At 42.2% G+C, this 70,125-nt stretch overlaps 1 protein-coding gene across 2 annotated transcripts; it reads right to left on the minus strand.

Moving 5' to 3' along the window:
• Window positions 1-14,027: 14,027 nt before the first annotated feature.
• olfm1b (olfactomedin 1b) lies at window positions 14,028-38,565 on the minus strand. Of its 2 annotated transcripts, none has more exons than XM_028974639.1 (6): window positions 38,073-38,565; window positions 27,350-27,499; window positions 25,409-25,564; window positions 23,860-24,079; window positions 17,262-17,368; window positions 14,028-15,101 (listed from the first exon to the last, which is right to left on the minus strand). In XM_028974639.1, exons 1-6 carry the CDS (start codon window positions 38,136-38,138, stop codon window positions 14,427-14,429), a joined length of 1,374 nt encoding a protein of 457 aa, XP_028830472.1. In that variant the 5' UTR covers window positions 38,139-38,565; the 3' UTR covers window positions 14,028-14,426. The 2 variants fall into 2 exon arrangements, with proteins under 2 accessions (XP_028830472.1, XP_028830471.1); XM_028974638.1 differs by lacking the exon at window positions 38,073-38,565 and adding an exon at window positions 28,841-29,271.
• Window positions 38,566-70,125: the final 31,560 nt, after the last annotated feature.

The following is a 70,125-nucleotide window of genomic DNA, read 5'->3' on the forward strand; positions in this document are numbered from 1 at the left end:
TCATCCTACTTACTCCTTATTTTGTGCTAATAGCTTCCCACCCCCACATCTCTCTCAGGGCAGTAATGAGCATTCAGAAGCTGCCTCTAAATTATTTAATCACTCTGAGAAGAATTCCTTATTCTCTCTCGTCCATCTCCTCTTGATCTGAATATAGTTCTGTTCTTGTAGAGTTTCATGTAGAGTTTTTCTCTCTCTCTCACTATCATACACACACACACACACACACACACACACACACACACACACACACACAGACACACACAGACATTCACACAAACACAACAGGGAAACAAGACATGAGAGAATGAATATGAATGTCCCAGTTCAGCCGCACAAATTCTCATCAATCAACCTCCTTTGCACACACACACACACATGCATTTACTGTCTGAACTCTCATCTATCTACGTAAACGCCTTACACATCAACACCCACAATCTGTCCTTCTAATCTCTGCACTTCAGCGGTGCTGGAAATGGCCATGTTGCAGCTTGTGGAGCTTGGGTATGGGCTGAGATTTGAAGTGAACTAAATTTATTTGAATCTGAATTGCACAAACTGTATTTGAATTGTTCAAACTTAATCTAAATATATTTATTTGAATCTGAATTTCAATCAAATTTAAAATGCATTTTTTCATCCCTTAAAATAAAATAGAATTTCTTCTCCAAATTAAATTCTCTCAGTTCTCTCAATTAATTTTCAGTTGAAATGCACAGTCTGGGTCCGGGTAAAGCAATGGAGCACAGATTCCCAATAGATCTCTTTTGCCCATTGTCCTGAGAGTAAAATTGCAGTGTATAGCTTGTTTGATGATGGTTAGCATTTTAAAAATGATCATTAATAGGCCTCAGTTGGTTCCAATGTCTAACATATGTATAGTAGCGTGACCTTGTCAAAGATATCGATTAGATGTGAGGATTGGCTAATGTTTGTCTTTATTCTTCCACCCCAGGACATTGCAGCAGCCTCATGCATTTTAAATAGTTCACACAGTTTCAGTCAAGCACCGCAAAATGCATTAAGTGTATACATTTTTAATTGTGCCTATTAGTTGCGTGCTCCACCTCCAAGATTTGCACTCAACACTCCTGCAACAACGGATATAGCATACAAACCGATGAAATTGTGTATTAATGTGTGTGTAATAACTTATGCAATTCCCAAGTCAACTTTTGCAGTGTAGCTTTGTAACAATGTAAACGTTTTTTACATTTACATTGACATTTACAGCATTTATCAGACACCCTTATCCAGAGCGACTTACAATCAGTAGTTACAGGGACAGTCCCCCCCCTGGAGCAACTTAGGGTTAAGTGTCTTGCTCAGGGACACAATGGTAGTAAGTGGGATTTGAACCTGGGTCTTCTGGTTCATAGGCGAGTGTGTTACCCACTAGGCTACTACCACCCTTTTTTTTCACACACATACCTCGTTTTTTTTTCTCCCCATCAGACATACAGGTCAGAGGAGGTAATGACAGTTTGGATGGATTTATAGCAGCCGCACGTTATGTTATCCCACAATATGCACACACATTTTTATTCGTGTGCGAGTGTGTGTTTGTGTGTGTCCGTGCAGGCAGAATCTAGCACTGTCTAACTAGTTTGGACTATTTATAGTCTAAACCACACATAAGCTATGCATCGGTACAAATAAAGTCCCATCGCTTCAACACACTGTAGTTGCTCAGGGAAGCACAAAGCCCTGGAGATGTGTGTGACTGCAGAGCTGTGTGTGCATGTGTGTCAGCGCCTCCCCTCATTAACACCCACCACTCGCGCACAATCGCACAGCCATTGCGAGTGAGGGGCCATGAAGAATCCCTCGCTTCCTGTCTCTCTCTCTCTCTCTCTCTCTCTCTCTCCCTCTCTTTCCCTCTCTCTCTTTTTTTTTTTCTTGGCAAGCCCTGTGGTTTCAACCTGTGAGCTAATTAACAGACAGACATGTTCTCACTGTGCCCCTCTGGTGCTCCTCTGAGAGAGCGAGACGGGGAGAAGGAGAGAGGAAAAGCAGGACGGAAGAATGAGAGGAAACTGTTAAATGGCTTCATTACGAGAATGCGGCGCAGTTTTTGCTGACATGCAGTTTTTTTTTTTTTCACTGGAGCCCAGATTAGAGTCGCGACAGCAAACGGATGATCACTACAACTGAGTCCACCAAAGAAAAGACCAGAGTCAAGAGCCGATACTCACTGTACACACACACACACACACACCTGTAGAGTGCTGTAATGAGGTGTGGGAAGGCTTGAGGGAGTTGCAATGCTGAATCTCACAGGATTTCCACATTCTGAATATTTTTTCTCTGTCCGCATGTCAGGGGTTTGAGACAACACAGTAAGGCTTGTAAAAATGGAACTGCTACTGGTACTCTGGTCAATCCTATTTTGTTCTGTAGCATTTTAATGGAGTTTTTGTCACATTGTTCTGCGATAGAAAACCCTAATCAGCAAGTCCACAAATTGTAGTGGCAAGCAAAAAATCAGACGAGAAATAATTTTTCCTGTTCTGGCTGTATAATCTGTATTGTAGTAAAGTAATTGGAGTAATCAAAGATTAAACATCAAGATGCAATTCGGATTTTACGTTGATCACAGCTGACTGTTCAATCAGTCCAATAGCTTACTTGGGTGTAGTTATACGCTTATTACGGCAGTTTTACATGGTTGTAGTAGTGTGTCTGAGTGCTGATCCAGAGGACCCACCACAATGACACATTAAATGTGAAACAGTGGGTCCATTTAGATTTAAGGCATTTATCAGAAGCCCTTATCCAGAGCAACTTACAATCAGTAGTTACAGAGAAGGTCCCCCTGGAGCAACTTAGGGTTAAGTGTCTTGCTCAGGGACACAATGGTAGTAAGTGGGATTTGAAGGTTTTACAGAATGTGAAGATGTGATCCATCTTCAGTGTCCAATCAATCATCCAAATGCAGCAATGACACTGCGGTTTTGCAGGAAAGAAAGTGACTAGGAACAACAGCTGAAGGAGGAGTGGAAAGGGAAGGCATGTGTGAGGAAGTGAATCAGCGTGTAAAGGATAAGCCTGAATGGAGTCTGCACTTGGAAGAAACAGGTAGGATTACCAGCAGGACACCGACAGGTGTCTCTCTCTCTCTCTCTCTCTCTCTGTGATGTACCTTACCATGCATATCATTGTAAGAAAATATATACTCAGCAAGACATAAAAAGTACTTTAGTGCTTATTTACTTTTACTCATTTAAAAGTAAAAGTTATGATTTAATGCTTATTTGAAGAAATTCATATGGCAATCCAAAAACCCATTAAGGCTGAGGTAATGAACATTAGCATGATGTGTTTTAAGACCAGTATACTTCTTGGCATGATTTGCACACTGACATTTTAAACCATCTGTTCTGAAACTACATATGTTGCTACACTTCTTTGGCTAGTTATTTCTGAACAGTGCCATTAAAAAATGTATTTACATGTTAACTATTGTAATATTATGCCAGTACTTACTCTAAATTAAGTATGTGTGTGTTCATGCTACACTACACTGTAATTCTTTTAGCTAACAGAGTGTTTGTGTTGGTGTGTGTGTGTGTGTGTGTGTGGGTGCGACTATAGCCTGCTGGGACCTGGCAGTACCCTGCTGTATTCTGGGACAGGTCAGACCTTATCTAGCAGGATACTGTGATCACAGAGGAGCAGCACACAGGGGCCTGTTGTGAACCCGGAACTCTGAGGGGAAATGTCAGAGGTCACTTGTAATAAATAGATGGTACAGACGACTCTGGTCCACGGATACACAAGCTGTAATCGAGGAAAATACATGCAGAAATCTTTTGTGAGTGAAACAGTTTGGAGAGAGCCTTTCTATAGAGGGCAAGGAGGCCATTTTGTGTGTGTATGTGTCTGGTGCGTTGTGACAGCTGGCTGATTGTGTCCTGCATTGGCCTCAGGGCAAATTCAGTTTAAAGTCAATCCCGGGTGTTGTACCAATACTCTCTTTTTCTCTCCCAGGTGTTCTCTCTCTGCAGATCACATAATGCATGGCCAGAGACGCTGACACGGGTGTTGAGTTCGGAATGGAGGATTCACGTTATTGTCCTGATCAATACCCACTGATGCCACCTGAAGTACATGGTGGCCATGGTGGTAGAGCAAATAAATCACGATCTGTGTCATCCTCCACTCCTCACCCTGCCAATGCACACACACACACACACACACACACACACACACACACACACACACACACAGACAATAATTCTTTTTAAAATAATCCATCATTGTAATATTTTCACATTTTTCAGGCATTGGCAGAATAACTATTTATTTTAAAAATTTTTAAAAAGGGGTTGAACTACATTAAAATGTTTGGCTTTCGCAATATTTGTTACGTTGGCCAAGAAATACACATATTATACCAGCTGCCACATTAATGTTCTGATTTTTCATTGGCAGAGCGTTTCAACGCTCCCAGCGGGCCTTAGAAATGGCTAACTGAAACTGTAGCCTATAGTTAAGGATTAAGCCGAACAGCACAAAATCAGGCTAAGCCAGCGTACAGATCAACACACACACGCATCGAGCTCAACACATTAGAGACAAATGACATATATTCATTAGAGACCTGCTGAGTGTGTGTGAGAATATATGCATGTTCCCCTTAATCTGTCATTTGTATTTTATGTTCATATGTGTAAATGTGCATGGGAGAGTAAGTGTTCGTGTGTGTGTGATTACTAATGCTCAGCGCTGTATGGAGAACAGATGGTATTCATTGATTATTCATTGCATGCGATGGATGTGGCTGTCATAGAGTGCCGTGTGTGTGTGTGTTAAAGGGGAGGGCTTGTAAATGCATTGCTTCATCCCCTCCCGGGGAAGCTGGGCGCTTTTGTGGGGTAAGAGAGAAATGGGGGGACTGCATGCTATGCATAATAGATGGAGCACCTTTCCCTCTTCTCCCTCCTCCTGCTGACTCCTCCCATCCTGACGCAGAAGGGTTTCTGCGACAGTCACAGTCTTTCTGTCTCTGTGCTAGAGTATACAGGTTTTTATTTGTGTGAGTGTGTAATATGCTCTATTTGATGACTCTATCTTCTATTGACAACACTGTCTTTCATTATGTCTCCCAATTTCTTAATTTATGTGACATGCATTCAGAACCACTGAACACCATAGTAACTAGAAGCATTTGAGCCTGTGATGTGTTTGTCCAGTAGGCTAATAAGTAATTGTGTTGCAATTCACTAATTCCTTTAATTCACTGAGATTCACAGGAAGAATGGGAAAAGAAGATGAAAGCTCCAGATTAGCAGAGGTATTGAACTGCCTGATTTATGTAGAGCTCTGGACGCCATGTCATAGGTATGTGGTGTGTGTGTGTGTGTGTGTGTGTATGCATGTATTTGTTTAACTTAGATCAGAGTTTGACAGCTGGGATTGAATAATGCATGTCAGACACATGCACACCCGTAACCACTCACATGAAGATGCATATTATAAATAAGAGTTGTTAATTTGGCTTTGCACACACTGCTGCACAGACACACACGTAGACTAGCAATTGGAAATCATCTTGAGCTGTTCATGAGCATGTAGTAATTTTGCTATGATGTGTGTAGATGCAATGCATTTGTCTCTGCATTGATATGAAATGTTCTATTTGAAAAATGAAATGTTTATTGAGTGTTCTTTATGTTCCTTAGATCTGAGACTCAGTTCAAGTTTCTTTACTTCCTTGTTTCAACCTAAAGTTTATGATGGTAACAATACTGTGTGTTGATGCAAGTGTGCACATGTACCAGGTATATACAGTACAGGCCAAAAGTTTGGACACACCTTCTCATTATGTGTGTTTTCTTTATTTTCATGACCATTTACATTGGTAGATTCTCACTGAAGGCATCAAAACTATGAATGACCACATGTGGAATTATGTACTTAACAATAAAAAGGTGAAATAACTGAAAACATGTTTTATATTCTAGTTTCACCCTTTGCTCTGATTACTGCTTTGCACACTCTTGGCATTCTCTCGATGAGCTTCAAGAGGTCGTCACCTGAAATGGTTTTCCAACCATTGAAGGAGTTCCCAGAGGTGTTTAGAACATCCCAGCATGCCTATGTGTGCACATGTGTACACTCGCTTAGCTCACAGAAAAGCCTGCACATGCATTTTTATGGCTCCATAATTAAAAATAAGTACTTTTCCAGCTACAGCCCCTCAGTGTGTCTCTGTTGTGGGGGTATTGATTTATCGCTCAGGATAATTGTGAGAAGTTCCAGAAAAGCCAAGGGAAACAGCCAGAGACAGACCTCCTGCACTCAGACAATATCTTATAATGAGACAGACACGGGGAGCAGGAGGCATGGAGGATGGAGGTGAGGACAGGGCATAGGATCAAGCCTGATGCGAAGAGTTAGAGAAAGAAACTGTGCAAAGGTTTGAAGGAAAAAAGGACCGAACGGTTGATTTGCATACTTCTTTTGATTTATTTCACAACCCTGAGTCACACACAGTGGTTTCGGATTGCGGATTTTACAGTATGCGAAAGTCAGAGAGTCCTCCTCCTTTGGAGAGTTACTATCTACCAGCAGGTTGAAGTCTGCAACCCAGTGCTTGAGAATGAGAAGAGAGAATTCTTATTCATTGCATTCCTCCTGAATTACAAAACAGAAGGAACTTCCTTCCAGCAGAGAAACTGAAGTCAGTTCCGCTGTGGGGTGTGCAGCATTTTGCCACTCGCAGAGGGACAGTCTGTCACATTCACTCCAAGACATTCCAGCACATCACACTACTGCTCTTCCCATGAGTTCTAGTTGGACTATTTCTGTGTTTATCCCCAGCAGTCCCTAAAGTTCTTGTTGGCCTGGTTATTTGTGTTCATTGTTTCCCCCTCAGATGTAACTGTTCAAAAAAACTCAACCACTTTCCAAGCTATATAGAAATTAGATTCGAAGAACACTGGCATGTGGAAAATTTCAAAGAACAGAGTCTGAATAGTGTAATTAGAGATTATGCAGGTGCTGCAGCCCTGCAACCAACTATTCTAAGTAGCAATTGAAAAGACAGTTTAGATGGGAAAAATGGGGCCAACATGTAGTACTGCCGCAAACCAGTAGGGGCACTGTAGTTCTTTCACTGCATCCATAATTTTTAACAGATGATACCTGAGTATTTTTTCTTGATTTGGTCAAGTTCTAGCTATTCTCTTTTCTTGAACTGCAAATCACAATTTCAAACAGGACTGACATGTCTAACTATTTCCCTGTATCATTCACAATTTAAACAAAAAACGTAATGCCGGAGATTGTTTTATGTACAGATTTGTTATTTCTGGGCCAGTTTTGAAGTCCATGCCCTTTGGGGTATTGTAATTGCTCTTGCATTTTCAAATTTCATTATCATGTCTTTCTAGGAATCCTGTACAAAGCCTTGAGATTGGCCCAGGTCATGAACTCTGTTTCCTCTGTCGTGTAGTATTGATTTTCCATGTGGATTCCTCTGATGTACTCTGATACCCTTGGGGCTGTATCGTGATCTGCTGGATATTTGATTTGACGCTGTAACAAACTCCATGCTTGATTCCTTTAGTGTCATAGGTTTTGTGTGTTTGTTTCTGTGCCCAGTGTCCAGAATGGCTGAGTACCACAACCCTGAGTCGCACACAGTGGTTTTGGAAAGTGGGTGAGTGAGTTTCAGCGGAGCTGTCTGTGGTGCTGACTTTTCAGACACATTGGTCAAAGTTTAATATTGCTGAATTATTTCATCTGCGCATTGTGATGTATTGATGCGTGACCAATAGAATTAAATAGACCAAGATAGAGTGATTATAGTGTGATTTATATGGTAATTATATATATTTAATTCAACCATATCATCTTACTGTGAGAAAGGCGATATGCTGGAGAAATGTCAGATAGACCTTCTTTTCAGTTTTTTAATTGAAACAATGAGTTATAGTTATTATGTGGTGGGATCATGACTGTGGTGCACAGTGATAGTGTTTATCACATTTATTTTTATATAATTCATACAGAGATCATGCAGGTGCAGCCCTGCAACAAACTATTATTGTAAGAAGAAATTGAAAAGACAGTTTAAATGGGAAAAATGGGGCCAACATGTAATACTGCAGCGAACCAGTAGGGGCTATACTTCTGGTCGCATTTATAAAGTGAAAGTGAAGTGATTGTCATTGTGATACACAGCACAGCACACAGTGACACAACAAAATGTGTCCTCTGCTTTTAACCATCACGCATGGTGAGCAGTGGGCAGCCATGACAGGCGCCTGGGGAGCAGTGTGTGGGGATGATACTTTTGCTCAGTGGCACCTCAGTGGCACCTTGGCGGATCTGTATTCGAACCCACAACCTTCTGATTATGGGGCCAATTCTAGCTATTCAACTAGCTAAGTCAACAACTACAAATCACAATTTCAAACAGAACTGACAGGTCTAACTAGTGCTGCACGATTAATCTAATTGCAATCGTAATCGCGATGTCAGTCTGCGCGATTACATGAATGCAAAAACCTGCGATTTAAATGGATTGAATCGGCAACATATCACTCATTCTCTCAAAGTTTGCGAGCTGACTGAAGTCTCACTTCGAATATGACGTGTTTGGTCACATGACTTTCGGTTCGGTTGTGACATGACTCAGATTCGTTACTCGCATAGACATATGGGTAGACGCCGCATGACGAGCTGCATCGTACGCCAACGTCGCCGCCATATTGCGATAGGCTCTGCTATGAAGAGAAGTGCATAAAAATACCTCACTCTTGTGCTGCTCGGGGCTGTACAAACCGCTGTACGCTCCAAACCAGATCCCGGGGGATTACATTTCATAGGTAAGGCTGGACAATTGTTTTGAATATATTTGGCCATTATAAAATCCCGTTTTATAAGTCTTAACCTTAGCTAAGCTAGACTAAGCTAGCGAAGCTATGCATTCCTGTGTTCAAGTCAGCCTCCAAACAACGTTTTGGCTAAATGTAGGCATTAACTATTTAGACTGTTCTTAGCTGTTTAGTTAACTTTTCTCAAACTTTGAAGGTTTCCTAAAGAAAGTCACCTCAGTTTACAAATCTTAACCTTAGCTAAGCTAGCAAAGCTATGCATCCCTGTGTTCAAGTCAGCCTACAAACAACTTTTGGTTAAAAATAAGAAGTATAATACGGGATTTTATAATGGCCAAATATAATCAAAACAGTAGTTTAGCCTTACCAGGGTTTGTCGTTCGACAGTAATGTAGAGTTTAATGCAGAGTTTTTTGTGATTTATTTAATTTTGTAGAATATTGTATGAAAGCACTGGGCATTGTTATAAGTAGTTTGTACGTATGTTTCACTTTGAAATTAAACATTTCACTGTTAGTAATTTGTATGCGACTTTTCATTGATATACAAGCAAGTGTCCTTTATCATATCGCAATCGCATATCGCAATATTGATCTCAATAATCGCAATATGTCTTTTTCCCCAAATCGTGCAGCCCTATGTCTAACTATATTTCCTGTACCATTCACAATCTAAACAAAAACACAATGCCAGAAGCATACAGGGATTATTTTATATACAGGTTTGATATATTTAGGTCAGTTTTGTAGTCCATGCCTTCGTATTAACATGCCCTTTGTGGTATTGAAATTGCTCTTGCGTTTTCAAATTTCATTATCGTGTCTTTCTAGGAATCCTCTACAAAGCCTTGTGATTGGCTTGGTACATCCATTTATACTAAATACATCCATATACTGATATATTGTCATATTGCTGCTACTTGTCAGCCTGGTTTGTCTAGTTTGTCTTGACCTGCATTATATTATGGGCCGGTGCCATGAGTGTTATTCCATTTGCATTGTGTCTTTTTGCACACGGTGAATCCCGAATCTTAGCAATCTCGTCTCTGTGTACTTGTATATAGTGAGATGATAATAAAGTTGACTTTGCCTGAACCCTGCAACAAGGATTGCTGATTTTACTGTTTGGCTTGAAAACAGAAGGAAACATAATTTTTGGATGCTGGATATTGTCTTTATCATTTAAAAAAGCTCATGCTAATAAGGCAAACAAAGACTTGAGGTGAAATGTAATGTTCCCACGGTCAGTATCATTTCTGTTGAGAACTGAGTGTTGAAAGGCAGCGGTGTGATAATCTGAGTCTCCCCGCTCTCAAGACTGGGCAAGGGCAAAACTCCTTTTATGTCTGTAATGAAGCTGCTTATCACTGCGGCAACCAAGAGGCTATCTACAAAGCCTGCAGGGGAAAGGCGAGCACTCATGATGTGGTTTATATCAGGATTTATACCTGGAGGGCAAGCCAGTGTGTGATATCTTCTGACTTTTGACCAGATTCTTTTTCCCCGTTTCACTGGATTCCCATAGCATGTGAGCATTTTTGTTCTAGTCATACATTTTATTTATGACAGACAATTCCAGACACATTCACAATTCACTCTCACATACACAAACCCATAAACCCCACAAACACACCCTTTTCTCTTTATACTTTTTTTACCCCAAATGTCATCTCTCAACCTCTGGTGCCTTTCATGTTCTTTTTTACTCTCCTTTTAACTACACTATTTCTATTCTTCCTCCTTTCCCCCCATCTATCTCCCCGTGTCGTGCTTTGCCTTCACCCCTTTGCTCTTGTTTCTTCTCTATGTATCTTTGGCATCACTCCTGCTATTTCTTTTCTCTTGTCCTCATCTCTTGCTTATTCATTTTTCTCTCTTCCATCTTGGCATCCTCTGCCATCCTTTTTTCCCTTCCCTCTTTCTCTCCCCCTGCTCTGCTGTGTTCTTTCTCATTCTTGAGGACAGCCTGCTCCTTCACCCAGAATAGAAACAATCATTTATTCATTGATTGAAACATCAAATATATGAGATGAGAGACAGGCAGAGGGAGAGAGGGAGAGAGAGAGAGAGAGAGAGAGAAGGGGGTGGGTTGGGGGATTACCCTTCAAGCAGAGACTGACAGAGAGAATATGAAGAGGAACAGAGAGCAGATAAAAAGAAGGAGAACCTGACAAGTTCTGCGCAGGTGTTCTGTGTCAGTCAGGCTCTGAACCTATTAGGGTGATTTTTCAGAACAACACTCCGGTGTTTCTCTCTCCCTCTTGCTCGCTCTCTGTTCCTCGCTTCTTCTGTACTGGTAGAACAATACAATATAAAAATGGTTCAATATTACACACACACACACACACACACACACACACACATACAGTTACAACAATAAAATTAGTAAGAACAGTCCCAATAATAAAATAAAATTGAATAGATAGATAGATATTTGTATGTGTATAGATATTGGGGCCGGGGGTCCTAAAGCCTCCCATATAGCCTCTATATAGCGAATCTCGTGGCTGCAAGTCCTCAGCCCTCATCTCCAGCTGGGTTCCATCCCATCCCAGCCACACTAGACCCAACTCCCTACCCCCATCCCAGCCACACTGGACCCAACCCCCACCCCACCCCCACCCTCTCATCCAATCTATTTCTCTTATGGATGACCCTTAACAGACCTCTGCCACTTGACACAAATTCGAAGCACAGTGATGTTGGCTGAACATGCCAGGTGGTCACATGATTTTAGCAGGGTTGTCCACATGTGTTCATCATGGTGCATGAACTGATCGGTGCAACCGTCAACACAGGGTGTATGATGCAATGTTTTTGATTTTGTGGCAGACACAGCCAATCAAACCCATTTGCTGTATTCAGCTACCACAACCTGCATACTGTATTTACATTAATTTTGGTTGTCTAAAAATATATGATTGTATATGCAACATGTGTATTGAAACGCATGATTCTTGCTGAGTGCTTGCATTGAATTGAATCTGCTATAATAGCCGGACTCGGCAGATGAGCATGCAGCTTCATGTCAGAGTTCAGGAGGCTTTAATGTTGGTGAACTGCGTGCAGTGGATGTACGTGATGGATTGAATGTTCAGAGAAAACTGCTTGTCTAATCTGCTTCTGTCATCAGACCATATTTGGCCTGAATGGCGCAGACTATAAGTGATTATGATGCTCTTCTTGCCCACAAACTGCTTTTTAATGTGCAGTTGGGGTCGGACTTTTGCTGCTCATTTATGCCTCATTGCATCACACCACATTTTGACTGAAGGAGGATATGGGCTTGGGGTTTTCTCAGGGAATACAACAGTCCAACTGATTGTGCACTGGTGGGATGTTCTCCTCACAATTCCAAATGGCCTGGCAATGATGAATACAATCCCGGGCATTCCCAGCATGCACTACAGGGTTACGATCATGACAGAGGCACCTGAACACCAGGTGATAATCCGGGTAACTGCAACTGTGCACATCTTGACATTCTCCTGTTGTCTTGCACAATCTCATCCAAATGAAGGCTTAAAATGTGTCATGATCACAACAATTCCTGCATTTACAGTATTTATCAGACGCCCTTATCCAGAGCGACTCAGACGATGAGTTGTAAAATCTATTTTTTTTTTATATTTTCCAAATGTTCAAAATCTGAATTTTAATTTAGCACATGATCATGTCTATTTCATATTTATGTATCTGCACCATGGAGAGCAGCCATTAAGACTGAAAATCTGCACAGAAGTCGATGTACAAACATATCTTTTTAAATTTCTTGATTCTGTCAGCACAGACAGTGTTATTTAATACCCACTATAGGAAAAAAAATCACGTATCAGTATCAGAACAGTGTCTCATAATCCATACCAACCAAGTCAGATTTTGAACTATTTATGACACGAAAATATCTTCCAAGAAAACCCAAACATACACGCATGCACACACAGATACAGAAATGAAGAGGAAGAGCTAATTTCAGCACAGATATTCCCCTTTATTATTAATATGAATCATAAACTGCCTGACAGCAGGAACGACACACATTCAGCAAAGCGCAACCACAGTGAAGCCAGCCTCCCTCTGCTACAGGGCTACATACATACATCAGAATAAGCCTCTCACTGGGGCTACATGAGACTGCATAAGCCACTCTTAAGGGCTACGATACACAGCAGACAGGTGCCTCTTTATGAGACTGAACATTTCGGTGGGGACTAAGGGGGAGTAGCTGGAGATTTCTAGACAGGCCCTTATAACCACACGACATGGTACAGAAACTGTTGATACATTCCGTCTAAGTTTTAAGGAGACAATTTTGTCTGATAAGAGCCAGATGAATCCTCCTCCTGCTGCTGGTATCAGGTGGACAGAAGAGATGGCTCAGGCCAGAACAAATGGAGATAAGGTGGGAAGAAGATTAAAATGGAAGAGGCTACCCCTCAGACCTACAGATAAGATCACGATTAAATAAAAAAAGTCCCCAGGCCAAGCCCTGCCCACCCCTCCCTTTAACAACAATTCACAGTATCACATAGAGAAGCATTCCTACTGGCAGATCCCAAGTGGTACAAAAAACCCAAAACAACAAAAAGGAACTTCATGCAAATAAACCCCTCTTTTCACACATAAAAGCACAAACACAGAACAGAACCATTTTCAACATTGAGCATCACACACCTCCAACAGTCTGAGCCTGCTTCTTATTGTTAATTATTTTCTGCCTTCCCTCCCCCCAGTCCCCGCACTCCTTTTTTTTTTATCGCTGAAAATTTTTTTTTTGTGTGTCTGAGCGGTGTAAGTAAGTGGTGTGTAGCACCTCTCCCGTATGTGTGAGTGTGTGTATAAGAATGAGGTGTGATTAAAGTGGGAGTGGGCTAAATGCCCTTACATGTCATTCGAGGATGCAATGCCACACCCACTCAGTGGTGGCCTAGCGGTTAAGGAAGCGGCCCCGTAAGGTTGCCGGTTCGAATCTTGATCCGCCAAGGTGGCACTGTGGTTCCACTGAGCAAAGCACCGTCCCCACACACTGCTCCCCGGGCACCTGTCATGGCTGCCCACTGCTCACCAAGGGTGATGGTTAAAAGCAGAGGACACATTTCATTGTGTCACCATGTGCTGTGCTGCAGTGTTTCACAATGACAATCAATTCACTTTCACTTCACTCATTCTTCCAGGGTGGAGACGTTCTTTTCGAGTGCTAAAGGAACATGAGAGGAGGAATTCTGGAGTTAAAAAAAAAGGCGTGATGTTATTTGGCATTTGTTTGTTTTTAGTCTCATATAGTTATATTTTCTTTTTTTATATATCGCTCTACACACATTACATAACGGTTAATCTTTACTGCAGACTGATTTTCTTTTATCTTTTTTATCTCATGTCTTTAACATTGTCCATCAGCGTCCATTCCAATCCACACATCAATGTCCTAAGATTAGATGCGTCTTCTAAGCTCTAATGCCGTACGATATTCAACAGCGCAGATTTCTTCGTATGTCCTGTTTCTCCTGCACTCTGATGACAAGTCTGTCTGTTTCCACAAGAAACATAGTCCAGGAAGGGTGTTCCTCAGTTTCCGTGGCTACAGCTCCTCAGAGCGAATGACGTGGAACAGTGTGACATTGTAAAGCACCTGGTGTCCATTGTTCCACGCATAGAGGGCGCGGTCCCGTGGGTTGTAGTCCAACATTGAAATGTGAGAGTACTTGTTTTGGAAGGCGATGTCGATGTACTCGTACGTGGACGAGTTGGTGTGGAAGGCGTAGTAGACCTTGGTTCCACCCGAGTAGCCATTGGTTACGTAGAGCGTCCCACAAATCATGAATGCTTCGCCTGCGCTCCGCTTTGGGTGATTGGTTGTCCATGAACGGATCACTTGCAGCGTTGTAGGGTTCAGTTTACTGATCACAACGTTCCCCGCATTCTGGTTGGTGGCGTAGACGGCCCAGAGGCCCCCCTCATCCACCATGAGATCAATATCTGAGTGGCCTCCCCAGGCATAGTGGTAGGAGTTGCTGAACCCGGCATTGTCCAACCGCTGCGTCCGACTGATACTGGAAGTTTTGAAGTCGTACTTGATGATCACATTACTCTGGAATTTATTGAAGTAGATCGAGCCGTTGTAGACCACCTGGCCGGTGCCTGACCACGGGTGCGGGAGCCGATGTGAGGTGAAGTTGTCTGATGTCATGAAGTCCGCCATTGAGCGGTACTCACGGACGAAGCGGTTGTTGTGGTAACCGTCCATATACCACACCTACAGAGGACACAAAGAAAAAACTTTTTTTTCACTTTAAGTCCACTCCTACATAAAGTGTTGGTTCCAGTCAGAACCCTTGACTAATCTGAGTTTACATTTACAGCATTTATCAAACGCCATTATCCAGAGCGATTTACAATCAGTAGTGACAGGGACAGTCCCCCCCTGGAGCAACTTAGGGTTAAGTGTCTTGCTCAGGGACACAATGTGGGATTTGAACCTGGGTCTTCTGGTTCTTAGGCGAGTGTATTACCCACTAGGCTACTACCACCCTTTTGTTCACTTAAGGACCCTTGAAAGTAGGCTGGCTATATTGTGTAACAACATAGAACTACACAAAGTGATATCAGAGACAATCTGCTCAAGCAAAGCAAAAACCTTTTTAAGCCTTGTGTTTTTCCTACATCCAGCCATTACAGGCCATTAGAGAGCAACTCAGAATTTACAGACTAATACAAATTTCTGAAAGTTAATGAGTTTTATTCTACTGTCAAATGGACAGTAGAATAAAAATGCCCTGGTGTTATTCAAAATTCCTCTAAATATTACTGTTGACATAGGCTGGTAAAGGAATAGGCTGGTAATATGAAGGTCATATTACATATTATTCATATTGTTATCTTCCAGTGGTATTAAAATAGAACAAGTAACATGAAGTGTATTATTACTGTAAAACTTTCAGCTTTATTTGTCAGCAATCACCAGTACGGTCACTCAACCGAACAGGAGTCTAAGGTGAATTGTTAGTACACAAAACAACAATAACACAACTAAAATAATTTAGCAAGGACTAAGATGCATCAATGCACTAATCTCTCAAATTTAAATCCAAAAGGAGTAGAGGTCAGCCACGTTGGATGAATTTTTTTTGGTCCGAGTGTATATGTCAATGAATGAATTTTTGCATGTTCATGTGCTTTTGTTCCTGGGATTGTGTATGTCTGCATTGCATGCTTTAATGTACCTCTCTGTGCTTTTCTGTCTGTGTGTTCAAATGTATATTTATGTCTAAGTATATTTGTGCTTGTGTATATGTGTGCATGACCTCAATCAGCTTTGTGAACCAAATCACAGTCAAACCACCTGATTAAACTGCCCTCCCCTCCAGGCCTGTCAGGCAAAATAAAAGAAGGGAAGAGAGTCAAGGAGAGGAGTGAGAATCCAGCAGGGCAAAACCCAGTGCAGGGGATTTGGGTCCTACGGGGATAATTCCGGATTTTTCTGGATAAAAGCCTTCCCTCCCAGCATGCCTCACTCCCCTGCTGGCCTGATGGGCTGAGTGGAGGTTCCGGACATTTCTCGACCACTTTCTGTTTATGCCAAGGCACGGCAAGCCACAACAAACTAACCTCAACACTGATCTGAAGTTTCAATCTTTTTCTGTCCTTTCTACCCTTCATTTTCTGCTCTGTAACACTAATAAACACACTATAATTTTATAATTCTATGTTATATAAAAAATAAATGGATTTACACTAGGAAAAACACAGCAAAATCACTGATGTAGCTGAATTTGTATATTTCTCAATCCAAACATACAACCGCAATCTCAGAAAAAAAATGTTTGTTTCACTGATTTCAGCAGGTTGATATAAAATACTCATAAATCTGAGTGATTTCTTTATGTGATGGAAATAATTTTCCATACTAAACAGAAATAGGCTGGTCATCTTTTCATTAGAGGTAAAGAAAATAGGCAAACTGAGATAATATGGCATAATTGCACAGGCAAGAGTATTAAAAGCACAATTGCACAGGCTGGCTTAGAATGTGATTAGATGAATCTTTAGTAAGTTATTGAGAATTTTTTGCTTTGTAAGTTCCTGCTTTTACTTATAAAATTCAATGTTTTCCATTTTGTAAGAATGTATGGGCCCAACTGAGATAAAAATACATGACACACATACACACTGCCAGCTTTCATATTTACTTCTTGCTTTGAGTGGGACATCAATATTTGATCAGATCTACAGGCAGCATATGGGTTATTTTTATTGGAAACGTGTTTTTATCTAAAAATGCATTTGTGTGTTTCTCTCTGTTTGTGTGTGTGAATGTAGAGTAATTTGTGAATGTACTCATCATAGTGTGTGATAGATAGACAGACAGACAGACAGACAGATAGATAAGAATGTACGCAGATGTGTGTTAACTCACTCTAGTGTCTCCCTCTGGGGCCAGTGGGTCAGTCATCCAGGAGCCAAATCGAGAGCCTGAGGTCTTAATGGTGATGGGATCACTGATACCTGTTAGCTTACCACAGGCTAGAAAGGGAGAGAGAGAGAGAGAGAGAGAGAGAGAGAGAGAAATAAAGTGGTTATCCAGTGAAACTGAAAGTGAGTAATATAATAGCATCTTCTGATGAAACTTACACATATATTTACACCATTTCTAAAGCAAATTGAAGCCTCATATGGTGAGTATTCTTTTTGGACTATTTTTCCCTGCCTAATGTATAAAAGTGGTACAAATTTAGTTGCACAAGCATTGACTTTTTTTCACAGACTTGGCAATGCTATAGGTCGCATTTATCATACAGCTGTATTTCAAGCAGTGACACAATTATCTGATAAATGTGTCACAAAAGCCCATTTTGACCCAAAATCAACAGTGCTAAACAAACTTAGAATGAATATCTCTGATGACAGCATCCAAAAGGATAGTTATTTCAGCTTAGCATTTCTGAATTCCAATTAACATTTATTGAAACGTACATATTGGTGATAGGATATTATTGATTTATGGGTCAGCAATTATGTAAATTATTTAAACTGATTTAACTGATTGAGAACGAATCTGCTGCTGTGAAATTAGCAGCATGTAAGTTAGGCAGTGAATGGCTAACCTTCCTATATGATGTGCTCTATTTTAAGGCTGCCCTAAATTGTATATTCTGATGCTCATGAAATAATCTTATATAAGTAAACAAATAAAGATATAAAACTGCAAGTGATTTATTTACCTTATCACCCACAAAAATGAAAAACGTTGCCTCCTATATCTGTTATTAACTTGATAGTTTCTTATTACATTCTTGTTTGTTAGAAATGTAGACAAGGTAGGAAATCCTGTAAATCTTATGAATTAGTCACTGGGTCTTGTGTCAAGCTGCACATGTTCATTGTTCATTCTGTTCTAATATGTACTTAATTTATCCTATCCTTTTATCATTCTCTCATTCTTCAATAGTGGTTATTGAATCGAAAGGACAAAATAATGAAAAGAATGAAAAAAAAAAACAGCCCCAGGGCAAGATGTGACTGATAAGCAGGACAGCACAGCTATCAAAATTTAAGCTTGTTTAGTGAAGCTTTAAGAACAAACAGTCCTTGTGTCCCAACTGAGGCAGGGCCCAGTGGGAGTTTTCCCAAACCTCTTCATTATACAATTCAGCTGTGGTGACTATTGCAAAATGATGTCCTAGATAGTCCTGGCAGGTCTTCAAAACATATCAGCTGCCACTTATGTTTTATCTAAAACATGTAAGGCTTTTTGTGATACCACTCTCCAGCAAGACTGAAGGGGAAGTTACAAAATGCAGGAGTAAATAAAATATCAAGCTTTGTCAATGATGTTCAACAAATGTTCAGGCAGATCGTATAAACAGCATTCACACAATTCGCCATATTCGCCCTTATTGAACTACAAAAAAATGCCTTGATTCAATGAGTCTTGGACTCCACTAGGTCATGAGCAGCAGATCCTTTAAGTCCTGTAAGTTGCAAGGTGGTGTCTCTATGGATCTGACTCAATCGGATTGAGATCTGGAGAATTTGTAGGCTAAATCAACACTTTGAACTTGTGTTGCACTGAAGCATGCCTCCCTGGCTTGACTTATTCCTATGGTGCATTTTGTTGCCATGTCTTCCCTAGGTAAATAATGCACATCCATCTCAACATCCACCAGGCCTGTTGTAGGAGTTTTTGTTAGTGGATGAGTCCTAAAAATGGAGCCTTATTATTAGGCAAAGTAACAAATAAATTCTCCCTACATGCATTAATAACCCTTTACGTTCACAACACTATCGCAGGTTCACTGGTTTTGGTAGGACCTAACCACTGCAGACCAGGAAAATCCAACAAGAGCTTTAAACTTGCAGATGCTATAATCCAGTCATCTTACCATTGACTTTTTGCAAGGACTGAAATTCTTATAATTTTTTCTTCATCAACTTGCTGCCGACTATGTTAAAAAGATAATCAATGAAATTCACTTGATATTCAGTGGTGGTAATGTTATGTATAATTGATGGATCAATGCAGTTTAATAATGAGCTGTCTATCTATACTTGTGTATGTGTGTGTGTGAGAAAGAGAGATAGAGAGAGAGAGAAAGCGAGAAAGAAAGAGCTGTTAATGTACACAAAGCTCATTTTTACTCAGTTCCTTTCCTCTGGTTGGTGATATATTGGCTTGTGATTGGGCAAATAATTGTCTCTAGGCTACTGGAGCCCTTGCTAATTGGGTTTCATGAAGGAGCCTCTTTTGACTGCAATTTTCTTGTCCTTAATGAGGATGGAGTTGCATTATGGGTACTTTCAGTGCATTACACCCTTACGTTTGGGTGAAAAAAGAGACTATTCCTTTAAATCAGCTTGAATCAGCTCTTGGTTTGGTTCAGAGAGCATCCTACGCTGCTCAACATTTTTTCCATTCGATTTCATTCCAAATTTGTTTCCAGTACACAGTGGTTTTCAGCCATTTTATTCTGATGTAACACTCTGTAAAGCCCTGATGAAAGATGCAGTTAATATAAAAAAAACACTGTAATCTTAGCCTCTTTTCCTGCTCAACCCTCACTTGCCTCCTACACTGGAAGCTGTTGGAGGACATTTTTAAGACTAGATTTTTTTGTGTAAATTTTTATACACACAGAGAATTTTTCACAGTTTGGGAATTTAATGCCAGAATATTACAGAATAATTCTATGCCATAATTTGTTTTTCCTTTTCTATTAAACATCAGTTATGTTGCAGTTTTTAGAATGATAAATCATTTTTGAACTTTGAATATAGCCAAAGTGTGCATCTTTAACATTCTATTTTAGTGAAGCAAAATGTAGGCAACCCTGTACAACAAATCAGAAACAGGACAGGACAGTTTTAATACTGTGGTGTAATCCCAATGATTTGTGGGTTTGCAATTTCTCCAAAGCTGTGAATCATGGGAACATCATCCATTCAGTTGTGTGTTAGGGACACTCTACGACAATCCCATCCTGGGGGATTTTTAAATGTTTTTTGTAATGCATTTGTTGTATCACTCATCCATGTATTTGTGACAGTTAGTTATGAGGTCACTGGGTGTTAGGGCAAAGATTTCTATCATTACTAAGTTGATCTGTGCCATCAACCTTTTATTCGTAAAACATGCTTATAGACCTGGCAGTAATTGGATTCTTAAACCGTCATTGGCATATTACAGACATGTAATAAACAAACAGACTGAGTGGATTGCTGTGTGAATGTGTGTGACATTGGCAGAAATGGCTAATGAGATGCGGGTGTGGGCGCACATGTTCAGGATTACACAAACACACACACTCACACACTTTTGGAATTGAGCATAATCCACCCAGGATTACCCGCCGATGTAATCTGGCACTTTGGCCTTTTTTAATCATGCTCTATCTTTAGATTATTGTTCAGACCAAAAAGCCGAAGATTTGCAAGCTGTTTCGATGGCGTTTTTTTTTTTTTTTCTCCCTCTGACCTACAGAAAACAGGAGGCCTTCCCCCCTCACACACATACACCGTAACAAAGCAACATCCAAGAAGAGACTGAAAAAGATGAAGGGGTCAGGAGGAGCCTGTGTGACAGTATGTGCCCCATCCTAACACACAGCACAGCACAGTACTACTGTACTGGCACACACCCACACACCCCCTCAAACCAGATTTCGCACCGGTGAACAGCGGTGAGACACACCGAGACAGGGAAAGAGAGAAAGATGGAGAGATGAAAGGGAGATGGGAGAACCTGAGATAAAAGAGATTGGGAAAGTAGGTTACTGAGTGGAGAAGAACGTGTGGGTGTTTTCGTGAGTGAGGGAGGTACCAAAATAAGACACCCACTAAAATGCAATGAATCCAACCTGTCTTTTATCTTGCAGGAACTCATTACGTCTGTGTCAACCAGTTTGGAGAAGACGCTGGATTACCCTGTGTGTGAGTAATGTATGTGTGTATGCATTTTCAACCTCCACACTCACTTTGCTCTCTTCAAAGTGCTGTCTGTCAGGTAGACTAATCCTTGCTTAAGATCTTTAAATTGCTTAAAAAAAAAAACTAAAAAAAACCCTGCAATGTTACAGTGCAGTCTTTGTTTTTCGTGAGGGCGGTGCAAAGCTTAAACCAAAGCTTCCGCCCGGGGTTTCATAACTGAAGAATCAGTGATGCATCAGGAAAAGATCAGAGTAAGGTGGTTGATGACCATCCACTATTTAAAAGAATTTAGTTAGCAATTCCAAAACTGAGGTGGTTCACATTCATTTGCTCCTTTTGTTCCTTGAAACTGTTCCAAACTGACATCCGCACATGCATTTGTACTGTAAGGCATGATGGGTGCCAGTGCACAGTCTGTGCTGGCTGCCCTATCCACTCTGCGGAAATTGGAGCATGTGCAGAATCCTTTCCCATATGCAAGCGTACACAAGATGGATCGGTATGGAGGTGCTGTGTAGTTTAGTTCAGCAATTACCACTCGTGCACAATTTTACTATCAAAACTGTATCAGTAAAAATGCAGCAGGGAGGTAGCAGACTTCTAACTGCAAGCCCTTCCGTCACTCCTCTTATTCCCAACAAGTATTAAAACCTAGGCTGTCCATTAAGTGGTGCATTCAACTTCTAGCTGTTAGTGAAATAACACTGAAGATACGACACATTGATAGAATGTAAAATAGTCAGGGGAACATCTGTTGGGCATCTTCAAACGTAAGGTGGAGAAGCTCAAGGTCTCTAACATCCACCAGCTCTGTGATGTCATCATGAAGGAGAGGAAGAAGATTCCAGTGACAGCCTGTGAAGTTCTAGTGAGGTTCATGCACAAGATAGTTAATGCAGTGCTGGAAAAAAAATGGTGGACACAAAAAATTTTATACTTATTAATGGCTGTGCCTTTAGTCATTGAGCAAATACACGCTATTTTACAAGCTGGACACTGACTACTATACATTCAATCCATGTGTGCCATATCTTCAGTGTTGTCCCAAGGAACTATTTAATAAAATATGAATAAAAAATATCAGGGGTGCAGTCACTTTTGCGAGATTTACATTTTTTTACATTTACAGCATTTATCAGACCCTTATCCAGAGTGATTTACAATCAGTAGTTACAGGGACAGTCCCCCTGGAGCAATTTAGGGTTAAGTGTCTTGCTCAGGGACACAATGGTAGTAAGTGGGATTCGAACCCGGGTCTTCTGGTTCATAGGCAAGTGTGTTACCCACTAGGCTACTACATATACATCCATACATACACACATACACACAAAAACATACATTTGGGAAATTAATTCATTCAAATGGATGTGATATTTCTTTAGCTGTGCTGTAGCTTTGATAGGTGATGTAAGTTTGAAGAAAAAAGGTGTGGAGAACTCTGGCGATGATGTAAAAATCCTGTCATATTTTTAAGAGGAGCCACTGAAGCGTACAGTTCTGGCTGGATGGAGCAATGCAGAAACCCCTTTGTTTGGGGCAGGGGGAGTTCAAGAACACAATTCGTCATCATTCAAGGTCAGGAGGCGTGTTTGGAGCAGTTTGTCTCGCTGATCGTGGGATTCGTGGCAATCAATCTCTACCATAACCTGCGTGTGAAAATTTATTATGCTGTCTACCCCTGGCATACATGCAACCGCCACACTGTCACCCACTCTGCTTTCACACACATGTGACGGTAGTGATATGGAGGGTTTTATGTATACGACATCTCCCTTTTTTTCCGCCGTTGTGTATGTCAGAGTACGTTGTCTTATCTCTGTATACATGTACATGGACAATAAAATCCCCATTGACTATAACTGTGAGATGTGATACAATTGTTGTCTGATGTTGAGCCAGCATTTGCAAATTGTTGTTTTTGTGTTAAATGGTTGAACATTACATGCACAGTTTGGTTTTTACATGTATTTAGATGCTCTCATGTGCAGAATACAGTTTTTGAAGATGTTGATGTGTGTTCAGTCATCTGTTTGGTTGGATGAAGGGGTTTCATGCTCTAGAGATTAGGAATTCATGTCTGGTTCTCCGTTCCTAGTATCAGTGATGCAGAGGTTCTAACACGAGGTGAAACAACATTTAGTTTTTGCAGTGTCTTGACCTCTTCATATATATTTTTTGATATAAATGAGAACTGGTTATTGATTATAAGGTGTGTGTGATGATGCAGGGGACCTTTGGGATGTGGAACCATAAAAAAGCATAAAAAAAAACACCAAAATGCATCATTTACAGAAAGAGACTAGATACAAAGAGGCAGTGTGTGAGCATGGTTGTGTCTATACTTGTATTTCTATGCACTGACAGCCTGATATTAAGTTACTTCCAGTCTCCTTTGATTTCAGCCACGAACTAGTTTTTTGTTGCATGAGAAAAATCAATTGTGTGATCATATATTCATATAATCATATGTGTGCAATTTATTTCAGACGCAATCTATATGGTGTGGATTGTTTGGTCACCTATTTGTGTTTGTGTCCTAATGTCTGCATGCATGTCTGTGTATTGGTGTGCATGTCTCTGTCTGATCCTACCTAATTTTTGCATGCAGGCTCGCAGTCTCTCCTCTAGATTAGTCACACGGGAGTGAAGGTCGTCGTAGTCATAGGCTCCCAGCTCCTGCTGCAACTCGCTCAGAACTGATGTCAGGTTCTGCACTTCCTCCTTAAATTGCAAAACCAATTTGGCATCGGCTTTGTACTCCTCCAACACGGGAATCAGTGGCCTAATCTCCGCCATTTTCGCCTTTATGGCCTGTCGGGGAGTTTAAAAAACAGCGGCATTCAGAAGCCAGGAACACTCCAGTTCCCTCACACCATCCCCCCCCTCACAAAAATTAAACCAGTTGAGAAAAAAAATAGAAAAATGAAAACAGCAACAGAATATGCCCTGTCTGAACCTAGCACCCTGACTAGCCTAACTCTAGCCTGAGTGGCAATGTGACTGTCGTCCGGTAGATGTGGGTTTGTGTGAGTGTGTGATGCGGATGGGAACGTGTCTGCGGATGTATGTGTGCGTGCAGAAGTGCAAGAGTTGAGCCAAACCTGCGCTGGTCCTCACCTCGGTGCAAACACAAGTCTTCAGCACACTCAAGAGTGTTTTGGGAAAGCGCTTTATTGTTCAAAGTCGTTTAAAATGCAACATCTTAGGAGTTACATGCTTTTACATGTCACACACAACAGTGGTTCCGCTTATGAGGATGGATTTTAATATAGAATCATATGAATCTTTAATTACCAAATATGCATAGACAAACAAAACCTAAACCAACAGCATTAGGACTTATAATAATAATAATAATAATAAATAATAAATAAAACTTAAGAAATCTGGATATTTGCATGCAGGAAGGGTTGTGATCGGTTGTTCAGTAGGAAAGGGGAGGGTGTCTCTCTAATGGTGTCTTATAGAATATCAGAATAGTGAATAAGTCAGCACGACTGATAGCCACATCAGCCAATCAGGGATTAGATCTGCCTCTTCTCTCCTTTGGCTCTCCTATCATGTCTTATAGTTAGCCCTGCAAGCAAGAAAATGACAGACTTGTCACTCTACCTCACTAGCCTGTCTAACACACACGCACAAATATAAACACCGTCACACACAAACGCAACAATATATTGACCAAAAAAAACATTACATTGAAATGGGGTGAAAGTGGATGAGTGGTCAGTTAAGATGGTGACATGCAATTCTGCTGACATGCCAGGGGAATTTAAAACATGCTCTTAATTTGAGCTATTCTGATCAATGCGTCACAAGACTCTGCGTTAAAGTGTGGATGCGAATAACACAAGAACAAAAAATAAGAAGATTAACATGCAGGCATGAATTTGTACAAGAGTGTGTGCTTGTGGAGGTGTAAACATGCATGTTAGTTTGAAAATGAGCATGCACATGGTGTATGAACAGTGTGTGTGTGTGTGCATGTACCTTGGGGTGCATGTTCAGCACCGATGTGTTGAATGAGTGTGTGTGTGTGTGGTATCTTAGTGTGTTATATTTCTTTGTATTGTTACCTTAATGTTCTGATCCAGAATGTTTGGTGAACGTTTGTAACAACTTTCAAGTGTGTGACATTACCTTGTATTGCTTGGCGATGTTCTGTTTGTGGTTCTCCTCCACCTGTCTAAATTTGGTCTCTAGGCCTCTCAGTTGGTCCTCCATTTTGACCACATATTGCAGGTCCCGCTGGGTGCGCTGGTCCAACACCTGGATCGACTGGGTCATGTTCTGCACCTAAAACATGTGTGTGTGTGTGTGTGTGTGAGAGAGAGAAAGAGAGAGTGAGAATGAATTATCATATTAACTATAAAAAAAAAAAGTGTTCTTTTCATGTCTGATAATGCAGTGTGTGGTTCTAATGTGTTATAATCCATGTTGTGCTCTTCACCTGGCCTTGTCTACATCCTCACATACCGATTCGGGATTAGTGAGTAAACAGTTTTCCCTTCCCAGAGCACAGACTCGGTATAGATCTGCATTATTCATGAGCTATTACAAATTTAAATTCGCACCATAATACGCTAATCCAACTCGCACAACACGGACCAGATGGAGCAGTCTTTCATGTGTCCCCCATAAACCCCGATTCTCAGATCTGTGCTCTATTGGCACAAGGATCTTCCGGCTAAGCGCACAGCCACACACTCACAAACACAGGAAACACATGGACATAAGTGTGTACTTCTCGCTGATCTGGCAACATCTAACACTACAATGAATGAATGAATGAATGAATAAATAAAACAATACCTCATTAAATTATATGATTAACAAAAATTCGATTGGAACCTCAAAGTGCACTCTTCCTCGCAGCTGTAGCTGTCTTATTTAGATAAGTGACAGCCACGCCAAATATAGAGCTCATGAAGTTTGAGCTTGTTGTCCTGATATCTGTGAAATAATTTGGGCTGACAATGGAGGCACCGGGTCCCAACTCTCCGATGGGCCTAGTTCCGTTGACACACTAATTTTCAATGGATTGTTCCTTTTCTGTTCTGATGAATTTATTTTACAACATGTCCCCTACATGGCTGCCAAACTGGCACTACCACCCTCCCTCCATCCCTCTCTTCTTCTATCTCGCACTCTTACGTCATTGTAATTGCTGTACTGGCAGTGTTGATGGTTTTCCCATGATGCTACAGTGCCTCCCATGGAGCTCATTAGAGTGTGTGTGTGCGCGGGCGTGTATGCGCATGTGTGTTTGTGTCTGTGCGCAAATTCGTAGGTTTGAACCAAATGTTTCTTACATGGAGGAGTAAGCCACAATACTAAAACCATACACCTAATATTGTCTAGGTCCAACTCCTGTCAGCTAACAAGAGATCCCAGAAAGGTTTGATGCAAGCCTCTGTAGATTGGATTGAGATCTGGAGAATTTGAAGGTCAAGTCCTTGTTCCACAAACCATTCTTGAATGATTTTGATGTGTTTCATGGTACATTATCCTGCTGCTAGAGGAGCACTGCCATCAGGGAATGTCGTTTCCGTGAAGGGGTACAACTGGCCATGTTTAGGTAAGTGATACACGTCAAGCATCACACCATCTTGTGTTCTTCCCATAGATCAGAGTGCCTATTGTCCTGTAGTAACGTTACCATTTGTCCTTCTCTGAACTACTTTGGATAGGTAGCAACTCAGATCCACACCTTGTCATGTCATCCGTTTGAAGGACTGAATGTTCACTTGCTGACTAATGCATCCCACTCCCGATCAGGTGTCACTGTAACCCGATAATAAAGTTATCACTTCGCCTGTCAGCATGTTTAATGCTGTGTGTGAGAGTGAGGTGGCCTGATGAGACGTGGTGCCCAGTGATAGGCTGCTTGTTACTACTAATGGGAACTGGTAGCTGTAGAGATGTTGTCATAGTGATACGTCCTCACAGATGTCTTGCGGGACTAGAGGTGACGCAAACCATGTGTACTGTGAGCAAATGTGAGAATGGGTGTGAGAAAAAGGTGCAAGAGTGAGAAGTTTGTCTGTGTGTGTTTGCGAGGTCAGATGTTGTCATGGTTACCTTCTCCAGAAGCTGCCGTAGCTGTTTGGTACGTGCATCGCGGGAACACATGGTCTGCTGAGGGGCCACCACCGTACACACACACCTGCCCTCACTGTCCTGCGCCGAGCTGTAGACCTGCCATGACTCCTCCGGGTTCGCCGGGAACACCTACGAGAGAGAGAGAGAGAATATCACTATCCCGCAGAACTATGGCACTGCGGTATTAATGACATCTAGTTCGAAATGAGATAAGAAAAGATAATTAGCATTGTCAAGGCAGAAATAAACTTATTTATTATTAAAAAACATACCAGCAGTACAGTAAAAAAAAGTACACTATACAACAATCTTTAAAAATAAATACTGTATAAGAAAATATTAATGTATACATGTGTACAATAAATACATATGTACGTGCATATGTACAGAGTGGATATAATTGAAACAGCATGGTGGGCTGCAACAAAGACAGAGAAAGTGACGAACAAGAAAATAATCACTCATGAATTATAATTCATCATCTACTAGTGCCTCCTTTTCCACACGCCTAGCCATTACTTATTAATGTACATTCATATATGACATACATTATGTCCCTAGGCATTTATGACGGATTGCTCAAAGCTCCTTCCAAACCGGCCAATCAGGAGAGAGAAATTCCATACTAGCCAACCAAATCTCTCTCTTGTTTCAATTTTCGCGTTTTGGCCAATCAGAGGCAGCGAAAGGACTCCTTACTCAATGAATTCACGTTCGGACACGCCCTTCGAACCCACCGTGACGCACACGAGTAACGCGTGATATTCCTTCTCCGTGACTTCCTTTCGTTATGGGACATTATAAAAATGACCGAAAATATATGTATTGGTCAGCACGTTCATGCACTAATGGCGTTTAATTAATTCAAACGGAAACCGACGTGTGTATATATTTCATATAGACATCCGAAATCTTGGACGTCCCGTGACGGCTGCGACGGACATAGACGTCTTGGACATATTTTGGACGTCCCGTGACGGCTGCGACGGATCCCTTGTCCTTAGTCCCCCCTGCTGATCGAGTTTACGCGCGCGTGTGTGTGTGTGTGTGTGTGTGTCACGTAAAAACTCCTCAGCCCCATCACTCGTCCGTCAGTTCAGGCCGGAGTCGCTTCGGTGCTTTACAGTTCAGCAGATTGGCAGAAGAAGCGAGTCAAACCGGCATTTTTACCACGGAGAGGCTCGGCGAATCATTTACATGAATCCGATACTCGAACCCAGAATTACGCAGACCGCATTAATTAAAAGCGAGTTTTTTATATTATTCCTCTATTATAATTAACCAATGACGATGGATTAAAAGCCTTACAATTGTGCAAATTCAGATCAGTTTAAATACTCTTGTTTGTAAAAAGACTTTTAAAGTCTTTGTTCCCTGTTTGCCCCCGTCTTACTGCTCCCATCGTGTCTGCGTGTTAGTACTTCACCAAGAAACCAAAAAAGCACCAGGGTCCGAACAACTTCAACTCACGCCGGTGCTCCTGTCCGGGTATCCTCCCTGCGCCGCGGTCAGCTTGGTGGTGTTGAGCCCGACCAGCGACGGCAGGGTCTGGGACATCCAGTTGGTGATCATGGCCATGGTGCTGAGCACCACGCCGATCTTCAGCAGAGGCACCGACATGGTCTCAGGCCGCCGAGCGCTGCGCGAACGCGCCCCGAGCTCTCATTCCACGCTGTCCGCGCGCGAGGAGGCGCCGGGGCGATCCCCGGAGTCTGGAGCGGCGTGGCGCATACGGGTCTCCGGCGCGGTCCCGGGCTCCGGCGCGCTCTCCGCTCGCATCTCTCACCGGTGCGCCGGACGGGGGTGGGTGGGTGGGTGTGTGTCGTGGTCTCGGAGGCTGGAAGCGGCGTCCGACGCTGAGGTCCGTTCCGCGATGCGGGCTGGTTACGCGCCGTCGGCTCCGGCTCACGACTGATCAGAAGGGGCGGCGCCACTATATATCCAGCAGGTGCGCACGCGACGCGTGACGTCAGGCTGTCGATACGCGACACCCCTCCCCTCCCCGTCCCGCTCTCCCGCTATCTGCTATCGCAAGTAACGATAAAAAATACGCACAAAAAGGAATCGATTAATCGATTAGTCTGGCTTGGGTATATTAGACGGTGATTAGACTTCTAAAAAGAATACGTTTTGACACATAAAGTGAAATCACGACGTCGCCGGTCCATGTGACGTAATAGAATTCATTTTATAACAGACGCTGCCTGACAGATGGCGAGGGAGGCAAAATGCAGATGAGCTGATGATAAAAAAAAACCGAATTCATGTAATTAATATTTATTTCTTTTTTTTTTTTGGCGCGAACCGACTCAGGGACAGGAGAGAGAAAGGGTACCGTGGTCTTCACGTCGAGCGCCGCGGTTTTTAGAAGAGCAACAGCGCCGCCCCGTGGTCAATTCACGCACGGACGGAAGGTGCCGCGGTTGATTTAGCTTTTTTTATTCACCTGTTTGTTGTGTGAAATCTAATTTCCCATTAGGCACGATTCTGACAAGTTGGACTGGTAGAAAATATAAAATGGCGGAAGCGTCGCATGCATTCTGATTCACTGCGGCGGAGAAGAGAGGACGAGCGACAAAAAAAATGTCGCTTTCACGATGCGGCGCGAAACAGACCATGTGTGACACTTTGAATGCGACGATGAATACAAATCCGATTAAAACATACAGTGAGGATGAGGAGGAGCTTCTTCTCGCAGGCTATACGAGCTCTCAACAACCACAACACTACATACAGAACATTTTTGACAGCATTTATCAGATGCCCTTATCCAGATCGACTAACAATCAGTAAGTCAGTCCCCCTGGGACAGTCCCCCTGAAGCAACTTAGGGTTAAGTGTCTTGCTCAGGGACACAATGAACCTGGGTCTTCTGGTTCATAAGCGAGTGTGTTACCCACTAGGCTACTACCACCCAGAACACTAATACACTCCAGCACTTTCAATCACTTCTGGACTCAATTCCCCCAGAACCTTGGACAAATTTTCACTTTATGTTCACTTTACACATTCTCACACGTTCACCCTACCTGTTTTTTATGTTTAAAAAATACATTTGTAATATTTGGTTATGTTTGCAATATTGAGGTCTATAGAGGTCGCAAAAGCATTTAACTGCATATCATACCGTGTATGACTGTGTATGTGACAAATAAAATTAGAAAATTTTAATTTATCGCGCATTTTCCTCTTCACAGGCCATAGATTATAAACCTTTACAAAAAAGTGTTTTAATTGTCATCTATATGCAAAACTATGTTTTGGGACTTTTATTCCCTTTCAAGAATTAAAATGCAACACAAGATTCTGTGACAAATTAATATGTGAATATAACCAGCCTGTCTTTTAAAAACGAGGTCACGCATCTCATGCTCAGATGGCTGCAGAATGGGGCTGGTTCATGCGGAGGGCGCCCTCTTCAGGCTGAAAACGAATACTCTCTTCCACCGGGCTCGTTCACTTTAAAATATCCGGGTATCTTTCTCAGTGGAGGGCCACAATTATATGAAAAAGGGTTCATTTCTTCATAACTTTTTTGTTGTTGCTACATGCAAAACAACATTTGACCAATAAATTCTCAAATTCAAATGTGAAGCACGATGAATAATAACCCCAACACACAATGTGAATCCATTACACCGCCTCATTTGTTATCTTCTCCTGATGGAGTTTATTGGATTGTAGCGGTATTGTCAGCCTTGTTCCTGATTCTCAATTGTCAGCTCCTCAATGCGCGTAATTTATACACATAAAAGCTAGAAGGCTTTTGTAGCACTTTATGTGAGCAGCACTCTTAACAAAAGCCTTTCACCCTGTGTTGTGTTCTACTCTGAAACTCACATTAAAATGTGATTTGTGTCTGATTTCCTTGCTGGAAAGAGGAAATGCACCGTGTTAAATCCATAAACCATGCACCGAATTGAAATACAGAATTTGGGCAGATATATGTGAATGGTGGTAGTAGCCAAGTGGGTAACACACTCGCCTATGAACCTAGAACCTAGTAGTCTAGTGGGTAACACACTCATCTATGAACCTAGAACCTAGTAGCCTAGTGAGTAACACACTCGCCTATGAACCTTGTAGCCTAGTGGGTAACACACTCGCCTATGAACCTAGAACCTAGTAGCCTAGTGGGTAACACACTCATCTATGAACCTAGATCCTAGTAGCCTAGTGGTAACACACTCGCCTATGAACCTTGTAGCCTAGTGGGTAACACACTCGCCTATGAACCTAGAACCTAGTAGCCTAGTGGGTAACACACTCATCTATGAACCTAGATCCTAGTAGCCTAGTGGTAACACACTCGCCTATGACCCTAGAACCTAGTAGCCTAGTGGGTAACACTCTCACCTATAAAACTAGATCCTAGTAGCCTAGTGGGTAACACACTCGCCTATACACCTAGAACCTAGTAGCCTAGTGGGTAACACACTTGCCTATAAACCTATAACCTAGCGGGTAACACACTCATCTGTGAACCAGAAGATCCAGGTTCAAATCCCTCTTACTACCATTGTGTCCCTGAGCAAGACACTTAACCCTGAGTGTCTCCAGGGGGGGACTGTCCCTGTAACTACTGATTGTATGTCGCTCTGGATAAGGCCGTCGGGATAAATGCTGTAAATGTAATTGGGTGAGTAATAGGGGTCAATGCATATGGAAAGTGAGAAGCAGATGTAGACACAAGAACCAGGTTCTTTTTTGACTATTGAGTAAGAAATCTCACAAGTGTAAAAACACCTGTAGTTTGATATATATACATACAGAAAATATCAGTATAAACAGTGGAACGTGTCTGAATGTTCTACATTGAGCGTTGGTGTGAGTGTAAACAGTGCGCGGCTTTTCCAGGTTTTTTACCAGGCTGACTGAGCTGCGAGAAAATGTTATCTAACTACACTCCCACTCACAATTACCGTGAATCACAAACCGCAGGTCCAATGGAAAAAAGCAACGAGGTACTTCAGAAAGCCACTTACCATGACAGAAATTAACTGATTATCTACTTATTTCTTTGATAGTGAACAAGTCCAGTGATTAGCACATGATGCTGCACTAAGCACCAGTTTGAAAACAGTGCCCGGATATTTTCCCTTTTCAACGGCACTCCATAGCCTTTTGTATGATCAGATAAATTTGAACTGAGAACTCTTCGTAATGAGCACGAAGTAATGGAAACGTGTACATTTTCTGACACACACTCACTCTCCATAACCACTTTGCCCAGGTTAGGACTGGACCCACCCATGGCATGACGCCACCCTGCCACTGATTGGAAGCAGGGATCTGTCTCAACTCATTTAATTGGTCCAGGTTTTGTGAACGCAGCGGTGGTTGGATTGTGGGTTGTGGGTTCAGCTCTCAAACCGCCAAGGTTCCACTGAGGTCCCCTTTGAGCGAGGTACCATCCCCAAAAGCAGAGCACTATGTGTTGTGCTGCAGTGCATCACAATGACACTTTAAAACCAATCTATTCAGTTAAATGATGGGATCTTCGTACTACATCTGTACTTCGCAAGTGCAATTTGCTAAGCGATAGCTAACATAGAGCTAACATGTATTGGAGGGACATAACAACAAAATGTTATCGGCATGGAGGTATTTCATGATATATATCTGCTGTGCCAAGGTTTTGAGGGTAAAACACAACCAACTTTATAAAGCACCGTAGTTCAGCGTTGCAAGAACAGTGCTTTGAAGATATGTTATATTGCCTTACAAGTAAAGAAAACAGTACTTAAAGCGAGTATTTAAGTTTGAAGCATAACAGAATAAGATCAGCCGCCTTCCCACACAAGATAGTTTTAATTTAAAACTTTTATTGGCTCGTTATTTGCATTGGTAAAATGCCGGTTCTTTATATATCTTTAAAGAAATGTATTTGCTTTTATGCGCACATGATTTTGTCTTTCAGGCAGTTTGAAAAAGGCTTGAAATGGAAACTCAGGTCACATGATGTTCTAAAAGGCACAGCATGGTACGTCTGGGTGGAGGCAGAATGAGGTGAGGGGGAAATGTAGAACATGTTGCTCTGAGCGGTCCTGTAATAGAAATGCAGCTTTATTATCTCCATGTCTGTGAAGCCCACAGGTCCTCATTTGAAGCTCACACTGTGAGTTATGTCTCTTTCAGTCCGGGGGCTCATCTCTCCAAATTGCAGTGTGTCCATCTGTCTCATCTCCATCGTCATGTCTATCCCCCTTCTGAAGGTCTTCCTGTTTCTCTCTGTCTGGGTGTAGTATTGGTCTCTATGTTTTTTTTTAGAATTCAGAAAAATGAATGATGGAAAGGGAAGGCACTGAAGGGCGTCTGATAGTGTAACATGAACCACATCCAGGGCGTCCCGGAGCCCTTGTCTCGTTTCCGTCAGTATTAGTCTGGAATAACGCCTGCGTCTTGCTATGTTGCTATAGTTGTATTAAGCTGAACTCCCATTAGTCAACCCTCTGCACAGAATCAGTAACGAAAAAAAAACTCCCACAACTTCCACCGGCCTGTTATTTCTCATCCATTACTGAGATGGGAAATTTGGGGGCGACAAGCTTGTGAGCGAATCGGTTTTACCACACAACCCCAGAAGAATACTTTCACAGAGGCACTATCGCTGTCCAACCTAATGTAATGCCGGCAGCGTGAGGAGACTGCAGCGGGCCGGCTGAGCAGCCTGTTAGCGAACGGCAATAATTAGCTAAACAGCCTTTCAACGCGAGCGCCGTACCTTTAAACTACTAAACAGCCCCCCGCTGGATAAACCGCGGCGCTGTGCGGCAGTAACGCCAGCCCTCCGGTTTCTCACCAACTCCCACTGAACATTAGGCCCGATCGATCCCACACTCCAACCCATGTCACAAGCAGTCCATTATTCCATAGTCAATATGGGAATAGCACATTGTTCATGGGGTAATGGCTCATAGCACTGGACCTAAGGTATGATGTATAAACATAAATGTGTAACGTTTCTGAGCATTTGTCATGACAAAAATCATTGAGGCGATGATTGGTCCTGGTTACACGTCTTCGTAAATAATGTCCTCTTTTTGACCACCCCCACCCAGACGCAATGCTCTGTATCATTCTTGCTAGGGGAGCTAAATATTTGAAATGTTCTTCTGTGCTATGCGGCCAGCAGAATGGTCTTGATTGCAGCTGTGATTTGCATAGCAAACACACCACTTGACAGAGATGCAGCAGGCCGATCCCAGGTAGGCCTAATGCAAGGACCCAAGCACATATGCAGACACATTTCTATGCACCATCACACAAAGGACATGTACACACAATATGTTAATTGCATGTATTGCTTGTGTTACAAACAATCAAAAGCTTCATAATTATGTGAAATGACCAGATTTGCCAAAATAAATTGACAAACCATGACTATTTTAAAAAGAATGTAAGTGAAACATTTTTGAGAAATGTGTCATTTTATCATAAAGTGGCATCTGTGTGTGTGTGTGTGTGTATGTGTGTGTGTGCATGTGCCTAACAGTGTAGTATTGTTTCAGCAGCATTATAGTTCAGGACAGCTGTGCCTCTGTGTGCAAACTGAACAATCAACCTGCATTCACTGACTTAACATGACAGCTCTTCTGCCAAAGACCTCTGGGTAATGTAGAGCGGTAATTTAGTCATGGACTACAGATGGGGCAGCAATTGTGGAGATGGTCCAGGCATCAGGTTTTTAAACTCTAATTAATGATAGATAGCATGTGCATTTATATGTACAATTTTTTGGGGGAAGATATTAAATATATTGTAAGAGAGGGAGAGAAAGAGATCCATACATCAGTAAACTCAACGCTCTGCCAGACTTTGGTTCAGTGGGAGGACATGGTGTGTGGGACCATGGCATCCTACCTCGCATATGAGAGCAGAACCAAGCTTGAACTTCTGCTGCACCTCAGCATATTGCCATGACCTGACTTTTACACCAGCAACAAATGAAGGGCTGTACGCTGCATGACACCAAGACACTGTTACATTTCTGAGAACTACAAAAAGGGGCTTTTTTCTATTTCTTAAATTGAAAATATATAGTCAAAAGTAAAATTATTGTATTACACAGTCAAAAGTGCTAAGTTAAGTACTATATTTAAGAACCCCAAATGCTTTCCCGAAGTGAATATGGTCTCAGAAGCTGGTGCTTCCATCAATCAGGGTTGACTCTCATCAATAAAGGACGACACCCGTCGACTCCTGATGGACTGATGATGACCTAAGTAGCACCTCTTATAGAAGGGGATCCAGGAGAGAACCACGACAGGTAGAGTGACACAGAGCAACACGGATCCTTCTCATTTACAGGGGTGTTGAAATTAATCGAATAATCAATGTGGACGATTCTGCATCGATCCAGTGCAGGAAATAATCGATTGCATCATAATAACATTGCCTGGTCATTTTAAAATTCTTCTTAAAAAGAAGTGCTGGTAGTGACTATGGCGGCCTGATCTGAACGTCTGTGGCGCATTTTCATGCGACCCATAGTACCAAAGTGGGCAAGTTTTCTTTCTGCCTCTTCAAAATACACACACAAAGCGGGAATGGAGGAAAAGCTGATCTTAACAGTCTCAGCAATGAGCAGAAACGCGGTCTACTCATTTATAGAAAAAGCATTTCCAATACTGGCAGGACAATAAAAATGCACACCAATAAGGCACAACCAAATAACAGTTTACATCTCAACGGACTGGCTGGATCAGCGGGTAATGCACGGGTTCCAGGCACCACTGTGCAGCCTCCAAGATCTGATGGAGTTACATCATTAGTGGACAAATAGTATTAATCTTGTGGCAGATTCATGTGCGCTGACGTCTCCATGGCTACAGGATTCAGTTATGGACGTGAATATGAAGCGCTCGCTGTTCTTTTACATTATAGTGTATGAACCTTGTGGAATTTTTCAACCTTTTTCGCCACTTGTAGAAAGCGTTCTTATTGTTCCTAACAGTAATAAATAATGAATAACAAGGCGCTGCTTCTCTTTCTGTGCCTGTCATATATTTCACAGTCTGCCCGCACAGTCAGAGAGTAGAAATCTTTCTTCGGATGGCACTTGATTTTACATGCATCTGAATCTATTCTGAAAACCGGGATGAGCTTTTATTTGGTAGGGACTTGTGTCTATGGATCTGTCATCTGTCAGGAGGGGAGAGGAAAACACATGTAAAATGTATGAAGACCCATGATTTCTTGTGTGCAATATATGAATATATTTATATTTATTTGCAGCAACATTTGTAAAAAGATTACAATGAAACTTGTGTATCCAGCGAGAACAAAACAGCACTGGCTTTAGCAGTAATTTTTGTTGGTAAATGCCAGATATCATCTGAGGTTCCCTTACTGGCCCTATACCTGCCCAACCACAGTGTTGTTCAGTTTATCGCATTGCGTAACTTATATTCCGACGTCCCAATCTATGCCCAATCATAAATGCAACCCATAACAATGCATTTTTAATAAATTATAATTAAAATGTATAATCTATACAACACACTACGATCAGAACGTGGTGATTATGCATGCAGCATGCATGAGAGCTGTCCGTTGTTTGGCTCCTCCCATTTTAAACTTGTTAAACATTGTGTTCTGGGTGACCAAAATGATTACACAACACTAAAAACGATGAAAAGGACAACAATCAAGTATGATAAAGCATACATACATCATGACATGATATGATATTACATGCTGCGCTGATATCGGTCAGGTTATTGCTTCCAGTTGGCATGCGTGTGACTATCCAGTAGCGGAGGTCACGATCCTGGAAGAGCGGCAGAGGTGACGGCAAACACTGACCGCTGTGGCTGGCGAAACTCCGAAGGAATGACACTTACTGTTCAAATACGTGGAAAGGTTGAGGACACTGGACACAATTTGCAAGTCAGAGCAGAAATCACAGCGTTTGGCTGTATTTGTGCTCACATGGAACCCTGGAGGGACTATTGTGGGAGTACAACGACACGCAGTCAGAACAAGTCCAGAATAAGTAGGGTTTTCTGGTCTCTCCAACTAGTAAAGGCTGCATAATCGGCCTTGTTTATTCCCATCCTAAATCGCCACATGCCACTGGCTGAGCTACCCTGACTCTGCTGGCCATCGAAATTTGACTACAGAAACGTCACCTTTGGGAACGCATGCAGAGAGAAAGTTGGCATGGACTTCCTGAAATGTTCATGATGCTGGCTGCTTCTGAGCGACAGAATCTGTAATATACGTGAATATACGAGCTTTGTCTGCTCCGGGACGGACATCTACCCCTCTGGCTGCTGACCAGCCATTTGTGCAGTGAAATGGATCTAAACCACTTCTCCTGAAGTTCGGGGTCACGATCCCTCACACCAGACCTCCACCTCACTCCTCCACCTGCTGCACTGCCTGCCTACCCCGGTAAAAGGAGGGAATGTGGTTAAAAACACACTCACTCACTCACACACACACACACACACACACACACACACACACAATTTCCTCTGATCCCGTCACACTCGTTTCAACTCCAGAGGCCGAAGTTGAAACGCCGGGTGGTCTGGCGGCGCGTAATCCCCCCCGGGCGATCGGGCTAATTCGCCGGATTCGCCCGTTTAATCCGCGCGATCCGGATCGCGGCGCGCGCCCCGGGATCGCCGTGCGCGCGCCCGCCCGCCCGCCCGTCCGCGCGCGAGATGTAAGATGGCGATCAGGCGGGACCTACTTGGGTGAGTTCGCTGCCCATCAGCACCAGGAGCATCAGGCTCGGCAGCTTGGTGGCGGGCTGCATCGCTCTCCTCTCCGGCGGCGCGGATCCGGTGGCCTGGTGGGTCCCCGCCTCGCTCGCTCGCTCGCTCGCTGCTCCTCTCCGGTGTCGGTCCCTCGGCGGATCGCGGGATTTCTCTCTCTCTCTCTCACACACTCAGCAAAGAAATAAGGGGAAGCCGGAGACGGTTTCCACGCAGCCGTGTCTTGGCATATTTATTTAATCTCTCTCTCTCTCTCTCTCTCTCTCTCTCTCTCTCTCTCGGTCCCCGTCGGTCTGTGTCGCGCGCTCTCCTCCCGGTAATCGGCGGCGGATTCTTGATGTTGACAAAAGTTTTGCTTTGGCGGACCGGGCTGACGAGGCGCCGAACGGACGGTCACGAAAACCCACGAGGCGAGAGGGAGAACGAGAGAGAGAGAGAGAGAGAGAGCTGTCCACGGTGCTGAAACCGGACGTGACATCAGACACGCGTGGGAAATTCAACGCGAGAGGAGATGGGAGGAGGGGAGAGAGAGAGAGAGAGAGAGAGAGAGAGAGCGGGGGGTGATATGGTAATTGGATAACGAAAATAATAATAAATAATATCCATATTCAGGTCTATTCGTCCCCATGGAAACGTCTTTTTAAACGAACCCATTACATTGAACAGAGCAAGATGCATGTCACCCCAAGTACTGTACGATCCTACAGGATTCCCTTTAATGTCGCTTTAACTGTATTAAAAAAAATAATAACACATTTACAAAGAAGAAGAATCCGGTGGTGACATGTTTCCCTGAAATCTGACAATTTGGCTGAAAACATCTTCAGAGGATGGACACCAATGTTGGCAGTTTTGTGTGTGTTGTCGTTAGTTTGTCTGTAGTGGCAAATGATACACATTTAGCCAAAAGCCTGCATAGCCGCTATACAGTATATTTCTGTAAAAGTGGTTATTAAAAATATGTACTTAATCATCAGGCTTTGACTAAGTACATATGCAGGTTTATACATTTCACGTGAGGTGTTATGCATTTATTATACTTTTGTTACCTAACTTTTACCATCGATTCTCACAAGGACAGGGATGACGTGTGAGTGTGAGTGTGTGTGTGTGTGTGTGCGTGAGGAAATGTTTCTCTTCTGAAAGCATCTGATTGGTTCTGTCGCTGTAGGGTGTTTTATGTGCACTAACCACCATAAAATTTCACTCCGCAACCTCTGCTCTGCACAATGTGTGTGGCAGTGCTTATATATGTTGGTGTTGATGACGAGATGAACCCCGATAAACCTTGGCAGCCTAAGCTCAAAAATCAGTTCAAATCCATTAAACTAAATTAAAATCATAAATTGTAAGGGCAAAAATGGCTGTGACTGGTGCTGATGCCCTCAAGGGAACATCTTTAGTTACATTCCTGTAAATAGGACCAGTCAAAGGCACCAAACTGAGATTCCTTTCTTTAAAATCCCATTGAAGGTGTACAAAACTTTAGACTTTGCCATACTCTCCAACAAGGCACAGCAAAGGGTGTAAGATCATCTACGAATACTCATTGGAAACAGAGTTGAAGTTGAACTATTAAGAAAACTTCATCTTTATTCTTCATTTAAAATTATTAATAAAAAAAGCAACAAATAAGTAAATAAGGGAATATGTGGATGTTCTTTGATTTGAAGTGTTAGGAGCAAAATATTTGGGAGGTTTGTTAAAAATGGTACAAACGCGGCTGATCAGGCAACGCACTTCTATCAGCGTGTGTGTTGATAAGATGTTGCATCATGCTGGAACCTGGCAGCCATGAATAGGAGGCTCGTCAAATCGGGGACGGAACATAAAACCCTGTCTCCACTGCGATGCGCAATTTGCAGAAAGCTGCTTTTTTTGTTTCGCTTTCATGGTTTTGTTTCTGCAGGTCCTTCCCAGGACCAATCCCCAGAACCAATCAGTCACTTTCTCATTTCTCAAAATGATGCCATTTGAATTGGGTTCTTGTGGCAATTTCAACTAATTTAAAGCCATGTTGGATAAAAGTCTGCAAAAGGTAGTGTGTGTGTGTGTGTGTATTTGTATATAATAAGCTCTCTCTCTATACACACACACACACACACACACACACACACACACACACACACACACATATATATATATATATATATTCACAGGGTTGCTGTGGATTCATTCACATTAATCATAATAAGATTTTGTTAATTTTTTATCTATATTTATGGCATTTCATTTTGCAAATAAATAAATAAATAAATAAATACTTTTTTTAAAAACATCTCTCTCTTTATAGGTTTGCAGTTTGCTGCAGTCCACTTGGCAGTTTGTCCGAGGTAGACCCCGACACTACGTGACAGTGGTTTGTCGTAAGCTGGGCGACGTGTTCTGCTGCAGATGGATGAATCGCATTAAAATTCCGATCATGGATTAATCTGTGTGAATATGTTAATTTTGACAGCCCTAATATTTACATTTACATACGCACTCATCTCTGTGTGTTCTGTGTTTAAAATAAAAAATAAAATGATTTGTAAGGCCCATAAATACTGTAAGTTGATGAACATGTCCCAATCAGCCAGAAAAGAAAAAGTGAATAACACTGAATATCTTCTGGCATCTGTCAGTGGGTGGATGTACTAGCCGAACATTTTGGTCTTCAAGTTGATGCCTTACACATGCAGGTATAATGGGCAGAAGTAAGGATTTGACAAGTAAGCAGCACAATGTAACTATGACAAGAGTCAATTTGTGATGCCTGGACGTCTGTGACATCTCCAAAACTGCTGCTCGTTTGAGATGTTCCTGGTCTGATGTTCTTTGGCCTGGACCTGCCAAAAGTGGTCCGAGGAAGGAGAACAGGTGAACTGGAGTCTTCACAGTGGAGTCCATACCTTCACGAGTCAGATTTATTTTGATGGAGATCTCCTCGATATTAGTAGGGTGGTGTTCATTTTAATGCCTATCAGTGTAAGTCTGGTAGGTCTTACTCTTATTATCCACTCACCTGCCAAAACCATTCAACACAGCAAACCCCAGAGCACACAAGTCCCCCAAACTCATAAAGCAAAAATACCACAGACTCACAATTTAATAAATACCATTACTCATCCCCACCATAACACACACCTTTCTTCAGTACCGTACAACCCCCAACACAAGCAGTTACATTCTTTAGTCGGGCCAAGATCATGAGAGAACTCATCTAGATATGTATAGATATGTAGTGTTAGTGTGAGGGTTTCATGTTGTGCTCATAGTGTGTGCGCGCTATAAGCGAATTGTAGCTCATGTGTGGAGAACAGCACCATATTCAACCTGCTCTGTAGAATAGCTAAGGAGAAACATCCAGGGAGAAGATTCTCTTCTGAATGTGAAATGCCCTCCCAGCCACACACACACACCCACACACACACACACACGTGTGCGCACACAAACTCTCTGTAGAATGACATCAAAAGGGATTAAAGTAAAGCACATGATGGACATATCCTGTAGATACCAGCGTCTTTGGATGGATGTGGGCCTTTATTGAAAAGTCTACAATGTGTGGCTACACATCCTCATCATCAGAATAATTATCATAATAATGGAGTCTAAACATTTACTTGCTGAGGTTTATGTAATTTGTTATGACATAAAACATACATGCATTAAACATCTCGAATACATTTGCTATCGTCAAAATGTTGCTTTGTTTCCAATATCCCACAGACCAGACTTGTTGTTATTCTGATATATGACTTTTTTCTTGTATTCTAATGTGATAATCATAATGTGAAATTATTGATAAGTTCAAGTAAACTTTATTGTCATCTCTTCTATATATTGTACAGATATACAGAGAGACGAGAAGACGTGGCCCCAGTTTACACAGTGATAAACAGTGATAAAATGTACACATGTATTTTTTTTATATGCATAGCCATACTAGAGCTCCCTTCTTTGGATATAATAAAATGCAGCTTCCTTCACTCGTCACCAATTGAATGTCCCATGTGTATTGTATGATCCTTCATATCCTTGGGATCAGTGTGTGGTGACAGTACCTTCGGTTACGAGTTTTTTACTCTTTAGGCCACCACTGCCCCACACCATGCAAGGTGTGAAAATGTATGCACATGCATATGTGCACTTATGTTTGTCTGTGTTTGTATGCATTTGATTTGAGGTGCAGTGCATGTTTACAGACTCAAAGCTGCTGAGACAACACTGATACGTGACATTGCTACCGTCACTTCTCCCTTGTGTTTACCTGTTTATTCCCTGTGCCTGCATTCTATGCGGCATACAGATGAAAAGTCACATATCAAAACACCAAACCAGCATGATTGACATTCACTGCCATCCCCTCTTTTATTCTGCTCGCCGTGCACACAGGTCCCATCCTGAAAGTACCACCTGAATGGATGGATGAAGGTCATCATGATGCCACCTGTTTCCCTGATTATTGGGTCCTGATCACTCACAGCTTATTGGGCTTGACTGCACAGGACCCTGCATAAGTGTGTATGCAGTAGACAAGAGTGATTCTTGCATTAACGTGGTCATGTTTATGTGAAAGTGTCCTGATGGTTGTCACGACCACGGGCTAACGTGGGAAGGAAACGCAGAGACGGGACATACTTGCAAATGGGACTTATTACAAACAACAAAGGAACAACAAACACACACACACACACACACACACACACACACACAAGTAACGTAAACGTCCACATTAATGCAGCAGCTCTGGTCTGCTGGTCAACAGGTCCTTATAACAGAGTGCAAATTATGGTTTTATAAACTTTTTCAATTGAAACATAATTAAATACATCAATGCACAATTAAATCCTATCATGTTTTTCAATCCAATGCATTTGCAGGAAGTAAAGAATTGAATTAAGAGATTACAAAATTGTAGTTAGTAAGCAAGTAAAACAAGTTATAAAGTCTTAATGTAATCTTAAAGTAGGATTACTGCACTGGTCTCGCACAAACACAATGCAGCAACCCTCTGATAGACACCACTCCAGAGAGACCTCCGTGCAATACATCTCATACACCAGGTACGGGGATCAGCTAATGAAGACAAGCTGACATTTCTCTTTCATAGTTTGACCTCATATTCAAAAAACGCTGAGTGAATGTCTAGTTAAGCAACTGAGCACCACAGAATGTTCCCCCCAAATTCCTATTTAATTAGAATAAATACAGACTTGAAGATTTGAAAGATTTGTTTCATGTCACAGTATATTGAGTTGTTCCTTGTTCTCACCAGCCTCCACCGTCCATATTTTTAGACTAAAAAAAAAAACACATACACACACACACACACACACACACACACACACACACACACACACACACACACACACACACACAAGCATGTTATTTTAACATGCAACTATATCTAATTTTAAAACTCGCTGTCATGGCCTTCTCCTCCTCCTCCTCCACCTCCTACTCTTCCTCCTTATTACCCCTCTCAGCCTTAGAATTACCAGAAACTCCTACATACACCTGCACTTCCATGCCCCTTCACTCCATAAAAACCAGGATCTCACACATTGGCTCTGGGTTCAGGGTGACCCTCCACTGAAGGTCCTCTGTCTGCACTCTATTCCTGTCTTGTTATTTTTGAGTTTCAGTGTCATCCGACTTTTGTAGAACAGACCGCAGCAACTTACACTAAAGTTTCATTTGACAAGAGACTCTACCTTAAGGAATCCACAACTCTGACCAAATAAATAGAAAAAAAATCTGAACTAGATTTTATTAAAATCCATCAAGTTAGATTGGTGCCATTTTGTTTTTCATACATTTGGTCAAAGCAGGACCACCATTTTTGCAGCGCTCTACAGCCATATTTCACCTGGACTCGGCCCAGGCAGAATCTTTTTCTTTCCCAACCTGCCTTAATTAGGCCCAGGCGCTCATTAAATTTATGTGCCAGACTGGCATAGAGTGGGATTTCCGGAGGGTATTTCTCAAGATGGATATGGGGATGCTGCACTGAAAGTCTGGCACTCTCCCTAACTTGGAAAAGGGAAGTAACTCACTTTCCATGACTTCTTTATCCAGATCTTGGTTGCGGATTTTGGAGCACAGGGGGACGTTTAGATCCACCAATTCACCTAGGGTACATAACTTTTCCTGGTTGGAGGAAAGTGTAGAACTCACAGGAGGTTATGCAAACTTCAAACACGTAATGTTGGAGGCCATATTCAAACATGGAGGTGCCTCAATGCTATCTACCACAGCACTGTGTGGATCAATCAAATATCTCCTGTTGTACATCAACCCAGATTTACATGCCATGTTCCTACATGAACATGGGATTTGTTGTTCTGTAGTGTCTGGTGTTGATTTTTAGTTTGGCCTGCGTGCCCTTCATATGCCCTTCATTTGTGTAGGAATAATAGGGATATGCAGAGATATTGCATCTTGAACACTGTTTTTCCTGATAACTGAGGATAGTGAATGCAATGGATGCTCTAACTGGACTCATTAAAGGTCTGACAGGTAAACAAAGACAAATCAACACATACACAAGAAGACACAAATTGACACAAATACTATAAGCACAACAAATCGCTTAAGTTGTGCAGGAGCTTACTCTAGTGCTATACTCTTATAAAATACATAAAATTATAATACAAACCGGATTCCAAAAAAGTTGGGACACTAAACAAATTGTGAATAAAACCTGAATGCAATGATGTGGAGATGGCAAATGTCAATATTTTATATGTAATAGAACGTAGATGACAGATCAAACATTTGATCCAAGTAAATGTATCATTTTAAAGGAAAATTATGTTGATTCAAAATTTCACGTTGTCAACAAAGCCCAAAAAAGTTGGGATAGCAATAAGAGGCTGGAAAAAGTAAATTTGAGCATAACAAAGAGCTGGAAGACCAATTAACACTAATTAGGTCAATTGGCAACATGATTGGGTATAAAAAGAGCTTCTCAGAGCGGCAGCGTCTCTCAGAAGCCAAAATGGGTAGAGGATCACCAATTCCCACAATGTTGCACAGAAAGATAGTGGAGCAATTTCAGAAAGGTGTTACCCAGCAAAAAAGTGCAAAGACTTGCCTCTATCCTCATCAACTGTGCATAACATCATCCGGAGATTCAGAGTATCTGGAACAATCTCAGTGCGTAAGGGTCAAGGCCGTAAAACCATACTGGCTGCCCGTGATCTCCGGGCCCTTAAACGACACTGCACCACAAACCAGGAATGCTACTGTAAAGGAAATCACAGAATAGGCTCAGGAAACTTCCAGAAACCATTATCAGTGAATACAATCCACCGTGCCATCCGCCGTTGCCAGCTGAAACTCTACAGTGCGAAGAAGAAGCCATTTCTAAGCAAGATCCACAAGCTCAGGCGTTTTCACCGGGCCAGGGATCATTTAAAATGGAGTGTGGCAAAATGGAAGACTGTTCTGTGGTCAGATGAGTCATGATTCAAAGTTCTTTTTGGAAATCTGGGACGCCATGTCATCCGGACCAAAGAGGACAAGGACAACCCATGTTGTTATCAACGCTCAGTTCAGAAGCCTGCATCTCTGATGGTACGGGGTTGCATGAGTGCGTGTGACATGGGCAGCTTGCAGGTCTGGAAAGGCACCATCAATGCAGAAAAATATATTCAGGTTCTAGAACAACATGTCCAGACCTCATCTCTTTCAGGGAAGACCCTGCATTTTTCAACAAGATATTGCCAGACCACATTCTGCATCAATCACATCATCATGGCTGCGTAGGAGAAGGATCCAGGTACTGAAATGGCCAGTCTGCAGTCCAGATCTTTCACCTATAGAGAAAATTTGGGGAAGAAGAGGAAGGTGTGACAAAGAAGGCCCAAGACGATTTAACAGTTAGAGGCCTGTATTAGATGAGAATGGGAGAGCATTTTTATTTCTAAACTTGAAAAACTGGTCTCCTCCGTCCCCAGACGTCTGTTGAGTGTTGTAAGAAGAAGGGGAGATGCCACACAGTGAAAATGACCTTGTCACAACTTTTTGGGGATTTGTTGACACCATGAAATTCTGAATCAACATATTTTTCCCTTAAATCGATAAATTTTCTCAGTTTACACTTTTTTTCCGTGATTTATGTTCTATTCTGAATAAAATGTTAGAAGTTGGCACCTCCACATCATTGTATTCAGTTTTTATTCACGATTTGTATAGTGTGCCAACTTTTTTGGAATCCGGTTTGTAATATTAGTTGAAAATACTCCTAAAAAGTCAAATACAAATTCGGCTCAAATCTCGTAGTGCATAACCTGCATGGTACTAGATTCACCCTCATCCTGCCTTATGGGGTCATGCTGGGGTCTCTTCCCCTTCTTTTTTTCCCCTACATATCATTGGATTAAATACATTACGAAAACATAAATGAAAAGTATGAACATGCTTTGAATGTATTTGGGTGAGTAAGTGTGTGTGTCTGTGTGCCAGTGTGTCTTGGTTGATTCTAAATGAGTGGTTGCTGACTGCAGCTTCTTTAAGGCGTTTGATGTCTGCGGTAAGAGCCTCTGAGTGGCTACAACTGTTCCTTCTTATAATCCAGAGTGATAGAGAACACCCACACACTCACATGCACACACACTCAGCAGTAAAATCAAAAGTGCTATCAGTAGCAGCCTGGTTAATACATACAAAAACTGACAGCAGTTAAGCCCAGCTCCAACCTGCTCTATTCATATATTCAAAGAGTTCAAAGACTTCAGACATTGGACTGACTTGTCTCACCCCTGTTTCTCCTTCCCTGTCTCTCGCCAGAAGAGGTTGGGAGAGTGTGAGATGTTCAAAAACTGAAAGTGAGTAGTTGCCACGTGACACACTGCAGCACAGCACACGGTGACCCAACGAAAGGTGTCCTCTGCTTTTAACCATCACCCTTGGGGAGCAGTGGGCAGCCGCGACAGGTGCCGGGGAGCAGCGTGTGGGGACAGTGCTTTGCTCAGTGGCACCTTGACAGTTTGAGATTCAAACCGACAACCTTCCGATTACAGCTCTGTTTCCGTAGCCACCACTTAAATATTTGTGTTAATATCATTCCACCTTCGCATTTGTCTCTAAATCAACTCATCTCCAAAGTGTAATGATAGTCTTTCATCTTTGACCTTCATGTGTGTCTATTTATAGAGGGTGTAATATAAGCACTGTAATGTGTTTGTATGTGTGTGGCTGAGTGAGTGTGTGTTAAGTTTTGCATTTTTGCATGTTATTTTACTATAAATGTATGCCTGTTTTCAGAGGGCTGGGTGAGTGTGTGTGTGTGTGTGTGTGTGTGTGTGTGTGTGTGTGTGTGTGTGTGTGTCTTCATTAAAAGCTGATTCAATAGCCACACTTATGGCTGCATGCCAGCATAACATCTCATGAATCAGTTCAGGGGATGGCATATGAGAAGGAAAGAGAGTGATGAAAACACCAAAGCATGTAGCAGATCATCATGTCAGAAAAAGTGCTGGCTGAGAAAGAGAAAAAAGCGTCGATTGTGAGGAAAAGAGAAAATGTGAGAGAACATGGAAAAGAAGCGGGATTGTTGGCGAGGGGTTCTGTGTTTCCTGCTCGGCTCTCCTCTTCATGAGAATTTCACGGTGTTGGTTTGCCAGGTCATCATCAGTTCACTAATTACACCCTGACAGTCCCCACTGTCTTTGAGCCAACCTTCCCACCCCCTGCCAGTCCGCCCTCCCCCTCCCACACGTTGCCAAATTTAGAAAATTATTCATTCATTCTTTTATCAACATTATCAACCTTTTAGCATTATTCTTTTTTACTTTTTTTGTCTATTTTATATTTGCCAACTACATATGTGTCTGTAATATGTCTGTTATTCAGACCCATAATTAAAAAATTTGACGTTCAAATCCTGAACCCAAGGTGCCACTGAGGTGCCACTGAGCAAAGCACCGTCCCCACACACTGCTCCCCGGGCGCCTGTCATGGCTGCCCACTGCTCACCAAGGGTGATGGTTAAAAGCAGAGCTGCCACCGTGTGCTGTGCTGTGCTGTGTATCACAATGACTTCACTTCAATTTTATTTTTATCTGAAGCCTTTTTATTGAGTGGAAAAAGTAGAGATGTACAAAACTAACACAATAATCCTTTAATTTAATGTATTGATAACTAAAGTCAAATCAATAGGGTATTTTAAATTAAGTTTAATAAACCAAAAGCTCAATACAGGTGACCAGACAAGGTCAGTCCACTTTGTGTGTGGAGCTTGGCTTTCTCTATGTTGGTGTAGTTGGTGCAGGTTTGATTATCCGAATACAAAATATTCTGTCTGGTGTGAAATTCGGTTCTCTGTTGTTTTTTACTGTTTATGGTTGGTTAATCAAGAAGACTGTCAAACCAAACCAGAATAATCAAAACTAGTATTAAAAATAATGAATTATTTACAATAATGTTCAAAAGTTTAGGGTCACTTAGAAATCTCCTTCTTTTGATAGGAAACAATTGTTTGATACAATGAAATGAAGTAAAATGGACTAAAACTCAATGTCTGGACTGTAAACGTCCAGACATTGTGAATTACTATGGTAGAAGGAAATGGTGTTAAACGATGGAATACCTGCATAGATTTATGAAAAAACAAGGACATTTCTAAATGATGCTTTACTTTTGAACATTAGTGTATAGCCACATAATATATCCACCATTTGTATGGTTAGTGTATTAAGTGTATTTTCCAGTTGATGAATTTTCAATGAACTTGTAGGAATTGAAGAAGTTGCTCTTCCACGGCCCATTCCATGAGGTTATACTACATTGTACAACCGTCTGGGCTCCGGCCTGCCACACACGCCATAACAATCTCCCGAGCCTCATTAAGGAAAAACTGGAATAAATACCCTCTGCCTTGGGATATGTGATGACATGGACAGAGGGCTTCATTGATACAAAATGTGAATAGAAAAAGTTGGGAGATTAAAGCAAAAAATTGACCAATTTCCAGTAAACCATCACTGATGCTCTGATAGCAAATAAAATCCTTTTTGCAGTGTGATGTTAATTAGCTGTAAATCTCTTAGGCTGGCAAAATCCCAGGGTGGAACGGTCTGCCAGCTGCAAAAATCTATCAACGGACTAAAAAATTTGAGTTGTTTTAGAATAGCGCCACCAAATGTATTTATTGTTTTTTCACATGAAGAGAGTACATTTTCTTCCATGAAAATCAGGCTTTAAGGGCGTTGCAGAAAGTGCTGGCTATAAACCTGTTTTTTTTTTATCTTTATCTTTATTCTACCTAAGACAATAGCAGACAATGACAGAACCTGTGCTCTATAAAAAATACATTATACATTATGGAGATCTATTGCAAAATCAGGTAGTACCGGTGAAAGGCTGAGACTCAATTTTGGAAATAATACACTGTACGTTCCAACGTTCGCTTCTTCTGAGGCAGTAGAGTTTTTTATAGTTTGTGCAAATTAATAAATGCTTTCGGAGATTGCATTCTAGGCAGAAAACAAGCCACTCAGACAGAAGAAAGCAAGACTACTTCTGTTCTTCAGGCTCAAGTCATATATACGGGCTAATCTAATGTTCCTCCCTGAGAAAAGCCCACAAAAAATGTGTAATTCCCTTTAAGTGATTTATGCTTGAAATGGAGGTGTTTCAGAAGAACTGAGTGACTGTTCTCTCTGTATATGCTTCCAACTTGGAAACATAATTCAGAAACATAGTATCAACTACCACTGTTATTCAAATGACACACAACTAAACCACCAGACGTGGTGAAGACAATGATGTAAAAAAAATGATCTATTTCTCTCTGAGTTGCTCTAGATCCTGGTTCCTTGCAATGAGCTTCTGACTAGATGACTCAGCACAAAATGTACCAGAGGTGTACCACAGCCACCAACAAATTCCAGGATCTTCATATGGATCAGTAGCATTATAATGGATATTTTTCTTTCTTGGACAAATCAACCCTGACCTGACACCAATTGCACACTCACTCTACCCTGGAGGTGTCTCATGGTTTCTTCCTTTTTCTCTCCTAGAGTGGAGCTTTTCCTTATCAAGGGTGGGTCATGTGTGGGGGATGTCAACATAATGTATGTGATTATGGGCTATATAAAAATGAATGTTGTTGTTGTTATTGTTATCTAGTAATGGTGTCCTGCAGTGACTAAATTTGTGGACATGATTGAACAGAAGCAGAGTCTCATGTTCTGGCATTTCAGAGGATTTGAACATTTCAATAAAACTGTATGTTAGACGGGGATTCTGGCATATTTAGTGTGGAGCAGTGGTGTGGTTCATTAATTCAGTTCAAGAAGAAATGTACTATGGAGGAGAGATGCTCTTCAGTAAATGTGACCAATAATCTAAGAGATCTCACTTTGGACACATGATACCTGAGACCACTTCAAACACAGCACTTAACCAACTCCATTAGGGCCTAGCTCTCTCTTTCTAGTGTAAGAGTTGGGCAGCACGAGAACACACAACAACCACAAGCATCAGAAGAAGATGCAATCAAACTGTTAGACTCAGGGCGATGGGGGTTGTGAGTGATGGGTGAGGAATGAATGCATTGCTGAAGTGCCCTCTAGACTTGCCAAAAATATTAGCTGCCCTTCATGTGGAAAACATGACTGAGAAGCCTCAAAGGCACCTTACTGTGGTGAAAACTTGATGCGCTTGTCCACAAGGTATCCTTAGAAAAGACAAACCTTGATGTTCCTGGATATTCCTTGAATGATTCAATACTACATAATTTTATTCCGAAGAGATTCTGTACAAATGCTAAGATTCGGAAAACAGAGCAGGACGTGCAGCATATCTTCATTACCCCCATACATGCATCACATCTGTGTAGGTACTGCTGGGATCACGTCATGTTTTTTTTTTTACCTTGCACTTCAAAACCGAGAATCGACCACTGGGTGAGTTAATTCATTATTTACTGACCATTTACACCAGCCCTCTGAGTAAAAATCACACAGAGGTCTGCACTCACACACACTCTAGGCCGTGCCTGTGCAGCGTGAAACAAAGTTAAAACACTGAGACTCATTACCCTAAATCACCGTGAATAAGCCCTTGTTAACTGCTCTCTGTGCACAAACACACACACATGCTGCACACATACAGCACACAGGCTCGCACAAACCATTACTCTTTTTCCTACTTGGTTGCCATAGGCAACAGCCTCAGCTGGAACAGAAAGTGTGCACCAACAGGAGAAAACCAGGAATTTCTCCAGCACACACACACACAGACACACACACACTCATCCTTGCAATTCGATGGTTGTGTCCTTGAATGAATAAATAATAGAATGGACCCATTAATGAAATATATTGTTGGCTATTTTGGTTATCATGGAATGAAATTCAATCTGTAACATGCGCACACACACACACACACACACACACACACACACACACACTGACTCAAACCTAATTTTACTGAGTGACATTCATAACATCTATCTTGTCAGCATGTCTCCTCTACCTCACACGGACACCCTAAACACACACAGCCTGCAAAGAGGAGCCAGGTGCATTCTCTACAGAAGCAGGCCAACATTCAGAATAAACCCTTTCTAGAGTGCTTGCACATCACTGAACAAACCAACTTGAGAAGAAATGTTGCCCACAGGTGCCACCAGCTCCAGATCAAACAGCATCTACGTTGCACATCCTTCTTTCCATTCACGACAAACTTGGTGAAGCCACCCCCCAGCCAAAGCTTAAAACCTCCCTATCCCTGTGAAATTATTCAAATCCTTTATTCAATAAAAAAGGATAGACTTTAACAATTGTTCCATCCCTTCCCCCCACTTACACACAGCACGTAGTCCATGTGCCCATTAAATTGGTGTGGGACCCAAATTGTCCAGGGCTCCCACGAGGGAGCAATGTGTGGCTTTACTGCACAAATCCATTTCTAATTTTACCCATTTAAATGGGATTCTCTCAAGCTATTTTATTTTTGCTTGAATTAGAGCAATCCATCCGGGGTGGAGAGGATCTATGTGCAAATGAATCTGGGTCCCGTCAGCGCTTCAGAAATTCAGGTGTCAATTTTCCCCTTTTTTCCTCACCACAAAGGACTGTGGGTACACACACAGAGTCGGGTCAAGGAGGGAAGACACTTGACATTCACATTATCCACCATGCAGACTGTGGTTCTGGAGACAGAATGAGATACTGTCCGTCAGACATGGAGACAAAGAGAGGGATGGGAGAGGCGAAAAGAAGGGATTATAGAAGACAGACCAAGTGAAGGACTGTCAGTCATGGAGAGAACAAGAAGAATGACTTGACACAATGACATGTTTCACAGTTATGGTGTCACTTTCTTGTCTGGGCATCATTTCCATCTGTCAACTTGTCGTTGTTGTATTTTCTAACACACACACATATGCACAGATATGAAACCTTCGGCATGTGAAAGATCATGTCAGGAGCACATCCTACTCAAGAAGTGTCATCTTTCTGTCTCATATAAAACCCTCACTCATACACATATGTAGCCAGAACAAAATGAGAGGACCCACTGCTCAGACCAGAACCACTTTTATTACTTATTAATCATTATGTTGCTTTTATCCAAATTATTTACAGTACAGTGAGGTCAGACATTTTAAGCATACATGTGCTCCCAGCAGGGCCGGTGGTATTAAAGCCTTCGTCTGCTCGCAGCCTTCGAGCTCAGGCAGGAGAATGTGGCTCATGTCCCTGGGTTGGAAAAAGACAGTCTAAATTTGTTTTGTCAGGAAGTGCAGTCTGGGCACCTCTCTGTCCTCAAGCAGAAGTTACAAAGGACGTCCGCTCTGTCTACAAAATGAGCAGGGCTGACGTGTTTGTAGCTCTCTCCTTTCACACCTCCACAGCTCTAATTTCACCCACTCTGACAGTAGGACGGTCAGGCTGATATAATCACACATTCTATCTCTGCCAAGAAAATGTCACATCTAAAGCCTCTGTTAATGCTGTCATTAATTCAGTGATTTAGCTTCAATTGGATGGAAGGGTTGAGCTGAAATGTGTGCGGAAAATGAGACGCATTTCCAGTGAGGCATCACAATGTCAGATTAGTGACACATGACTGGGCCTGCATCAAGGAGACTGTGTGTGTGTGTGTGTGTGTGTGTGTATGTGTATGTGTGTGTGTGAACAATTGCAATATAGGATGTTTCTCTTTTTACTGTTTTGCAACATTTTCATTTTGTCTATTAATATTAATATATTTTTTTCAAACACCTGAATAGAACAGGCTTCATCTCACACACACGTAAAGAAATAAATGCTGCACAAGCAAGCATTGTATTACTGGCATGAAAGATACATGGCACAATAGAGGTTAAAAGAATGAAAAGTTTTTTATTTATTAACACCAGTAAATTATTATTGCAGTTACATGTAAATACTGTATGTAAAATGGTACCAATGTTACAGAAAACCAAAAATAAAAGAAAGGAGAAGGGATAGAGGATCCTTCTCTTTGTGGGACCTCAAGCAAATGGATGGCTTTTCACACCTCTTGCTTGGGGAGGCAGTTTGACGAAGACATAGGTGGGGAACCTCTTAAACCAGACAAAAGTATAGAATGCCATGGACCTGGGACATAAGATATACACACACTTCCAGACAAAGAGGAAATGATAGAAATGGATTGATTATTATATTTAGGACACTTAATTACTTTTCTCTACTTAATTTATCACGTCCACAAGCTGATGGGAGAATGAAGCACAGATGCGCTACATACTGGAAACAATGCTTTATAAACACAAAAACCAAACCGGCGCGAGGGCCAAAAAACGGGTAAAAAGGGGGAGAACAAAAACAAACCTGCAGGGGTGTGGCGATTTCCAGAACTGGAAACAGCTAACACAACAGTTGCACGGTCCACATAAAATGTCGCAGCCCCGAATGGCTAGTCAGAAGTTCCTTATAACCGCCCTGCTGTCATACAGATTGGTACCTGGTGCGTCTCCAGCGGCACCCAATCGTGACATAACTGGACTTTCTATTCTATCTACTTATGTTTTTTAGTTAATTGTGATTGTTATCCCTTTAACCCAATCATTTAGCACTATGAGCTTTAAAATTGTTTATACAGATTTTAGATTGATGTAGTTTATCATGTTTCATGTATTTTGTTTGTTTGGCATGACATGATGTGATACAACATTTTGAAGTGAACTGAAAGTGCAGGGTTGCTTCCTAAAGGTATTATAAAGTTCTTTTAATATAGTGAATAGTGCATTATTGTCACGACTACGGACTTACGGGGGAAGGAGGCGCAGAAGCAGGACATGCTGGGAAGGGGGTTTATTATAAATGAACAATAAATACAAATAAACGTGACTTGGTGGCCGAAAACAATTTAACTTAAATAAAGAACATAAACTTGCCCGCAGGCATGTGGCGATTGCCAGAACTCAAAATACATACAGTTGCAAAGGTCAAGTTCACTACCGTTCACCAGAGTTCACGAAAATGCCGTCCCTTCCGAAGGGGCGGAAATGTCTGGCTTTTAAGCGCTGTCAGGATTGGCCACCGGTGATGAGCCCAGCTGCAGTCAATCCTGACAATTATCCAGCATGGGTAAGAGCTGTCAATCATCAGGCTCTTCCAGTTTTAAACTCCAGTTCACAATTTTTCACACTTGTTAACAAGCCCCATGCTTAATGCATAGCATCAGTTTGAAAAGAGTGAAGAGGATATTCAGCATTTCAGCCTTTTACACAGCAGAATCCTTCACATGTTGGCATGAGTGAGAAGGACAGCAATGTGAGAGTGATTGTCCATAGCAGTAGTATGAGAACTGCTTCAAAAACACCACCATTGTCCCAGTTCCCAAAAAGAAAAAAACCAGCTGCCTTAACGACAATGAAGTGCTTTGAAAGGCTGGTAATGGGGCACATTTTGAGCTCCATTTCGACGAAATCTAAACCCCCTCAATTTGCATATCGCCACAATAGATCCACTGATGACACCATTTCATACACCATCCACACCACCCTGGCTCACCTGGACAATAAGAACTGCTACGTCAGACTGTTGTTTGTAGATTTCAGCTCTGCATTCAACACAGTTATTCCCTCCAAGCTGATCCAGAAGCTGCGGGTGCTGGGACTCAGTGCTACTCTGTGCAACTGGGTTCTGGACTTTCTCACCAACAGACCGCAGCATGTGAGGATTGGCAAGAACACCTCCACCACAATGATCCTCAACACTGGAACGCCGCAGGGAAGTGTTCTGAGCCCAATGCTGTACTCCCTGTTTACACACGACTGTGTGTCCAGACACAGCTCCGACACCATCATCAAGTTTGCTGATGATACCACCGTTGTAGGCCTGATCAGCAACAAGGACGAGACGGCCTACAGAGAGGAGGTGAGACTCTTGGCAGAGTGGTGTCAGGAGAACAACCTCTCTCTCAATGTCAGCAAAACCAAGGAGATGGTTTTGGATTTTAGGAGGCAGGATACAGCTCATCTCCCTATGTACATAGGAGGAGGTGCTGTGGAGAGGGTCAGCTGCTTCAGGCTCCTTGGGGTCACCCTCAGTGCCGATCTCAAGTCCTCAGAACACACTGCAGCGGTCACCAAAAAAGCCCACCAACGACTCCACTTCCTCAGACGCCTAAAAAAGGCTGGGGTATCCACCTCTGTCATCACCAGCTTCTACAGGTGCACTGTTGAGTCCATCCTCATGGTCAGTATTGCGTCCTGGTACGGCAGTTGTACTGCTCAGGACAAGAAAGCTCTGCAGAGGGTGGTGAAAACAGCTCAGAGGATCACAGGCACAACACTCCCAGCAATAATGGACATTTACACCACGCGCTGTCTCAGGAAAACAAAGAGCATCCTGAAGGACCCCAGCCATCCTGCAATGTCACTTTTTACTTTCCTGCCATTAGGCAAGAGACTCAGGACAATTCACACATGCACAACATGATTCAGGAACAGTTTCTATCCCAGTGCCATCAGGCTATATAACACATAGTATGCACTGTCACTTAAATTATGCACAATCACTTTTTTATGCAACTTAGATATATTCACCCTTCTGTGACTTATTTATTTATTGCTGCTGCACTTTGTCTTCTATGTCTTCTATGTATCATGTTCTATGTTCTGTCTACCTGGGAGAGGTTTTCAAGTAAGAATTTCATTGTGCTCTGTACACTGTACTTTGTACATATGACAATAAACTTCAACCTCAACTCAGATGCAGATATGACTCACAGAGCAAAGTAGAATAGAGGGAGATGACCAGGTACCAAGTCCTGAGAAAGTAGAAAGAAAGTGAAGTGATTGTCATTGTGATACACAGCAGCACAGCACACGGTGTACATAGTGAAATGTGTCCTCTGCATTTAACCCATCACCCTTGGTGAGCAGTGGCTAGCCATGACAGGTGCCCGCGGAGCAGTGTGTGGGTGCTTTGCTTAGTGGCACCTCAGTGTCGGGATTTGAACCAGCAACCTTCTGATTAAGGGGCCACTTTCTTAACTGCTAGGCCACCACTGAGGGACACCAGAGGTGATCTTGGTCAAGAGGATGCAGATCCCTTCCATGCTGCTAATGTTCTAGGTAAGAAGGAAGCCATTGCTGGGCTGAGCTACTGAATGACAGACAAGATAGACGAGGTTAAGAACTCTAGTTGGGCCATCCCAGGAGACCCTCAAAAACACCCAAAAGGTAGTTGTAGACAGTGCAATCAAATAAAACAAAGATGTTATACCAGTCTTTACTTGCAGGACTGTGGCAGTGAAAGAAAAGGGGAGTCCTTAATATGTAGCAAAAGTTTGGGTGGGGGTGAACATCATTAAAAAGGGGGGAGGGGGGAGCAAGTGGAGCTGGTGAGTTAAGTCATGATGAAAAGTTGATAAGAAGACTTATTCTTGCAGAATACGTTTTAGCCAAATCAGATGAAAATTTGGACAGGAAAACACAATATGAAAAGAGACCTGCTTTAAGTAGTGAGTTTCTCAACAACTCTCTCTTTGCTGCCCTTAATTCTCTAGTAAAAAACAAAAAAGAGATGAAGAAGGGGAGCACATCAGAGAATTGGAGTCATTTATCTGACTCCATTAATTTTTAGCAATATATTAAACTCATCTGATGTTACCTGGACATATAGAGTCATGGCACAATAGAAATTACAAGAATGAAGAGTTTCTAATTTATTAACACAGGTAGATTACATTTGCAGTTACATGCAAATAATGTATGTAGAAATGGTACCAAGGTCACAGAAAAAACCCAAAAGAAAAGAGCAAGAATAAATAATCAATTGCTGCCATAAACAACTGGATAGGTGTGGGTGCAATGCACACTTTATTTATGCACAATTTATACTGCAAACATAAATGCAATGCACACTGCTTTGTGGAAATGGCCTACTGAGTTTTTAAAAATCTACCATTTAACTTTTTATTTGTCTCTTTGCAAAAGTTCTGACAATCAGCATCATTTTAAAGTGAGGTTAGACACAACCATAGTCAATGCACATATTTTAGCTAATAGAAAAGGGGTTGAATACCTCACTCATTCACGATCCATAATTTTTGAATTCTCATCAGGGAAGCAGGATCATCATGGGACATTGGGCACAGCACTATCTGCAGTGTGAATAAGTATTTTTTTGTAGGTGTCTCAGTAGTTTTTCCTCATGATCTAAAGGTATATATAGACAGAGAGAGAGTTTGTGTGTGTGTGTATAAGCACAAATTTCCATAGTTGTGACCACTATAGCATGTTTTAAAATAATACAAGGACTACGTAAAGCAACAGGAAGATTTATTTACCAAGTGCAATCTCCTGTCATTGCTGTTGGAATGATTTACCATCTTTGTCCTATAGAGATGACTTTCCATTTCTAAAAAAATCACCTTTCAAACATGCGTTTGTCAATTAGTTGCCTTTACTGATATTCTTCATTTATATACGTACATTCTTGGAAATCACTTTCAGGTTGTTGTTGATTTAATTGAAATGCTGAAATGGACTTGTCCTACATCATCATTTTAAAAACAGTTTTGATGCTGGAACAACTGAAACTGTCTATTTTGTGTTTTTTAATCATTTTTGTTGCATAATGGTTTGTATAATGTAAAATGAGCATTTGATGGAAGACAAACCCCCAATGGAGGAGGAAATGAACCATAAAGAAAAGCTCTTTTATACTTGCCATTTGACTCCAAAAAGGTTGCCATGACCAGTCAGATTGTCCTTTGATGTTTCTGCCTTGTCATGGCAGATAGTGTGGTCATCCAGCCCCCTACAAGACTTTCCCCTTTATGATACCTCTGGCCATTTGTTGGACTTTTGGTACCCTGGTGATACTTCTTGTTTGTGAGCAGAAAGCCACAGCTTGGGGGTCTATATCAAAGTCACGGACCTGGAATTTCCCATTTTATAGTTTTATAACTTTTACCAGCGTTTTCTAGAGTTTTTTTTCCCATTATATTATGCCCTTTTATATCCATATGTTTAAGGATTAGCCTTATATTTAGCCTTAAATATAAAATATTTAAAGTAATATTTAAAGTATTTAAAGACGTAACAAAGTTTAGAGCACCACTCTACATGTTCACATAAACGATGGTTGTAGCACACAGAGCATGAAAGTGAATTGATTGTCATTGTGATACATTGCATCACACGGTGAAACAAAGAAATGTGTCACCCTAGCAGAGAGCAGTGGGCAGCCATGACAGGCGCACGGGGAGCAGCGTGTGGGGACGGTGCTTTGCTCACTGGCACCTGAGTAGCACCTTGGCGGATCAGGGTTCAAACCGGCAACCTTCTGATTATGGCGCTGCTTCCTTAACCGCTAGCCCACCACTGCCCCGGTTTTGGTTTTTTTTTTTTAGCATTTGCTTTCATTTCTGTTCTTTGGTGTGGTTTGAGTCCTGATCTGTTTCAAGAATGTTGCATTTAATTCAGAAATATAATGCGGCTTTTTCTGAAAAATAATACGCATGTTGCAAAGTCAGGATTTTTATATAAATTATTATTCTTGATGACAGCTGATGGCTGTGCTAAACAGAAATATGTTTCTCACTAGTCTTTGTTTTTTTATATGCTTTGTTCTTTTTACTCTATGTCTTCACAAAACTGCACAAACCAACTCATGTGGTAATGTTCATGCAGCTACTCTCTGTGCCAACACCCAGCAGAGCTTCAGCCAGAGCAGCTGGTTATGTCGGAAGGTGACAGTGTGTGTCGGGCTCAGCAGACCAAAGAGGTGTCAGACCGCGAGTGTTTGTGCATGTGTGTGTGTGTTTTTAATGCTAGTCTAGGCAGGATAAATGTAATGCTTAATATTTAATACAGGCCCCACGTCATTAGTTTTATTAGGAGCAGTTAAATTGTTTTTGCCTTTCATTAAAGAGATTCATGTATGAGGGAAAAAGGTCCATACGGAAAGAGATTGACAGCTTTTGCTCCAACCACTACTGGAACTTTGTTTCCCCACATTATTTATTCAATCTCTGGTCATTTACTCTCACTTTTAACTTTGGTGCTCATTCCGTGCAGAACCTGAGAATGGGAGTGAAGCAGGACGTTGTGGTTTATACAAAAAAGAAGCAAATCACTGATGTTCTGAGCAAAAACCATCAAACTGGGGACCCTAGCAAAACAACAGCAACTGATTACAGGCACGTTCAATACAGAGGAAACATACATCTCATAAACAGTAAAAATTGGAAAGCAAGGCAGGAATTGAGCAACAGCTGTTTAATGGACTGATGGATCTGCTCACATTACTAAAGATACATGGAGGTTGTGTTATGGGCTTCCGGAACAAGCTTCATAATTTTTTATTGATGATGTACCTGATGGGAGTTGCAGAATGAATGCATTGGTGTGCCAATTTATGGAGGTTTGGCCAAATAAATAAAGAGATCACAACCCAATTGAACATGCATTTCGCTTTGTGCAGTGATGAGAGGATGGAGAAACCTCACAAAAAAACAGACAGAGGATGCTGAAGAAAAAGCTGCGAAAAAGCATAAGCAGTGAGGAAACAATAATTAATTGGCCTTACTGTTCCAGTTCTCCTGGAGGGGGCTGTACTTCAAACTACTGCCCGGATAGGGGGGTCAACTGTCCTATTGACAGACCCCAAGTCTCTGTTATTACAGAGGGGGAGACTGAGGGCAGTCAGGTGAAGTCAGGCGAGAAAGAAAAAACTGAAGATGAGAGGGATGGACATGAAGATGCAAAGAGAACCAATGAGGAGAAGTACTGGCAGCATGGTGAGATAATGACCATGGGGGCGACGAGTTCGGTGACACCCGGAGAGAAAACCAGAGAGAGAGTAAGAGAGAGAGAGAGAGAGGGATGTCAACGTTTCAGTAGCAGTCTAGGAAAAGGGGAGGACGAGGAGAAAGGCTGATGCCAGAAGGTAGCAGTGTGCTGTTCTTGTCATGTGTCAAGTGCTTCTAAAATTGTGATACATCGGTTCATACGCGTGCACACACACACTTATACACACACACACACTTTTTCAGACTCTGAAACTTTTGCATTGGTTACACATTACTGTGTTTTTAATCAACGCTGCCCTGAGGTTAGTGCTCAGTCATTGAGTTCAACCTGGCTTTAATTCTCTTCTCAAAGTAAGCCTGATCTTGTTTTTATCTACCTTCGTCCACTTATATTTTTACAGAAGCGACTCGCGTTCGTAGATTAAAAGCAATACTCAACTCCTTCGCACTCTCCTGCAATTAGGTTCACCCAAATTACTCATTCTCATTCCGCAGTGCTGAAATCCATTTCACCAGTGACACCAACTGAAAGTCCTCTAACTCCCCCCTTACTAACCTCTCATAAATCATTATGATGTTCATTTTATTACATTTTTTGCTGTCACATTGACATTTACATTTACAGCATTTGGCAGATACTCTAAATCAGAGTGATGTACATAAGTGCTTTAAAGTGTTCATCATTCGGTTCACTAAGACGATCTGTAGATACAATTCACTTAACAAATCAGAGCTCAAACCCTTATTTATTTATGTTTTTATAAAAAAAAGGTACATAAGTATATCCTTGACAACAAGGTTTTTAGTTTGCGCTTGAAGATTTGTGGTGACACAGCTCTTCAAACATCTAATGGAAATTCATTCCACCACCTAGGAGCCAAGACAGAGAAGAATCTAGATGAATGCTTTCTTAGTACATTGAGAGATGGTGGTACCGGTGGAGCAGTGCTGGAGGATTGGAGGAGAGATCGAGGTGCATATTGAGGAGTGATGAGACATCTGAGGTATGAGGGTGCTGACCCTTCTTGGGTTTTGTAGGCAAGTATCAGTATTCTGACCCTGTGGGAAAATTTTGGAAGGTTGAAAACAAGTCATGCTGCAGCATTCTGGCTCTGCTGGAGAGGTCGAGTAGTGATTTTTTTTTTTACATAATTGGTGTGCATCCACTTGCTAACCATATAAAATCTTCTCATCATCCTCCATATTTTCACTGTTTGTTCTGTAGTCACTGTTTAGATCTCAAGAGATAAGATTAGAAGAATGAATTAATCTGATATTTCTCATTCCATTCTACTCAACCATCTATCTGAATATGCTGGCCTCACAGGCATGGCCAGTCCTGGCCATACCTTACTAACAGGACACATCACATTAGCTCCAAAGGCTCATGCTCCAAATCAGTTGCAGTCAACCAGGGTAGTCATCAGGGTTCTTAACCTCTGCATTAGACTCTGGCCATCACTCACTGACCCTGCAGCTGAAGCTCTTACACATGCATTCATCTCTTCTCATCTGGACTACTGTAATGGCTAATCATTTGGTCTTCCCAGCATAGGCATCAACAGGCATCAACAGGCACAAGTATGTGTAAAACTCACTGTTGCTGAACACAGTTGCAGATGTAGTTCCTTATAACCTACAAATTCCTCCATGGCAAAGCATCTTAGTATTTATCCAATCTGTTGATACCCTTCATTTCCTTCTCAGAGTCTACAGTCCATGGTTAAAGGACTACGCCCCATCCCTCACACTAGAATTTGATCATTTAGTGCTGCTGCTCACTGGAGCTCCTACAACATTAACAATGTTTTTAAGAACCTGCTGACAAGGGATTTACTTACAACAATGCACATACAGATAAGACAGGATAAACACAATGACCTGATGGAGAGAAGACACAATTACATTAGTAAGGATACATTAGTACCATTCACAACAAGTGCACAAAATCAGGGCATCAGGAACACCAACATTCAACACCAAACTCCGGACAGGAACATGGAATGTTCCTCACAATGTCAGGCCATGACACCAACCTATTCATGGGGACCTTCAAACTCTATACTGAGTTATTATTTTTTTATAGCAGCATCAAAAAGCAAAAGTAAGTTCAGCAAGCTCATTAATGTTGGAGAGTCAGTCATTGGAGATTCTAATTACACAGGAATGTTTAATTAGGAATGTTGGTCCAGGTTGTAGTAAGACAAAAAACAATTAGACAAAAAAAGGGTGTGTGTCTAAAAGGTGTAAGTATAAAAACTAAATTCCACAGAAGTATGATCTGTGTTTGTGTTCCTGCTTCTGAGTGACATTTCGAGTTGACATAGGGGGAGCAAACATGTTTTAGTCTGAGAGTGACACATCCATCCCTCACCCAACAAAGCAGACAGAACTGGTCGAAGCTGACAGCCCGTGGACGCGTGTGTGCGTAGTTGTGTGTGTGTGTCTGTGTGCATGTGTGAGTAATGAGATGGGCTAACGCTACGACAGGAGGATTAGCAATGGGCTAATTGCGCCAGATAACACACCTGATGCTCTGTTAACACAGATGGCAAGATCTTTACAAGCACACACACACACACACACACACACACACACACACACACTGACGCAAAACACAAGATGGAATGTCATGAGAAAGAAGGATTAGTATGGGGGATAAAGGTAGGTGAAGAGAGGAATACACAATTTCCCGCCGCTTTCCTGCAGTTATCTGAGCATGGTGGAGGACTACACCAGGTTTTCACTCAGCAGAATGAGCCATTAAAATAATCTCCAGCAAACACAAATACCGTGGGCAGATTATATCAGCACCGAGGGTCAAAAGCTGGCATAATGACATCAGTAACGCCATTACTGTTTCATTTGCTCTCTCCCTGCTTCTCATTCTCAAACACAGCAAATTTGCACACAACACAAATGTACACACAAGAATAATACATGCACCTAAGCAAAGGTACAAACAGGTTCCAACAATCCCCAAAAATAGCATTTACACACCTGGGACAGAGCATTACACACAGACACACACGCTGACGGTGATGTAAAGATTAATGAAAGTGAAGTGAGCGTGAAATGATTGTCATTGTGAAACACTGCAGCACAGCACACGGTGATGCAATGAAATGTGTCCTCTGCTTTTAACCATCACCCTTGGTGAGCAGTGGGCAGCCATGACAGGCACCCGGGGAGCAGCTTGTGGGGACGGTGCTTCGCTCAGTGGCACCTCAGTGTTGTTATTTGTAACAGCCAGTTTTCTGCGCTCCGCGATTTCCTGCCCGGAGCTTAGCGTTAGCCTTGTCTCGTGGTTCCTTGATTACTTAAATATCTCCACGTCATGTTCAGTCCTCCACCATTCCTACCTTGGGTCATGTGTGTGTGGTTTATTTTAAAATAGCTTTTGTGTGGGCACACGGGCCATGTTCATTTATTAAAACTCATTCTTTTGCGTTGCGAGTATGCGTCCTAAATTCTTTCCGCCACATGTTTGTGATTGAGCCATTTCCTCTTTCAGAACAGAAACCCTTTGTCCGCCAGGGGGTTTACACTGGCTGTGTGGGCAGCTTGTGAAGCAGGGAGCTGACTGATGACTTTTCATAAACCGTGTACGTTGTGTCTCAGACTCAAACTCAGACTGAGAGTGTGTTTCATACGCAGCGAACACAAAGACATGCTGTATGGACCAGCCCTTGACCATCATACGCCGCTCTGACCCTGAAAAGGACCAATCCAATGATGTGAGCCTTCTGATATCTTCTTTGCACAAATTGTCAGAATGCAAAAAGATGCAAAAAAAAAATTGTCAGAATGCAAAAAACTTCTCTAATTAGGATTTGCACCTTTCAGCCCTCAGACACTCCCCATATTCTCCCAACTTCTGCAGAATCTGTCCACTGAGCGTTCATAGCCCTTACTTTCAGGTGAGTTCTTAGTGTACATGGTGGTGGCTGGAGAGTTTGTAAAGATGTACTCAGCCTTTTACCTGACTGGCGTTTGTGATGGGATCTTTGAATTGTTAAAGTGAGATGTCAAGCTCAGCAGTGAACCTGTGAACCTAAAGCAACATCAAAGTCAGTAGTCTGCACTTTTAAGGTTTTTTTTATTTAGTGTACTACACCAAATGTTGATGGGAATGTGTGGGGATCAGACTGGGAAATTTGACTTTAAAGACACATTCCTGGAGTGTTTTTACAGCCATGAGCCTAATGAATCGTTGAATATCCTCCAGCAAGAAACTTTATTGTGGCACATGTGGCTAGTGCTGTTGCCTTGCAACAAGGAGAGCTTGTTTTATGCAGCCTGGTCCGTCTCTGTTTATGGGACTCCATTGATCTGGCAATATTTTTTTCTTAATAAGCCGTTGTCAAGACGTGCACTGGGGACGTGCACGACCCACATTACCGCCCTGGCAGCTAGATGGACGATTGCAAAGACATTTGAACACCATGGGTGAGTGATCATCTGGCAAGGTTCAGCACCCTGTAACCTGCCATGGCTGGCAGCGAATTCCAGGCTTGTGTTTTGTTCCCCATCTTTCTCTCCCTCTCTCTCTCTCGTTCTCTCCTCACAGAGCTCTAGCACAGGCCCTGAAAAGGCACGGGCAAAAGGGAACACGGACCAAGCATGGCATCATGATTCCTCATCACCTGAAGACATTGACCACACCACCCCCTCACTTATTATCGCACAGTGTAGAGGAATAAACAGCCCCTCCAGATGTGTTCATTCTTACAAAAAAAGACTCTGGTTTTCCACCTACTGCCTCCCAGGTGACACCATGTAAAAAGAAGGATAAGCAAATCAAATTAATTCCATTGTGGCTTTATTTTCTATACAGTTTTGTTCTTTCTGCATCATCATTATTTTCATTTTAAAATGTTGCATTTGAAGGCATAGTGTCCACTGTTGTTAAATGTACTCTCATTATTTTGTGCGTTTGTCTAATTAAATTACGTGTATTTGATTTTTTTTAAAAAACTGCTTACTGTTTTCTACCCAAACCCACTGCACTCCTTCCACGCAAACGGCATGCTTCCTTTACGCCTAAACACACAAGGCAATCCTGCTCTAGACTCCCTGTTCTCACGTGGTGGAACAAGCTACCAGTTGTCATCAGGGCAGCTCCATCACTCTCTGTCTCCCGGAATCTCCAATTTTCTGTTTCTCTGTCTCAACTATCATTCCTTTAATTTACATGCATTGTTGTCACCAAAACCTTGTCTTTTTTTCCAGGTGAATCATCATCTCTGTTTTTCGATCTGTGTCTATACACACCCACACACCCACACACACATACTTACACCAAACACCACTGGCCATATCTGCATCCATACCTGTCTGCCCATAGTCTTAGTAGCACCCACGGCTCTGTGCACCTCCAACAAATCTAATTTCACCTCTGCCCTAGAGGCAGATTTGCTAATGCTGCCCTCACTGCTCATGTTCCACACCAAAGGCTTTTAGGCCATTATGGGTTAGCTTTGTGTGCTACAGTTATGCCAGCAGTGAAGCAGATATGCCATGATCCCATAAATTACAGAAATATATGTTTTTCTCCTGGAAGTATCCAGACCCCATGGGTGTGCTCCCTGTATGTGCAGCAGTCTGTATTACATATTAAAATGACAAAGGGTTTTGCTGAGTTATGCTGCCTTTGATGGCTAAGCCCCAGGGTGTGGTCCGTGTATATGTAGCCAGCCTTGCATATTAGATCTTCAGAAAGCTCACTGCCCTGCTCTCTAGCTGCAGCGGCTTCACCAGGGGAAATCACTGACAAAGGCCATTTGGTTTCAGTGCAACATTAACAAGTATGTATCAGTTGCATTAGTGTGCAATCAACGCACAAATCTAATGAGCATTGCTTCGATGTGAAAATAATACTTTATACGTAGGTCAGAAAATGGAACTAACTACTCCCTCTACCATTTGGTTTTGCTGACAGCACAGTCTGTCCAAACGAGAAGTTAACCAAGGGCTTAAATTGCTATTAGTACATGCATCACACTGTGCTGGTGCTATTGAAGGATAAATAACATGTAGGAACACATGGAGAAAAGTTCAAATTGATTTTATTGCAACCTAATGTTTTTTTAACTCAATATATTATTTATTAAACAAAAACTTGATATTCCATGATATGTAAACGTTCACACATGGGCCATGGTTGAATGTCACATCAGCGAAAGTCAAAATGTGAAGTGATTGTGGAACACTGCAGCACATGGTGACACAACAAAATGTGTCCTCTGCTTTTAACCATAACCCTTGATGGTGCTTTGGTCAGTGGCACCTCAGTGGCTCAGGATTCAAACCGGCAACTTTCTGATTATGGGGCTTCTTCCTTAACCATTAGGCCACCACTGCCCCAAATTGTTCAGTCATAACTTGTCGTGGTTGCTTGGCCTGGATGGGAGACTGTCAAGTCGAGGGGTCTAAGAAACGCAACAAGGGTGTGGTTACAACCAATCAAAGCATACAAACAGTGCTTTCATTTACAGTGAGCTAAAAGGTTCAATAAAACAGCAGACGCAGCACAGCTAACCAACATCAGTACAGCCTAAAGGAAGGGATAGTTCAACGGGAATAACTCAAAGGGCACATAAAGCTACCAGGCTAACAATAAAGGGTCTATCACACAAAGCAACAAGACACAAGAATGAGATGCCCAACCGAGCTCCTTGCAGATCTCTGTGGACCCTGGGGACCTCCCAAAAGTGTAAGGGCCTAGCAGAACACCACCTCCCAAACACCATCCAAAGTCTCTTTATATCGGTGGAGGTGACCAATGGCAGATGGTAGGTGGAGCTGGTAGGCTTCAACTCCTCCCACGAAGTCAACCTAAAAGAGACAGGACACAAAAACACAGCCAGCCACACAGAACATGTGGGAGCATACGTCCAGGGACGTAACAGAGACCAATGACGGACACAGACCATTTCTTGGTCTCTGTGGGGTTGCGTGGTTCCAGACTCTGCCTGGAGGCAACTGGTGCTGAATCATCTGATTTAATAAAATTAAAATTGATCAAGTTTACCTTTGTCTCTGTTCTATAAAGAACAACATAACATTTTATTTAACACTTTTAAGTTCGATCATTTTTTTTCACCTAAATGTAAATCATTTTGAATTTAGTTAAGGTAAGGTAAACACATTAGTAGATTTCAGTTGAACCTGCTAAACACATTACTAGGAAAGTGTGTGTGTGTATGTGTGTGTGTGTGTGTGTGTGTGTGTGTGTGTGTGTGTATATATATATATATATATATATATATATATATATATATTTTTTTTTTTTTTTTTTTGGTGCAGTGTGTGTGTGTGTGTTTCTGTTTTAAGCGGCCACACAGCACCTTTTTATTCCACTTCACCAGAATTAACTAACTTCTTCATTCTTTTTGAGGTTTAAATGTAAAAGTAATGTTAGATAAAGTCTTCTCAACCTCGGTGGCAATGACCTCAATTTCCGCTTCTTTGCCACCTTCCATTCCTTTGTGTCGCAAAGGCCATGTAAATTACACTGGTTTTCATGCGTTGGAGTCATCGAGACAGAAATGTGCTACGCACTGATCGGCACAGGTACACCTGTTTCGTGAATCATATGTGAAACTTGGTGTATTGGGATTTTTCCACCGTAACATATGCTTGATTTGATAAAAGATAAGTGATACATGCCACTCATGAGTGGCATGAGTGTGTGAGTGCTTGGTGTACGTGTGTGCCCTGTTGAGTGCTTGTATTTGCCCAGTGAAACTGATTGATTGATTGAGTGTCTAACTCTAATGATTTGAACAACCCGAAAGGTCATATTCCATCTGAGTTGCTTGGACATTGTGGCATTTGATGTTTTCATATTGAATTTGCAGTGAATTGTTACATTTTTCAGTTTGTACATATTCTTTTATAATACTGTTCCTTCATATGTATGGTCATGTTCACATATTATTGCTCTTCATCTTTTGTTTGAGAGAGATATCCTGGCTACTAACCTAGTGCAAAAATTTCCACATGTGAAGACTTCCTCCTTGCCTGCTTTCTTGGCTGATGATTATCAGGATAAACTGACACTGCAAGTTTGATCTAGGAAACCACAAGACAATTAATTTCTCGAAGACTTTTGTTTTTCTCGCAGAGTGCTTTGCACAAGGGTGGAATTCGCAGACTGAAAATGCCATTTTAAAGAACATCAAACCTCACTGTGCCAGCCAGCTCCCAGCTAGTGTGAATGATGTGGATGTGCCTTGTCCTACCCCAGACTAGAGTAATCAGTCCATTAGGTTTGTCATTTAAAGGTGATGCACTTTGGCCTCAGGAAGGACCCAGGAACCCCACAGAGACTATTGGAAGCAGACTTGCCTGACTTGCATGCTCACTGTTGTCTAGAGTTGTGGCCAAAAATTTTGAGAATGACACAAATACTGGTTTTCACAAAAATTGCTGCTTCCGGTTTTATTAGGACAATTTGCATTTGCTCCAGAATGTTATGAAGAGTGATCAGTTTCATTTAAAAAGCCCTCTTTTCCATAAAAATTAACTTAATACCAAAAAACTCATTTCTGCTGCATTTCAGCCCAATCACAAAAGGACCTGCTGTCAGGATTGGGTGCACTTGGAGACGCACCCCTGTCAGCTCAAGGATGTGTGTGTGTCCGACACAGATTATGACCAGAGTGGTGACGATGCGGCCAGCAACTGCGCTGCAGGGACTGCCTCACAGGGAATCCGCCTCTGCAGCTCCGGACGTTCCCCAGCAGAATGGCAGCACAGCACCAGCGCCCCCACCTGCTGCAGAGAATGTCCACCACCCTCCATGCCACATGCCCACCACCATCTCCAGCAACGTGCACAGCCCCCAGTGGGAAGTGCCCATTGTGCCTGGACCCTTCTCAGAAGCAGCAGGTACATGCCAGCCCTTCTTAACACCCTCACTCTCAGGTGCCGAGAAGATCACCACCATACTTGCGCATCTGACTGGGTCCGCGTGGGGCCCTTTGGCAGTGGGGAGAGACAAGATGGGTTATCGGGACTTCCTGGATCTACTGAGGGCGGAGTTCGATTGGTCAGAGCCCGAGCCATGGATTGAACCCTGCCCCACACCACACACAGCACCAGCCAGGATCCTGTGCAGGAAGACCCCACGGTGTGGGACGCAGCACTGACGGGTGACGAGAGGGTCAGGCCTCCCATGATCCAGAGAGGGAACCAGAAAACCCTCTCTTTTGTCTGTCTCTATCTGTGAGTGTGTCCGTATGTCACCCTCACTTCCCCTCTGTGTGTCCACCAGATGGCAACCAAGCAGCGGAGCAGAACCCCAGGGAGACTGTGCCGTTCCAGGGCCAGGTGGATGAGCCCAAAAATACCCCTTTGTCCAGCTAGTTGGGGGCTCCTCCTGAGGGTCCTGGGTCCTCCGATAGCCAGTAAGGAGAGCAGACCAGGCATAGGCCTGTGTCCACCTTCAGAGGGACAGAGCGCCACAGAGCCCCCTGAATGGCATGAGGATCCAGCTGGGACAGGCAGGAAGAGGGCCTGCTTGTCCCAATGGACACAGAAGGGGTTGAGCTGATGACACGGTGAAGCCCCCACACTTGCACCAGGGACGTGCAGCGGGAGGGGCTGCATGTGCCCATAAAGCACCACTCTGGGGTGCAGTAAACAGTCGCAAGAGGGTTCAGGACCACCTTCCTGCGCGGTGCAGGGAGGGGAGCTGGTCACACTGGCAGCAGAGATGTGCAGCGAGTGGGACTGCATGTGCCCAGAATGCATTATCCAGGGGTG

This window comes from Denticeps clupeoides, chromosome 3 (genome assembly GCF_900700375.1).
Source record: "Denticeps clupeoides chromosome 3, fDenClu1.1, whole genome shotgun sequence".
NCBI classification, from domain to species: domain Eukaryota; kingdom Metazoa; phylum Chordata; class Actinopteri; order Clupeiformes; family Denticipitidae; genus Denticeps; species Denticeps clupeoides.

Excerpts from the sequence above, each read along its gene's own strand:
- olfm1b (XM_028974638.1), bottom strand. The coding sequence starts at position 28,990 with ATGTCGGTGCCTCTGCTGAAGATCGGCGTGGTGCTCAGCACCATGGCC. Across the intron at positions 17,369-23,859 it reads AGCCTGCATGCAAAAATTAG|CCTGTGGTAAGCTAACAGGT; the intron begins GTAGGATCAGAC and ends CTCCCTTTCTAG. Across the intron at positions 15,102-17,261 it reads CCCCAGAGGGAGACACTAGA|GTGTGGTATATGGACGGTTA; the intron begins GTGAGTTAACAC and ends TGTCCTCTGTAG.